The following is a 72,089-nucleotide window of genomic DNA, read 5'->3' on the forward strand; positions in this document are numbered from 1 at the left end:
TGATATATTTGCAAATGATCGTTATTATACTACTACAAAACCAAGGTTTGCTCAATGATTTTTATATTTAGATTGATATTTTATATCCATATCAATATATATATTAATGTCTATCAATATCAATGATTATATCCAAATCAAATCAAATAAAAAAATTATATTTAAAGAGTTAAAAAATATTTTTTCAAGAAATGTTCGGAAAAATATTTTATATACTTATTTTAAAGTTACCACTCCGTAAGAAAACAATTATTAAAGTATTAAAAAACCGATAAAAAACAGTACATTTTAATCATTAAAAATAATACAATGTAAAATATAATTCCGAGTTTTAATGCAGCTCGAGTTTTTTTTTTGAATGAAAAACTGCACTGTGAATGGAATAAAAAATTACCAAAAAAAGGTAATTTGCTTTTAAAAGAATAAAACATTAAGGTGTTTTCATGAAATCAAAAGTAATAAATTTTTTTTGATATCATTAATTGCTATCTCTTCCAGATAAATACAATAATGAATGAACTCTTTGCACTCATATATCAAGTCTGATTCAGTACTCTGAAAAAAGTATTATTGATAGATAACAGTTATTATTAAAGCCATATTATATCAAAAGTTCTCACATTAATTTTTAGAAATTATTAAATCTCACATTCCAAGATGCCCATTAAACCGAGGTTTTATTCTTCTTTTATTCTACAAATTTTAATGTATAATCTGTATTAAGATGCATATTAGTTCAAATAATCATAATATTAATGTTATGATAATTATCATATTGGAATTATTTCTGTCAATATCAAGGATTTACTGAAAGTTAAGATATATGCATGCTGACTGAATGAAAGTGAATTATTTCACATGAATAATTTTATAAATTAGCATACGATATATACGCATCACCTTCATAATATGGTACTATATATTAAGAATACAACACTTTTCTGATATAATTGAATCATTTTAACAGCTTTAGTCACTGGATGGAGTCATTGTAAATTACCTGGAAACAAATATAGCCAATAATAAAGGAACTATTGTGTAATTTGGTTTTGTTTTAGTCGTCACATTTTATGAAGGTTTATTTTCATGGTGATAGCTCCAATAACCATTAAGGCATTCATTCAAATGTCTTTTACAGACAACGATACATAATGAAAGAATTTTTATTATTTATTGAAACTTGTACATATTTTATATTTTGCACTGTGGCATATTGGTATTTAAATAAAATATACTTTTTCAGATGTGTGTTGTCTAAATGAATGGCATTACAATTTTTCACACTCATAGATATCAGGTTGGTTTGGTTGTTTGGATTTTTTGGCGCAAGAGCCATTTTTGGCCAAGCTGCGCCAAGCACATGGTATGGAATGCTACTAGATTAAGAAGAACCAAACATCATAAAGTCTAATATAAAGTAAAATACGCAAATTCGGATGATATAAAAGGCTTTCAAAGAGTAAAAATTCCAAATGAAAGTTTGAGAAAAGATTTTCACATAAAAAGTGTTGAAAAAATTTAATAAATAAAGACGATAAATCAACAAAAAGAAGTGTTAAATGTGAATATAAAATCCAATGGTTCTTAAAAATTTAAAAAGGTTTGGGTGATGTTTTTCATCCACCAATTCCTGTAGGGTTAATGATAATGACTTAAAATAGTGTAATCGATACGAGTTAAAACATGGGCATTCAATTAAAATGTGCTGGATAGTAAAATCAGCTTGACATGTTTGGCACACTGGCACCCTTTCACCAAAAATGAGATGCTTGTGTGTGAAGCGAGTATGTCCTATACGGAGGCGGGCATAGATATCAGGAAAAGAAGCAATTTCATTTTCTGTATACCTTGATTTTAATAATATACAAATCATTTATTAAAAACTCATTTCTGTTTCACTATATTCAGTTCAAAATGTTACGTAGATTGAAAATTCTTCCAAACTTTAAAATAAATTTTTGAATTTAGCATGGTATATGGAAACTTATGGTTTTTTGCGCTTATGTTCTTGGATTGTAGCACTTATATTGTTTCGAAGATGCAAAGAATAACAAGTCACAAAGTAACACTAGTATATCAAGTTTATAAGCTTTAAGCAACTCGTAACATGCAGGCGAAGAATTGATTCCACTGCCTGTGGAACTCAGAATTTATATCTTTACAAAATAGTCTAGAACATTAATAAATGAATAATAAGAAATTCAAATTAAAGTTCAACCATTAAATTAATGCGACTTGGCTGGGATTCGAATCCCTCTCTTTGCTCTCTGGAAGCTCTTACTTTACCTCTGAGCCACATTGACTATGTGCCGATTCTCCTTTTGCGACAATATTTCCATATTGTGCAGGCAGCAACTGAAAGCAAGATTTCATGAAATATGTAAAATAATTCGATATAAACAATATCATTTAATTTCATTTTCAGATTAAAACTGAAGCATAATAGAAAGTGTTGGAAATTTAGAAATTGCTAGCAAAAAAAAAGCATGAATCACGGAATGTAAAGAATTTTACAAAGCCGTCATGATAAGCACTAAAATATTCCAAAACTTTTGTTGAAGAGTTATTAAGAAAGAATTTTTTTACTCCAAAATTCCTATGAAATTTTCTTGACCCATACTGCAGTCTGCACAACAAGCCTTTTTGAATAAGAATGTTCTATTTTCAATCATAATACCGTCCATAAATATTAGAATATTAGATTTAAGAAAAGTAATTCTACATTTTTTTAAAACGAAAATCCCAGATTTGAATATATATATATATATATATATATATATATATATATATATATATATATATATATATATATATATATATATATATATATATATATATATATATATATATATATATATATATATATATATATATATATATATATATATATATATATATATATATATATATATATATATTCATTTCCAAATTTTAGATTTTTTATAGTATCAGTGAAAATAAAATACCTGATTATAAGTGATTTGTTTGTTTTGTTTTTATAGTTTTGCCATTTCTAAATTACAAAAATGGCACCATTATTCAACTAAAATGATTATCCATTAGAAAAACTTCTCGGAAAAATATTTTATCATCTCAAAGAAAACTGCATCTTATTAAAATCTCTTATTAAAATTTTCATCAAATCAGCTCAATTCTAAATTCCCAATTGTAGTTATGAAAGTTACGTTTAGATCACAAAGGTTTAGAAAAAAGAATTTTTTAAAAGAATTTTAGTTTTTATAACTATTTTTATAGCATTTTCATTGCTGATTCCAATTTATCCATTTTCCAATCCATTTTTTAAAAATTAAATAAGGGTTTTTCGCAAAGCAATTTCTAATTTATCTGGAACAAATATCTCTATTCAAAATATTTTTATATTTTTATTTTTATTTTTTTCCATCATTAATGCATGTTTTGCATTTATATTCAAGCTATTTCATAATTTAAATGATGAGCCAGTGTATGAGAAAAAGTTAGAAATCCCTATAAAAGCATTTGCTCTTTTAATTAAACTATTTTTAATGCTTTTATTATTGGTAAACTTGATGAGGATTGTTTTCTTTTCGACATCCAACATCAGATTGCTCCATCCTAATATTCTTCTTTTCTTGCTATCGCTTTACCATTTCTTTGATGTCTTGTGAAATATGTATCCTTGTTTCTCACTAACTGCATTTGAATTTGCAGAGAAACATCCCAGATGTATTAAATAGAGAAAATTAAATTTTAAGCTCATATTACATCTTAATAATTTGAAATTTGCTAACATCGCTTTTACAAGAAATTTGTTTGGGCCTCTTTAATTTCCTTTTAATTTACTACTAATTAAAAAAATTTCAGAGTTTGTTTGTTTTCTAATTTAAGATTTCTATGCCTCATTATTTTTTTTTTATAAGACATAAGAAATCATGTTTCCTTCAGCTTTAATTCAAATAAATTCGATGACTGTTCATAAAAGTATTTTATTTACTCTTCTCAGTTTGACACAATTCTCAGCAAATTGCTTGAAAAGACATAATTTTAAATGAGGTCATGGAAGTTTAATTCTTTGGGCACATTTGAGGATAGGATTCATCATATAACCGTTTTGATAAGTTGCAAATAATGAATTTTAGTCAATATGACTTTTATTTAACATTATTTGTCTTTTTAATAATAAATTTTATAAAACTTTATTCTTCAATAAGCTTTTTATATATTATTCCACTTAAAATATGGTCCAAATGCAAAACATATTTTAGTTTTAGGAAATTTAGTTCTTTGGGCACATTTGAGGATATGATTAATCATATAACCGTTTTGATAAGTTGCAAATAATGAATTTTCGTCAATATAACTTTATTTAACTTTATCTGTCTTTTTAATAATAAATGTTATAAAACTTTATTCGTCAATAAGCTTTTTATATATTATTCCACTTAAAATATGCTCCAAATCCAAAACATTCTTTAAAGGAATCAATACTCAGAGAACTAATTAATAAAAGGAAAGTAAATTTTATTAGATTAATTGAATTTTTCCTCTTTAATTATTTTTTATTTTAAGTTCCACTATTTTCGTTTTCGGCCATTCTTTTCTTATATAATGTATCTCAATTGATCAATTGATAAAGAGGATTGAAATATTTTGTGCAAATTTTCAATGAGAATAGTATGGATACCACCTTGAAATCTCAGCAAACTGCCTGTTTGTGTTCTAAATAGAAAATTTATTAAATACTAGCGGCTTTTGGAAATATTGGTTGTGTTTATTTTCATTGAATCTCTCATGCATAACTTAATATTCGCGACTCTCTTTTGGAAATATTTTTGGACATCAAATTGTGACCTTATATCTGTTCTATTCAGTTAATTGTGTGTAGAAAAATCCTAATAAAGTCAAGTACTATTAAAAACGTGATTGTCCTGATTATCTAACTGTAGATCACTTTTTTTTATTCGACATGTAAACGATGCAAATATTAATCAGAATTCTTCTTTAACTTCAAGAAATGTTAGAAAACCACGTTATTAAATAAATATTTAACACATTGCTTGCCATATCTCGCTCCATATGCGCCAGAAAGTAAGATTTCTTATGCTGTCGCATCACACACATTAATGCGATTGGTACTTCGGCTTTTATAACCAAGTTGCGATGTATTGAGAGACATTACAAAATATTTGGTAGAGGCATCTAACATTGTGACCTGTAGGGATGTACATTTTAATCGTGATTTTCTCAACTATAGAATAATAAAATACCTGAGAGACATCAAAATAAACTAAGAACTGATAAAACTAAATAATTTATTTAAATCCTTCATCACACAATATATTTGATAACAAATGAATACTGATTACAAAAAAAAAAAATCATAGACACTTAAGAAATCTTGTCCACTTAATTGCGACAAACACTGTTTTGAAAGAAAATGAAAGGAATTTTAGTTCAATACTAAAATTTACTGTTGAAAATTATGCAAATAAATAAATAAATAAAACTGTCAAAGCTCAGTAAAAATTTATTATTAAACTAGTATCTTTAAAATACTATTTTTAAATATTCTAAAAGTGTAAAAAATTTGTATAAAAAATTTTTCAGGATCTATTGCGGAAAAACACCAACATTTCGTTTATTATTTTTATTAATTAAAGCTTTAATTGAAATTCCAAAACAATCACTCCAAGTTGCCTTCCGAAATATATCTTTTCCAAATTTGGTAGTCGTAAGTATAGCAATATGTCCTGTAGAACACAACATGTACGTTCGCTCTTAGAAGATCAATTTCAAATTTTCCTTCGCTCATGTACCTTCGCTTAATGAAGATCAATTTTAAATTTTCATAACACTAATTTAAATGAAAAAAAAAAGGAAAATATATACAGGAGAGTTGAAAAAATAATAGGAAGTGAATGAAGGGGAATTGGAGGGCAACATTACATCACCTGGCTGGTTTTTAAATTTATTTTTCTGTCTTTATAATTAATTGATTCCCCACTAGAGAAGACTACGCAGTTACGGAGGGTCTAGAACGAGGAAAAGGCAACAAGCAGATCATTTAAATACTTTATTTTCCAAGCTATCTCGTAAATAAGTTAGTGAAATAAAATACAAATAATTTGTATTATATGAGTGTATTCATTCATAAATACAAATTATATGAAAGACAAAAATATTAGGTTAATAAATGGCCAGATTCCTATAAGTTTCATTAATTGCCATTAGTTATTAAAATATTTGTCTGTTTCAATAACATTGTGTACAAATTTGGATGCTGGATAATTTGGAATCATGATGGATCAATTAAACAATTACATATTTGCGAAATTCACCTAAAATAAGTTATAAACTCTTTTAATAACGTGCTGAAATGTTAAACTACATTGAAAATCTCATTAAAAGATAGACCTTATAATATGCACTGTCTTCTGAATATTTGCTTCAATAATACTGTTACGGAATTTCCGGGGGTTTGTTTGGATAGTGGAAGTGATATGGTGTGGAGAACACTCAATCAGCAGGCGGCAGTAGAAAATAAAACAACGACGTTTATTTACACGAAGACACACAGGACAGCACAAACCCGACAACTATATACAGCACAGAAGACGATTATCTTCAGCCGAGACGTGCAGCATACAACAGCATATACAGCAGCTCTACTCCGTCGCTGCTCCGCTAGTCCCTGGAAGACGAGTTCTTCACCGTCGCTTCCGACTACTCTTTGACTCCACTGGTCCACGACTCAATTCACCGTCTACTCCCCGGCAGCTGCAGCTCCTTTTATAGGTCTCAGGAGGTGGGGTTAGACGCCTCTCAACCAATCAGGAACGTTCGAGGCGTATCTCCGTTCCTACTGGACGGTTCGGGAAAATTCTCGATGTTTCGGGTATAATCTATTTTGGCGCCAAAGTCGCCACTCCGGGACCCTCCGACGCGACACCGGACTCCGTCCAATACCGATGACTGTAAAACATTCTTGCCGATGGTGGAACCAACTATGCTGGGAAGCAGCATTACAGATTCGTAACAATACAAATGTAGAAGGCAATCTGAAGTCATAATAGATAATTTAAGAAAATATCTGTATTCAGGGAGTTAATAAAATAAAAATATATTAACCTAAAGCAAGTCACTGATGTGTTAAAAATGCCAATTTTTGAAACTAAATCAACCATGTTGATCGAAAGAGGAGCCTCATGATGGACAAACTTTAGGGCTGCAAAATATCTAGATCCGTCACTGGTTGTTATTGTTGTGTTGAATAGATAGTTTCATAAGTTAGAGAAAATTCGTAAACATATAATTATCAATTCCCCTTTGAATAGTATTAATATAGAAAATTTTATCATTTAAAATGTATAAATTTGTTTAATCAGTTATTAAAAATAATAATGCTTTAACCTCCATGATATAGAATTCTTAAACAACAAATCTGAAATTTACAATCAAGATGTAAGTGTTGAAATTTTTAAATTCTTTTTCTTTTTATCTGTGTCTTAAAAGTTTTTAAAATCTAGTTGTTACTGTTTATTTCAAATCTGATTACAAACAAATGAAGCAGTCTTTTTAATGTTTAAAACACATTGGAATAGAAATGCAAACTATAATGAAATTTTTAAATAACACTTTTGATTTTAAAAAAATTACTAGAAATACAGTGAAGAAACTGTTTCGATATAATTTTCATTTAGAAGTTTCTTCGTTTTGAATTATTATTTTATTTAAAAAACGATTAGATATCTTTGATATTACATGAGTGTGCTGACTGTACATGTTATTCAGTTCTTCAAAATATTTATTATTATGCCAAAATTAGTTTTATAGTATTCCATTGAAGCTTTAGCCGTTGTTCCAAAAGTTTCACAAAAAAGGATATCATTTTATTAAACAATGGGTTAGCATGACCAAATATTAGTTAGGAAGGCATTTCTTTTTATTTTAATTTGTTAAACATTATACGAAACTTTACATTTTATATTATTAATTTTTACTTTGAAAATAGCCAGTAATTATATTAAAATCGTAAAGTAAAGTTTCTTGCTAAAAAAAATAACGAATTTGGTAACAAAAAATGAATTTTTTCCATACTTGCTTAAAATAATTTTTGAAAATTTATTATTAAGTTAAAAAATATGTATAAAAGTTCAGTACTTTAACATAAATCAAAACAGATGGTTAAGAAATTCGGTTCCAAATTATGATGCAAAATGGATGCATGAATCTTTGTAATAATAATATTAATTAATATAAATATTTGCATCATTTAATAGAGTTTTTCTGCACTTCATTTGTAATTTATAGAATATATTTAATATATTAACATAACATTACAAAATTACAAAGAATTCTCAATAATTATTAAATGCAAATATCATGATTTCCAAAAATCCAAAGCTCCAGTATGGAAAATTACTATGTGATGCGTAAGAAGTTTAATAAATGTTTACTTTTCTAATATTCCATGGACTTGGTTTTTCTTTTCCAAATATATATCGGAAATTCAATAATTCACATGAAAAAGCATTAACAAAAGAATAGCATTTATTTACTTATACATAATCAAATAAACACCGGGTGTCCCAAAAAAGACTAATGGATTTTGAAATTCAATAAAACAAAGAAACGAAATGCAATTGAGATATATTGTTTGCGGCCTTATGTTTGGGAAATGAGGGAATTTCATCCTACCAAACTGCTAATTTAGTAAACATTTCTACCGACAGGTGACGCTGCAAAGATAGGAAAAATAAAAACCCTTTTGAAAATGTTGCAAGAACTGTTGTTAAAAATTAAACAACGATGTTTTCAATATAGCAACCATTTGTAGAAACAACGTGCCTCAGTCTGAGGCAAACATTTTCAAATCTCGAGTACATACTTTATACTACACCTGTTGCGATTGTTTGCAGCGCCATCTTTCGGTAGCGATGTTAGTTAAATTTACAATTTTCTGGGATAAAAATTCATTACCCAAGCGTAAGGCCGTAAACGATTGGTTTCTACCGCTTTTTACTGCTTTTCACATTTCATCAATCATTTTTGCGACATCCGGGAAATTTTAAATATTAAACATAAATATCATAACAAGATAGTAATTTGATTAGAATTTAATATTTAAAAGGCTAAAATCATGATAAAAATAAAATTTTGGCTGTCTTGCTTAACCATTTTAGGGACAGAATATTTCCCTAGCAAGAATTACAATTCAAAGTATTGTTTTTATTTTTAAAAATTAGATTAGATAAAGTAATAAAAGAAAACATAAAAACGACGATGCGCAATGCTGCAGTTAGATACTGTTTGGAATATTAACTATTCTTTATAACTGAGCAAAGCGGGTAAGTTCGAAATATAGTCTCTTCACACCAGTTTATTTCCGCGCATTGATGGCTACATCGCACTAATCTAAAATGAATTACGATGCGTGGAAGTCGGCAGGAAAGAATCAAAAAGCATACCTTTACGACATATAAATAACTCAGTATCATGAAAATAAAACATTCAACATGCATAGGAATATTCAGAAAAATTTCGAAAATACTGACAAAAAAATTAAAACAAAGATTAACAGCCAAAACGAATGCTAATAAAGAATTTTAATATAGAAAATAATAATTCAGAAAAAAAATAGGAAAATTAACAAAGTAAAGTAAAAAAAGTAGTCTTTTTTTTTCCATTAGATTGTGACTGTTTAAAATACCTTTACTACAAAAAGATACATTAATCAGTCACAAACTCCGAAACTCTAGAGAGTTTAGACTAGGTTAAGAGCATTCTTTGAAAAATTTGAAAACCAAGGTATAAAAGGAGAGTTTTCAATAAAGTTTTCCCAACTTCAAGGCTTTTTTTTTTTTTTTTTTCATTTTCCTTATTTTACAAAAGAATAGTTTAGGATTTCCTCCGGCTGTTTTATAGTTATACTTCTCGCTCTTACTGAAGACTCACTTTTTGGCAAATTTGAAAAATACGTCCAGTAAAAATTTAAGGCAGGAAAAAAAATAACCTCCTTACATCTATAGGTTTATTTTAACAAAAAAAAAAAAAAAAAAAAAAAATCTTGTAACTGTAACTTTTGAAAGTTATACTTTCTTTCCTGATATATATATATATGTAGCTTTTCTCGTTAATTTATTTTATGTGAATTTTTGGAAAGAAAAATTTTTAATCTAAGTTTCCAATTTTTTGGCTGCCGATTACAGATCCAACGTATTTCTCATTTTCTATAAATTTCAGGAGAATCTGACTACCGAAATATAATGAAATTGGTCGCTCTCTAAATTATATTTATTCACTGAGCGGAAAAAGCATTACCAATATTAAATTACGTTTTTCTGCCTGAAGAAAATTTAATAAATCTTTTCTAAAATTTAATAAATTTAATACTTATAGTTACTTTACTCAACGTTAAATTCCTTTTTATATAATAAATATAAAATACGTAGAAAGTTATTGAATAATCGATTAAAATCGCAAAAAACATACATTTTACATCCCTTTGTTTTTGTCTATCAAATGATGTAACTTGAAGTATCGAAAAAATAATTAGTCTAATTATTTGATGGTACATTCTTTTTAAATTGAAAAGTTAAAATATGTTATCATTTTAACTTATTTTAAATCTAGATGCATTTTCAATTGCGCTTATTAATTTGAAAGGGAGAAATTAAATTTAATTCTCATTAATTTAAATAAATAAGTTTTAGTTTTTTTAACAATTTTTTCAAAAATAATTACAAGAATAATTTTAACTTTATATGTTAAAATATATAACCCTACAATAATTTAATTTAATATTGACTATTCAGTATTTAATATATTGTGTTTTAATGCAAAATTTCTGGCATACAGATTTGATAATTTAAAAAAAATAATATATTTATTTTTAAAATTAACTCGCTAATCATTATATTGGTATGTGGTAGGGCCATGGAATTCTCGCTTCTCTTTACAAATTGAAATTAAATAATTCAATGCAAAATTCAAGCATAATTCAGAAGTAGCTCAAATATTGTGATGATTATTAGCTAAACCTACAAGACAGCATATTCTCGCAGCAGAAAGGGTCATCTAATTAGATAATGAAAACACAAATCCTTACAGGAATTAAAACAATGCAGTTTGCCTTTCGATTTTTAATTGCCATTTTCGTGCACGTGTCACTCGAATTTTTCGGATGTATCTAATAATTTTGTCCTTATTTTTGTAAAAATCATTCAATCACAAATCCCGAAGCAAATATATCTATTTTAAGGTACATTGTAATTAAATCTTTAATAGTGCCCATACATCATACGTGATTCCCGACCTCTTAAAATTAGAAAACTCACTTACTCTTTGGATTCCCTTTCGCGATGGGCGTGTCATATAGGCATTACTAGGGATTGCAATACCGGTATACCGGGATACCAAATTCCGGTATTTTGAGCCATTTGTACAATTTTGTAATACCGGTATTCACAAGTTTAAATACCGGTTTTTCGGTATTTACTAGAAATTTTTAAAATTGTCTCCACTATATGTTCAGGGATCGCCAACATAGCAAAATAGTATACGTTTTTGTTTTTACGTCTCCCTAACGGGCGAAATTAATTAGCTAATTAATGGCTTAATTAATTGCTTAAATCTAAATGAGCGAAACATGGATTATCCCAGAAGGAAGATATTGTATCCATAACGACTAATGGAGCAAGTTACGAAAAAAGTTGGCAAATTGATTGGTGCAAATCAGCAATTGTGTTATGCTCATGGAATTCAATTAGGAGTAATAAATGTATTATAAAAAAAATAAAGAAGAACCCAAATACTGTGGATATAGAAATTTCGTATACCGACATTGAAGAGAGTAAGAGTGAGAGTGATATTGACAATGAAGATAATGACATTGTAATTGTTAACGAAGGTATTGCTAATGAGGATGAAATATTAACCAATCAAGAATTGCTTCCTATAATCTATAAAGTTCGAAAAATTGTTAAGATATTTAAACGTTCCCCTACAAAAAATGCCATATTACAAAAATATACACTAACTGAAAATAAAACAGAATATATGTTAATAATAGATTCTAAGACACGTTAGAACATTTTACTCCTAATGATGGATCGATTTTTGAAATTTAGAAATCCAGTCCAAAAAGCAATAATCGACTTAAACCTGTAAATTAATTTTTCAGATAGTGAATTCGACTTAATATCCAGAACTATATCAGCTCTACTTCCAATAAAACTGACTATAGAGGCATTATGTCAGAGAGATTTTAATTTATTAACAGCTAATGCAACAATAACTTTCATGCTGTAGTCATGAAAGTACAGCACACATCACTATCTGAAGAATTATATATTACATTGAAAAATCGCACAGAAGAAAGGCATACTGAAATAGAAAATGGCTTGTGGTATTTACATAATTACAATGATTTTAAAAATGAAAAGGAAAAAGAAGAAAAGAAAATAATCAATTCAAATCTGATTAAGTTTATAGTAAATTTTCTTAAAATGTTTTACCCACAAATCTATCCACATTCAGAAGAATTCCGTTCAGTTATCGAAGATTATGAGGACACTAATGTCGATAGTGAAAAGGAATTGTGTCTTGAACAAAAATTCAAATTACCGATAAATAAAAAAAAAATTAAAGAACCAAAATACAATACAGAAATCAGTTATATCCAAACCAAAACCATCCGACGAGAAATTGATTTATTTGAAGATGAGGGATTTAGAGGTAAATACTTGGAAAAAGTATATCGTGCGTTGATAACAGTACCACCAACTAGTGTAGATGCCGAAAGAGCATTTTCGACAGCTGAAATTTTTTACACAAAATTACTTTTCAGGCTTAATGACAGTACAATTGATGCATTATGTTTTTTAAGATCACATTTCAAAAATTTGTAATAGTACCACAGACTGAATAGTGATATTTACACTTTATATACTGTTATAATTTATAAGTTACATATTATTGTTTGTGATATTTACACTCTCTTTTAAAACTGGCAAATAAAACAAAGAAACACCTGTGTTTTCTTTCTTTTTCTAAAATTTCTAATACCGGTATTAAGATCTAAAAAATACCGTATACCGGTATTGAAATTTTGGTCCGGTATTGCAATCCCTAGGCATTACCAATGTTTCTCACAGCCGGGCGTACCATTCGTGTATTTCAGGAAATCGGTTTTATGGACGGTGGCGCATATGTGCATTTTAAACTGGAACAATTTTTAAACGCCACTAGTTGACTCCATGGGCCCATTACTTTTGAAATAAATATAGTTTTAGTATCCTGACCTTCTTTGCTCATATTCAGCTTTAGATATTTTACTCATCAGCTGCTGCGGGGGTGGGAAGAGTAATAATATAAGTAAACATAGCTGGGTTGTGTAACTTCCCTCTTGATAGAATCATTCGCGTTTCTGATCTCCCTCCGAATTCCTTTTTTTTTTCTTTTTTTTTTTTTGTTATTACTGTGTAACCGTAACTAATCTTTTCAGGTTTTAACGTCAAGATGCATCTTGCGTAACCTTTGGATACATTTTACTCACTGCTCTTTTTATTTCGAGAAGAAAAAAATCGACGATTTATCAGAGAAAGAATGGGCTCGTATTATGAATGAACTAATAATCTAAAAAGGTGGAAAAAATGACAACTTAGGACTTAAACTTCATTTATTTTTATTTTTTTCCTTCAAAATTAGGTTTAGCGACGCAAAACCCCCGTCTTGTGGGGTGATTCCTTTCGCGTAGAAGCCTCCCGCCCCGAAAGAGTTAATTAAATCAGTGAAACTGCGCATTTTGAGAAGGAAGGTATCCTGCAAATAGATTATGTTAAATCATGCAAAACAAGTAAGAGGATAAATAATTAAGTGACCTATAGACCTCGGCTGACGTCGATTGTAAAAAACAAGGATAACGAAATTAGATAAGGAAATAGAACCTTTTTTCCTCAAAACTTATCTTATCACACTCGTATCTTTAGCTGGAACATCTCTCATCGTTCAATTCTTTGTCATTTCTTGAAATGTCTGCACCAATTTCTAAAGAATTTGACATTATAATTTTTGGGGCATCTGGCCTTACGGGCCGCTATGCTATGGAAGAGCTGTCCCAATGTGTAACTGAATCTTCTGGACTGAAATGGGCCATCGCCGGAAGAAATACTGAGAAACTAAAAAGATCTTTAGAAAATGTTCGAGAATCCTCACCAAAAGGTATGTATCTTTTTATCAAAAAGAATTATTCTTTAAGATAGATTAATTATTTAAAAAAATATTAGAAATGTAAATCTGTATAAAAAAAATGATTTTCTTCAAAGAATTCTTTTAAAACCCTTTCGGTGATAAAATTAAAACAATTTTTAAAATATGAATAAAATAAGAACCCGAGGGATTTTTTAAAAATATGTAATTATTTGAGATAAATATTTTCAAAAAAGAAATAAATAAAACATCATTGAAATAAATGGTTTTTCTCAGATTTTTAAAAAATTTAACTAACAAAAGGCATGTTCCTGCTTCTCAAAATGAAAATTTCCCATTTTTAATAATAAAGTGATTTTAAATAAACTCTATAATTAGAATGATGTAAGCTTTAAAATTACATGTGCAACTTTATTTTTATTAAAAATGCATTCCACTTTTGTATTGACAAATAATAATAATCAAAATCAAAATCTAATTCAGTAACCCAATCTTATCAAATATCAGCAATAATAATAATTGAATTATTTATAATGTTCCACTTTTTACTTACAAAATAATAACATTAATCTTGAACCTATTAAAAAATAAAAGAGCAAAGATATTTTTCAAAATATTTATCGACTGCAGCGCATTATTCTTTAAAAAAAGAAATTAAATGCTTTTTAAATAAATATATGGTTTTTATATTGTTTTTCTTAAATTACTAAAAGGTATGTCCCTGTTTTAGAAAAAACAATTTTATACCTTAATAAAACGGCAATTTTAAATAAATTCTTTAAAAACATTAAATGCTTTAAAGCTGTGAAATATACCTAAGTATTTTTTCTTAAGAATAAATTCCACAATTTAATGACAAATTGTGGAATTTATTTTATTAACAAAGAAAATCAAAATATTGCCAATAAGCACAATAAATATTTTATCAAATATTCCCAATAATAGTTATTGGATTTTTGTTATTGAAAGATTGGATGTAAAAGAATTTAAAGTGATTAAGGCTTTTCAAATCCTTATCTTAATTTACACGGTTTATAGTGTAAAGAAAAAATAAGTAAATTTGTTGGCAATTTAAATAAATGAATGGTAATCATTTATATTAGTTTTCTATGAAATTTTGAACAAAATTCATTAACAAGATATTTGACTGGCTACTATAATATCAATGAGTGTGATAACTAAAAATATAAAGAGCTGGACCGATAAAATTTAATATTTAAAATATACAACCATACCAAATTATGAATCAGATGATTCAAAGGATTGAAACTATCAGTTGATCAATGCTTTCGTATGCATATAAACTCGATAATTCAAAAACGCACTGATCGATTACTTAATTAACGCAAGCACTTATTTTCACAATTAATTTCAATCGATTAAACGCATTTAATTTGATTGATAATTTAAGAATCTAAAATGTAGATCTTTATTATATTTTCAATTCAATCTATTAAGAGACTGACGTTCTGTTGATCAGTATATTTGCCTGCTTATAAAACAACTGCAACACACAAATATTTAGATAAAATGAAATGTGGTTTGTGAAATTAAATTTGGAGTTCTGTTTAACATTTTGATTTTAATCAGCAGAATCAAAAATATGTGCAACGATAATAGTTTACCTTCACTATACGACAGATTATATAATGCAATGTAAGTCTGAAGATAAGAACTGAGAGCACTCTTAATGTTCACAAACTTGTGCTTTGTCCGTAATTTTTAGCACTTTTGTTTGGATAGCAATGCTTAGCACTTTGTTTAAGATAGCGCTTTTATTTGAAAGCAAGTAAGAAAATTTCCGGGATCATTCCCGTTTGTTATCTTTGCTTCTTCCTATGCACACTCATTCGGGATTCCAAAAAGTTCTATTCTAAGGAATCAAGAAAATTGCTCGGCTTTGTACAAACAGTATCGTTTTTTATTTCACATCTTATATTATGTTTGTTAGCTTTCATTTTACTTTATTATTTCAATTTGCTTTTACTATTTAAGCTCCGCTATTGATTTAAGTTTTCTTCTTTACTTTTTTACTATATGCAACTACTATTATTCTATTTCTTTCCCTATGCTTTATTTTTTTAAATTCCATTATAATTGTGGATAATGTAGTTTCTAAATTCTCACTTATTATATGCAAACTGTATATCACATTCCCTTGATACTTGCTGCAAGAAGTTTTAAAATACGACGAGTATGAAAGCCTCTGCTGTATCTGTCTGTGCGAGCCTTCTCTCTAATGTCCAAAGCTGATGATGATATCGTATCCGCGTTACCACGGAAAGGGGGTGCAGTAGCTTCAGAAGGTAAAGACCCCTGAGCACCCGAGGGCAGAAGCCTGACTTCTAGCTCATATGAAGATGAAACTCACACATGCACTTGCACTTCCCCATTCACCGGGGGGCAGATTCATACACCTCACAGACAGAACACAGATGAAAAACAACCATGTCCGAACCGGGAATCGAACCTGGGACGTCAAGATTACGGGGAAGATGCGCTACCCATATACCAGCACGCCGGCCCCAAAGTTGATTTAACAGTGTTAAATAGGTTTTGGATGGGTCAAGTGTCTCTATCGTGGATACAATATTTGTGTAAAATTTATTATGATATACTTCCTGTTTTGAAAAGAGCCATTGCGGCCTGGTGCTAAGGTCTCGGCTTCGGAAAAGGAGGGCTTCATGTTCATGACCGATTCCACCAATGAACCGTAGTGTAAGCGGGTATGGTGCACGCCAAATTCGTCGGGGCCAAACGTCCTCCCGCTGGTGTGGATGTTTGGAGAGATGGGGTGGGTAGCTCAGGTGTCGTTCTCATCATCAAGTATCTCTATCGTGGATACAATATTTGTGTAAAATTTATTATGATATACTTCCTGTTTTGAAAAGAGCCATTGCGGCCTGGTGCTAAGGTCTCGGCTTCGGAAAAGGAGGGCTTCATGTTCATGACCGATTCCACCAATGAACCGTAGTGTAAGCGGGTATGGTGCACGCCAAATTCGTCGGGGCCAAACGTCCTCCCGCTGGTGTGGATGTTTGGAGAGATGGGGTGGGTAGCTCAGGTGTCGTTCTCATCATCAAGTATCTCTATCGTGGATACAATATTTGTGTAAAATTTATTATGATATACTTCCTGTTTTGAAAAGAGCCATTGCGGCCTGGTGCTAAGGTCTCGGCTTCGGAAAAGGAGGGCTTCATGTTCATGACCGATTCCACCAATGAACCGTAGTGTAAGCGGGTATGGTGCACGCCAAATTCGTCGGGCCAAACGTCCTCCCGCTGGTGTGGATGTTTGGAGAGATGGGGTGGGTAGCTCAGGTGTCGTTCTCATCATCAAGTATCTCTATCGTGGATACAATATTTGTGTAAAATTTATTATGATATACTTCCTGTTTTGAAAAGAGCCATTGCGGCCTGGTGCTAAGGTCTCGGCTTCGGAAAAGGAGGGCTTCATGTTCATGACCGATTCCACCAATGAACCGTAGTGTAAGCGGGTATGGTGCACGCCAAATTCGTCGGGGCCAAACGTCCTCCCGCTGGTGTGGATGTTTGGAGAGATGGGGTGGGTAGCTCAGGTGTCGTTCTCATCATCAAGTATCTCTATCGTGGATGCAATATTTGTGTAAAATTTGTTATGATATACTTCCTGTTTTGAAAAGAGCCATTGCGGCCTGGTGCTAAGGTCTCGGCTTCGGAAAAGGAGGGCTTCATGCTCAAGACCGATTCCACCAATGAACCGCAGTGTAAGCGGGTATGGTGCACACCAAATTCGTAGGGGCCAAACGTCCTCCCGCTGGTGTGGATGTTTGGAGAGATGGGGTAGGTAGCTCAGGTGTCGTTCTCATCATCAGACCACGGGTCAGAATTACGAAGTCTGTCCCGAAAATGCTCTATTCTTTGCTTTAAAACGGGACGTTAATCTATTTAAACTAAACCTCCCATTTGAATTCACATAACTATTTTGCAACAAACCTTTTAATTTTAAAACGTACTAAGACAATGTTGGTAACATTTCACTTTCAAACCTTTTACAGCTTACAAATGGGTTGCCTCCCGACAGACTTATATCATCAACTGCAGGCACACATTCTTTATATTTTCCAAATATATGATGGCATTGCATCTCGAATTCATTCTGCTTCGGAACCGGAATTAAAAAATGACAGATCCATTAAACTAATGCAAGTTCTTAAAGAAATCTGAATGGAAATTCCTATTGACCAACTTAAAATTACAAAATTATCTGACAATAATATAAAATTGTGAACCATTTAAAAAAGAATTGAATGATATTTCCAATTTAACTATTCAACTATTTCCAATTTTATTTAAAGCTTTTTTTTAACCGGTCAGACTGCAACAACTTGCCTTCAGTATTATCATATGATTAATTTACAATATGTTATTAATCAACGTTGATTAATGGGGAATTTTTTTTCTATTTCAGAGACAGATATAAGAAGGACTCCAATTATAAAAGCAGATGTTCAAGACCCTTCCTCTATACATGAAATATGCAAAAGGACGAGATTGTTATTAAACTGTGTTGGTCCGGTAAATAAATGAATTCCGACTTTCTTTTTTTCCCCTTAAAACATTCCTTCTGATATTATAAAGGTTTTAGAATTTTTCACATATTCTTTCATTAAAACGATTTATCCTGATTTCCCTTCCCATAAAAATTGTGGACTTCTGACAAAGTGAACGCTACCAGTGCTCCGATTTTTATTTTCATAGTGCCAACACCGTTTATCGAAGTAAAGCAATGGAAACCAAATATGTATTTTAGATGATTTTTTTCAACTATTTGGTGTTAAAATGCGGCACTTACAATTACAGTTATAATATCATATACCGAATGTCCATCATTTAAGTCGGTCGTTATTTAGTTACTAATATGAATGTACAGATGGGCAGATTGAGGGATTTAGTTCTAAGTAGTTACATATTTAATGTTTAAATTGCGCAATAATTTTGTTTAAAATCTGATAGAATTGTAAAAATTAAATGCAAAGACCCTATATCAAATTTAATTTGTTTAATTCATAGCACTTTTTTAGTCACCATTTTCATGACAGACAAACATAATACAATATGTTTGGTTATTGCAAACAAGGCGATTTTTTTTCAGAGCACAGTTTTTCCTCTTCGTATACAGGAAAGTAAAAAGAAATTGACTGCGAAATTGTTGTGGTTATTTTTATCTGTAAAATCAATTATCGCCTATTTTTATAACTATATTTAAGAATAATTTTTATTACTTAATACGAAAATATAAACTAAAATCACATGACTTTAATTTTTCAAATAACGCATCAACTATTGTAAACTAATCGTGAAATAAATAATTGTATCTATGATTTTAATTAACCAATCATTGCATCGACTGCAGTAAAATTTAAAATAAAATTAAGCAAACATAAAAAAATATATATATTTTATTTTTCAAAAAGAAAAAAAAACCATTGACAAGTAAATGGACCTCCTGTTCATTTTTGTAGCGATCGAAATGATGTTATAATTTAATAATATTCATCATTTTAATAGCTGATATATTAATCGTATGTTTGATTAGAATGCAATTAAAATCTTACACATGTTTACTAGTCATGGCATATTTTATATCATTTATTCAATTCAATACATTCTTAAAACATATCAAATTGATTCATAAATAAAATTTAGTACCAAAGTTCTTATCAACTAACTTTTTAAAGGAACATAGGATAACGTTTATCATAGCTATTTTTAACAAAATGAATGATTTTGAAAGATTAGCAACAAAAGGCATTAGATATTGAAGATTCCAGTCAACCAATTTTATCAGATATAATAACGGCGTGTTAAAGAAAATGTGTAATTCTTTCAAAAATTTTTTTCTCATTGTTAAAATACGTTTAACCTTCATATAAAGATCTGTAAGCTCGTTTTATCAAAGGCATGTAAAGTGATCTGATCTGAATTTAAGAAATACTAATTAACTATATAATAATGAGTGCAATTTCGATTATTAAGTAGAGGATTCATTATGTATTATGGCATTAAGGCAATATAAATAAAAATTTGGCTAGAATATATTTTCAAAATAATAATAATAATAATAATATCTTAGAAAAAAATGCTTTGGAGCATCGTTTATTTCCCGACGTAATTTCTACTCATTGGATGATCGATTCAACTTATTTGATGCTATTTCTTTCACCAAATAAATTTTTCTTCTACATTTGAAAACAAAAACAGAAAAATTGTAACTTCATATCTCATAAATTTTTTTGAAAAGTGCAATTATAACAAATGAATAATAGTGTTTAAATTTTTTCAAAGCATAAATGCGTTCATTACTTTCCAGTATGATGCTATTGGAGGAGAAATGATAGTGGCGACCTGTATAGAATGCCGCACTCATTGTGTAGAAATCAGTGCAGAAATCAAGGTAAAGTTTCAGATATTATTTTTTCTTATCAGATTAGATGGAGACTGTTTTTTATAAGGAATTTCCTCATCGCAATTTAAGAATTTCATCAACCAAACTTGCTGATTTGTCAAAATATCGAAGTCAAAAAATGTATGACTTCGAGATTTTGAAAGCATTGTGATTTTTTTAAAAAATTCACAATACTTTTTATTTTCTCAAATGAGAAAAAAGAAACTGCTATTGAATTTTACTAAACAAAAATAAATTTTAAATTCAAAGTAAGATTTTTTGTGTTTTGTTTTATAACAGAACACAAATTAACAGTTTTGTTTTATAACAGAACAGGAAATTAAGTAGGATTTGGAATTTATTGAAATTTAATTGAATTAAAAATTCCATTTCAGTTAATGAATGGACTAGATAGTTTTATAGAAGCATAAATCGTCATCTTTGTTCTGGATTAATAGCATCCAAAATAAGTTTATTTTCTCCTGTTATACAAATTAATTTTATGAGAACCATGAATTGTGCAAAGAAAAATATTTTGATTCAACACAGGCTAAACAGAACGAATTTTCTTTGCAAGAAGATTGAAATGAAATAGATAATATTAAGAGAAACAACGGATAGTCGGAAAATGAGAAGATATGAATGCTAGTCGGTAATTTAACCTATGGGTAGAGATGGGCTGCTGTGAGTGCAGCTCTGAAAAGATTATTTCTCTCAAATGCTTTTAACTAACATAGCGGTGCTTTACGACATGTGCTGAAATATGAACCTGAGCGGCACTTCATGATATGACTGAACATATAGGAGCTTTTCCGGGATGAGACCTCGGCAGTACTTGTTTTAATTTCCACCGATCTCGAACTTTCAAAAATTACAAAAAAGATTCTTATCCTAAATGCGGCTAACAAACTCTTTAAAATGCATTCTTTCATGCTCACAAATTCTGTCAGAAAGGAAAACTGAATAAAGCATTCAAACTAAGGTAAATAAGATTTTTAATTAATGTTGGAAGGACTACAGTTCTGCATCCTACATATGGGTCACCACTGCATCTCGTGTAGCACATTATTAGATTATAAAATTACTCTATGAAATGAAAATAAAAATGCAACTCCCTCAATAATAGGTTCTAAAATGTAAAGTTCTTCTTCCTTTTTTTAGTATCTTGACAAGGTACTAGCAAAGTACTTTGATTCTGCCAGAAAAGCGGGCGTTTATATCGTCCAGTCTTGTGGATTTGGGAGTCTACCAGCAGATTATGGTATTGCCCTTCTGATGAAGAAATTTGCTGGTAAGCATTTTCCATGTATAAAAATGTGGCTCCAGAAAAATTCATCTTATAAAGCTGAAATTGCATAATGTGCTAGGTTGTGCTTTCATGTAGCCTTACCCCTATAGTCGCATAATATGTCGCTTTTTGCTTGAAGCTTCGTTTTACTGTGAAGAACATTAATACATCAATCGTCGCTTGTGAAATATATCTGACAAATGTATTCTTTACGTGACAGTTTTTGCTGTAGTTTGCTTTATCCATAGCATTGCGAGGATTTATGATATATAAATGCATAACTGCTGATAAACAAAACCAACCGAACAAAATAAGCTAGCTGGCCTTAGGTTAACACGCATTTTTTATTTATTCCCATTATTTGATAAGCCACTTAAAGATGAAACAATGAATTCAAGCTTGTATTCATCTATGGAACCCTGGAATTCATTATCCTCTTCAATAGACGTCCAAATAGACGGATAGTATTCAATAGACTTTTTCTTGTATGGAAGGACACATATTTCGTATATTACCTATTCTTATAGATGATTCATAATGAATGGGACAAAAAGAAAACATGATTGTGAACGTTGTAATTAATATATTTAGAAAATTCAAATTTACTTCAAAACTATATTTATTCAAGTTTCTACAGGTGTTCAATTTGTTCCCCTCCGGTGACACGACAAATGTCTAAACGGTATTCAAGCTCCTGCCACACTCGTGATAGCATATCCCCTGTGATGGAGTTCAACACTGCAGTTATCCGCTGCTTCAGTTCCTCTAAGTCCTCAGCAAGTGGAGGCACAAACACCTTGTCTTTAACGAAACCCCAGAGAAAAAAAAAATCACAGAACGTTAGATCTGGTGATCTCGGCGGCCAATGAAGACATGCCAAATCCTGCGGCCCAGCACGGCCAATCCAGCGATGGGGTAGACGTTCGTTCAGGAACTCACGGTCGTTGTTATTCCAATGTGGGGGAGCACCATCTTGCTGCAAAATGAAATCAGGAACAGTATCCTCCAGCTGGGAGAGCAACCACTCAGAGAGCATGTCTTAGTAAATGTGCCCATTAATCGATTTTTCAGCAAAGAAAAATGGACCAAAAACACAACTGTTTAATAAAGCGCAGAAACCGTTCACCTTGTGAGAATCACGCTGATGTTCAAATGTTACATGGGCATTTTCCGTACCCCAAAATTGCAAATTATGGCGATTAACTATGCCAAATAAGTGGAACGTGGCTTCATCGGTAAACACCAGTGTGTTCTCGAAACCATTCACGTCAATATTTTCTTAAAATTTTATATAGAAATTCTTACGCAACGGTTTGTCAGTAGGTTTTAAAGCTTGGATCATCTGAATTGGAGACGCTTCCGTAAAACACGTCATACCATTGTGATTCGCAGCCCAGTAACATGACCACATTTCAAAAGCAATTGCTTGGGTAGCGTAGCTGTTCACTGGCTTATAAGCCATTCACTACATACTCTCCTTCTGGATGAGTGGATGCTGATGCTGTTGCTGCGTCAAGTGAATCTGACTTTGGTTGCGGGTAGATGGCGCCACAACAGCTGTACGAAGGTTGAGGGCTTATCGACCGAGGTCACCAATGTGGCGGATTGATATGAGTGAGGAGAGAACCTAGGACCTTATTGTTCGCAGTCCAATATCATGACCACGATACAAAAGCAATTTCTCATGCAGCGTCGCTGTTAACTGGCTTATAAGCTATTCACTACTAGTTTAATTTTCAAAAAATTTATTTTCAATCCAACATTTTGCATTACTTGATTCACGACATACCTGTTTTACAAAGTCTTGTTCCAACTATACTAACACTTTTATTTTTCTTTTATGAAACAGGCAGTTTAAATTCTGTAGAGTACTTTGTCGAAATTCTCGAGGGACCTCGGGTAAGTGATTAGATTTGATTTATTATAACAAAAAAGATTGAATTGAATGAGAATTCACGGAATTCATTGGGAAGACAGATCGGATCTTAAATATTGGAAAAAAGTGTTAAAAAAAGGTTTTATTGCCACTTCTATTTATTAAAATTATGAGTTTTATCTTTTTGATTTTCTCGTATATGGAGCATATAAAGGGAATGTGTTGTAATTATTAAAACTTTTGCCTCTAAATTTTGATAAATTGAAAGATTTCAAATTTCTCTCAGTACGAGGATATCATTTTTAATAGTATATTTTTGTGTCTCTGAACGCCTCAATAACTCAAGGAGTAAGATTAGCCTAAATACCATTAATTACAAATTCGTCAGAAGAGGGTCTATTTGTTTGTCCGCCCGGATCCATGTGAATAGGGCAATTCAAAAATGCAAAACAGCTATAAGCTTACATTTAACATATCGTTTCATCATTAAAATTATGATTGCAAATTTTGAAGAGAATGTGTCAGGAAGATGGCAGTCGGCCCATTTAAATACTCTAGAATTTTACTATCACAAACAACTAAAATATTAACAGTTATGGATTACTGTTAATGACTGAGGAATATATGACAAAAAAATCTTGGTTTTTAAGATATTGAAACAAGATTGATTTTCTGGGTTCATGAGCTTTTCTGGATAAATTGTATTCTAAAGCAGAAGAATGCAGCATTAACATAATTTTTTAAACATAAACTAAAATTCAATATTATAAACTACTTACTTAATGCCTTGTTATGTTATGTTATTTTTAATTCTATTGAAATGAAAAAAAAAATGTTTAATTTTTTTACTTATAGTGATATTTAATATCTTGCGCTACAATAACTATCTAGACTCGTTATTAATGACAAACTACACAATAATGAACTAGACTTGTCGTGATCTTTTAATGATCACTTTGCACCATGGCAAGCTATGCTGGAATATGAGCTTTCAAAAACCAAATACTCGATAGCAAATTATATTCGTCATGGGCCTTAAAAAATCAACTGCTCAATGACAAGCTATACTCGACAAGAGATTTTAAAGATCAAAAGGCTCGATGACAAGCTATACTATTCATGGGCTTTTAGGGATCAAATGCTCAATAACAAGCTATACGTCATGCAATTAAAAGTATGCATGACAGATTTAAACAATCTGAAAATGTATACAATATAAAAAAAATTAACGTCGCCTTACACTTTATATTATTCAGTGGTTAACTTAAATTAGAAGGAGTTTTATTGCAAACTTTTTCAATATCAAGTCGAAATGCAAGAGCTTAACTAATTTATCCCTTGATTGAATATTTTATATTCGAACTTTTTTTTTTATTATTCGCTTTAAATTTTTCAAAAGTGGCAGATAAATTTGAAAGGTGATTTAAAAATGTAAAGTTTTGAAATTTAAGAGTTTTAAAAACGATTTTCAGTATTAAAATAAAAGACCGACTTTCAAAAATTAATATCTTTCTCAAACTATTAGAATACTTGCCTATTAAAATAATTTTAAAACTCTTTGTAAAAAGGATTAGGAAAAAAATTCTAGAGCTTCTGGCTTTTACACATTTAATATGAAAAAAAAGTATTGTGTTTCAAGTCCTTTGTTGGAAAAATGGTTGTAATTATGAATTCTTGAGTGTTGTCTTCCTTCTTCTGAGGTTTCACAATACATAATTGTAAAAGCATTTCGCCAAATTAAATGATAATGTAGAATAACTAAAACAAAATTATACAGCCACTACATACATACATTTGTTTGCAAATTTAACATCACCAATTTATAACATAGGGAAGGAAGTTCTCTTTGTCAAAAAGTATACAAATTGAAACATAGATGCTTCAAATAATGCGCATGCTACATATTAAATAAAAAAATAATACAAAATATTCCTAATAGATAACATTGTTCCTTGTAGTTAGGGCCAATTGCCTCGAAAAAGAAAGCGGCAAAACAGGGAATAATGGCTACAGGCATATGATTGTTCGTGAATAGTATATTCCTACAAAGGAGGAGGGTCACACCTCTCCAAAGAGATTGTCATAGTCCGAAAAATTGACTGCTGGCGTAGCTAGATAGTGAATCAGCATTAAGCAGAGTTTACATAATTCCAATTATTGCATAGAGGCCACAGCTACCACGGGAAGATCACGTGACAATGACAAATAGATGAATGTAAACAACTATTTGAAATAAAAGGACATGATTTACAAGGGTACAAAACTATTTGGGACAGTAAAATTTAATTACAAATATAAATTAAAATTATACACAGGGCAACATCAGGTTTACCGCTTGCTTTCAAGACCTGAACTAACTGTTTATTGCAGCGGCCACTAGAGGGCCAAGGAAAACAGTTACGGTTACACAATGTAATAGTTTTTTAGTTACTTTGATATATTTTATGAAGATCAATCAATGCTTACAGCAGCGTTTAAGATCATAAAAATTTTCAATTTATTTTGCTAAAATATTATTACCCAATTATTAACTATTAATAGTTAATAATTGGGTAATAGTCGGGTAATATTAAGTATTACTATTTAATAATTGGTTTTTAGTCACCCTAGTAGCGTACATATATTATACAGTATTGTGTGATATTAAAAATATTCCCAATATTGCATAACATTGTATTATATTATTAAATGATATAATATAATATTGAACAATAATGTTTAATATTGTACAACAGGATATGCTACCTGAGCATTGTAGAATTATGTATACAGTTTTGATTAAGATCGCATTTTATTTGCAGGGCATATCGATAGGTTTTGGGACTTTCTCATCATGTGCTCCATCAATGGTAGATTATTTCAAATACGAATTTGAACAAGATGTAGAGAAAGTCGGCAAACCATCTTCATTAAATTCAAGCTTTTCAGTAAAGAAATTGATTAAGTACAGAATTTTTTTTTTTAATTTTTCTTTGAAATATATCATAGATTTCCAGTCAGTTCTTCCACGAATAACTTAAAACAAAGGAAGTTTCCTTTGTATTGTTAGTCAATATGTCCTGTTTCGTGTTTAGTTTAATAAGATGAATGAATCATTTTTCTTTCGTTAATGGATATAATTCGTTGCTAAACAAAGGTTTAAGCAATTTGTTTCAATGGTCATATACTGAAATGGTATTTGATTTGAAGTTCATATATTACAGTACTACAGTATTGTCACATACCATACTGTGATATTGTGGTGGATTTAGACGTTTGACTGCCCAAAGGCATTGTATATTAAAAGGTCCCCTTTTTAAATAATTGTTCAAGTAAATTTCATATTTCATTTCATTTTTAGCTTAATCAACATACTAATGATTTACTTTAATTTAATCCCTTATTTTAGTAGCTTATATACGAAACATATATGAGCTTGTTTATTTCATATGTGTATGAAGAATGAAAAAAAAATGACTAAAGCAGTAAAGATCTTGAAAAATTGGCAATTTTTTACTAGTTAATTGTTTCCTTACTTACAAATAAAGTCAATTTAATAATTACCTTAGATTACAAAGTGATCAACACAAATATAATATTGAATATATTATTTTGTCAAACGGAAGTCGAGCAAGTTTATATGCAAAAGATTCAAATGCTTCGAAACCGGTTAAATGAAAAATTAATATTTTAATATACAAATAAGTAATTTTAATTTCTTTAATAGATTCTTTTTAATAACTTTAGTACAAAAACACATTGTATTTCTAATATTCTTATCATTTATAGAATTTGAAATTTTTGCAAATTTATTTATTTGAAAATTTGGTAAATAATATTATTTTATCAACCCTTTTATGGTCCCTTTCAGCCTAAGGACTTTAGCTGTTGTTATTGCAAAACAGTAATAACAGTTTAGATAATAATAGCCTAGCAGCTACTTTATTACTGAAAATTATTTATTAGTTAATATAGAAAATTGCTTATATCTCTTAGATAATCGTTCAGCTATATTAGTAGCGTTTTTTGTTGTTGTTGTTGTTGTTTCTGTAGCATTGACATAGACACGATATATATGTCAATGAACAGACAATCTTTTTGTTCTAAATATGATAAAGATTTGCCGGTGATCAAACTGTGTACCAAGTTTGAGAAATCTTGCTCATTGTGATTTTGTGTTCATGTACAGATTCATGTACAGAGTTCATGATTTTGACGGATTTAGTCTAAAATTCGACTCAGTTTTACAAGTGTACTGTAAGATCAAATACTAAATTTCATTTATTTAATTTTTTATTCGTATACTAAACTATCACTGATAGTAAATATCCATCATCAAGATAAATTAGAGATCAAGTAAAATATTCGAATTGGATTATTTTATTATTAGTCGGAGTGTTTCACGATTACAGTGGGGGTTTTTTTTCTTGGTATATTAAGTATATGGGAAAAAAAGAGATTAGTTAAGTTACTTCAATTAAATTAGTTAAATTAAAAGAGATTAATTTAAATTCTAAAATAAGATAATTTCTAACTGATAAAAATATGCGTATTATCCAATATATTGAAAAGTTTTTGTTATAAATTCCGTCAATCATTTCAAATTTATCATAATAAATTAACTGTAACAAATCTACTTCCTTCCTGCCGTAGGAAACTAAACGGTTGAGAATTCTTTACAATAACTTGGAAGCAGTGTTCTGTTACCTCATGGTTAAATATATATGTAATGATATTTTAATTCTAATTTCAATTTAATTAATTTCCAAGATTTTATCTTAATTTAGCCCATAGTAACTTCATTCTAAAATATTCTCTTATTTCGTTATCCAATTCCACTTTCGGTTTAATTAATCCCTTTGTAAAAATAATGCGCCATCAGTACAACGTATCAAATGAAAGTGATACTTCATTTGATATGTTGCCCTTGTCAAAGGTCATTCCATCGGCACGTGGCCGGAAATCCTATGTTATATAAGGCTAGTGATCATTTGTTCGTCCCTTTTCGCTCGGAATAGAATAAAACGGAATTAAATATACAAAGTCTCTTCACTGCTTCAAACCTGCATTCTACTTAAACCAAATTATTTTACATATTATTTAGTCAACAGATTTGAAAATATCTTGCATATAATATATATATATATATATATATATATATATATATATATATATATATATATATATATATATATATATATATATATATATATATATATATATATATATATATATATATATATATATATATATATATATATATATAAATATATATATATATATATATATATATATATAAAAATTCTTTGTTTATTTGTCAGAAAGCCATTGGTTAAATATAGCTTCAAAGAGAAATCGTTGTGCCTCAATTTCCTCGGCCCTGATAGACGTAATATTGTACAAAGCCAAATACTTCGTGCCAATGTTTTAAACAAGAAGATGTCAGTAAGTATCAAAATATAATGAACTCGGCAATCTACGTTGTTGCTTTTAATTAGAAAGTTTTAGTTTGTAGTTTAGAAATAAAAAATCAATCAAAGTAAAGATTAAATTTAATAAAATCAGTTTTAAAGATCACGCTTTTGTTAGAGCAGCAAAAAAAAGGAGATAATATTTATTTTAATCATTACGAAATGTTAATCTTTTATTGATCATTCAATAGTGTGGTTAGCAATAGTGTAGTAATGCAAATGAAAAACCATTATGAAACCAAATAATCGATTAACTGATAATTAAAATCTAAAATTACAATGGTATATTGTAATCAAAACCACACAATATGCGAATATTTAAAACAATTTTACATCAGGAATCAAGTAAAAGAAAGGAACAGATTTCAAACAACCGTTTTCACGAATATGAAGCTTGTAAATGGGAAAAAAAATGTATAAAAATGTGATACAACAATAAAAAAATCTTAAATCTAATTAATATTCTGCGATTTCTATTTAATGACCATTTAATTTACCATTAATTGTTGAAAAATGAAAAGAAATACGAATTATTTGATAGATGTGTGTCTGTGTGCATGTGGCTGCGCAGATGAAAGCAGATCTGTCCTCACAAAAAAAAAAAAAAATTGTAATAATCTCAACTGATAATTAAGTCAAAGAACAAAATTGACAGGAAAATAGTGACCCTGAAATTCATCAAGAAATCAATCGCCAAACTACTGCCGACATTCCGAAGCAAACTGAATCGCAGAATTTGAATAAAAACACATTGTAATTCTATGGAAATATTTCTGATCGTGAGTGATGTCAAATTCTTAAATATATTGTTTTTATACACAACTTTATCCTAATTATTCGAAATAATAGGGAAAATAAAAAGTATAATTTGCTTAATTGTGATGAAGTCTATTTTCATAAATTTAGAGGAGAAATATTATAGATAAAAATTCATTTTGGAATACAAGCGTACGATATAAATAAGAGAACTCGGTTCGACCACTAAATCATGATTACGGGCATTTTTGAAAAGACTGACCGAAGTTTCCTCTGTCATTATTTCTATACCTGTTCGATTTTCGTAATTTGAATTAAAGTACCAAATGATCTTGTGAAAGCATTTTTTAAAAAATGCTTGAATTAAAATTGCTAGCAAAATTTACATACTTTTCTAAAAAAAAAATTATATTGATTGTCAAAAGGCATGCCAATATTTAAAAACATTTTTCTAAATTTTAGAAGAAAAATAAATAAATAAGAAAGAAGATTCGAATCGACAACACACACACACACACAATCCACAGTAGTCATTACGTGTAGACATTACGATGTTTTTTGAGCAATCGCAGCGTAAGCCTTTGTCTTCAGGCATTCTTTTCTTGAATGAATAATGTAGTTTAAATTTCAAAATAAATAACATATATTTTAATAAATAAAAATGCTGTGACTTACAATAGCCAAAAGTTGAATATACGCTCTCTTTTGAGTTAGATAGTAAAAACAATTTTTTTCATTATTATTTATGCCAATTTTTCTTACTACTAATAATACATTTTTACAAATAATGAAGGTGTGTGTGTGTGTGCGTGCGTGCATGCGCGCATGTTTACCAAAGAGCAGATGAAATAAAATTTTATTTCGAAAAAAAAAAGAGAATAAATAATACACTGTAATTAAGGCATATAAAAAATTACATTTTTAGATGCCTTACATGATCGAACTTTGATGGAATGGAATTTGGAAAAGTCCAGAATTTTTAATAGCCCAAACTTAAATTATGTCAGCAAACTTTAAAGGTTATCAGAGAAAACTGAAATAGGAAAATTATACTATGCTTAAATTCGAAATGGTTAATGTAGATGTGTTTATTATATATTGTGGCTTGCATGTTTTCATGTTTTATAAATTTTAGTAAAATGAACATTTGTTAAAGGAATCAAGAAAAAGACTCATTTTGTAAAAATGTATTATTAAATTATCTTTTGATATCGTATATGATTAAAAAGAAATAAATAATCAATTTTATGTTGTTGTTTTTTTCAGATTATTGAAACAAGAAGCTATCTCAAGCCACCATCAGTATTCAAAACAGTATCGTATATATTCAGCTTCCTAATTGTAGCTGTTATGCAACTTTTTGCAGTAGGAATATATTTAACAAACAAAGTTAGTTTATTATTCCTTTTATTTGCTATTTTGTTGAAAATTAAGTTGGATTTTTTAATACATTGACGGTTTTATCTTCAAATATAATTATTTTCTCATTTTACTTAATATAAGTGATATAGAACGTAAGTCGTTTCTTTCAAACGCATTACACTTTCGTTGAACAGCAGCAGCTCATATTCATTGTAAAAAAGCATAGATAATGCATATTAAAGCATGATCATAAATAATTTTTGCTTAAAATAAATTCTCATTTGAAGAAAAATTATTTACAAATTTAAAAATTCATTCCATTCAACTGGATAATACACTATATAGGTTCCTCCCCCGCTCCTCCGCCTCCGTTGGTGTGGTATGAAGAGGGGGGTTCCAGCTCAGGTGTCGCCCTCGTCATCTGACCGCGGTTCAAAATTACGATGTCCCTCCTAAAATAGCCTTAGAGTTGCTTTACAACGGGATGTTAATATAATTAAACTAAACTAAGCCCCCCTCTGCCATGTAACGGAGAGAATGAGTAAAATAATGCTTTGAAGGCCATAGTGATACTATATTTCTTCATAAATGAACAAAATATTGTTTCAAATTCTCTGACTGTATTGAAGATTTATTTTAATAACAAATCGTTTCACATGGTCTTCCTTACATAATTATATTATTCCTATTTTCTTGTGCTAATTGCCAATGGAGATCACATAAATACCATTCTTTCCTGTGGGGAAGGTTAAAAGTGAAAAATATAATCCCAGTAATTTTGCTTGCAAATCGTCTCTTTTTGCTAGTATCTACAGATAAAGAATTCAACGTACAGTTTATTTGGGGCTGAAGGAAATGCAAATCAGACAAAATAGCTTAAGTAATTATGAACAGAAATGCCAACTGGATAGCCCAGGGAGCACTATTCACCAGCATTGTGCTTGGAGTTAGTTGGTCAAGCTAATCAATGGTTGTGCTGGTCAGTTAAATTCTTGCCGTCTATGATGACATGCAACAATTACGGATGTTAAAATAATAGGCATGCCAGCCTTGACACCCCCAATAATCTTTATCGAGATCACAAATATCATCTGAATACTTGATATTTTTTAAAGGGTACTGTAATATACAGGGTGTCCCAAAAAGATTAAAAAGCTGCTTAATTCTTTAACTATTAGAGATAATTGGATAGTGTAAATTGCAGAGTAGTTCAAAATAAAGTATAAAATAAGATAATGTTAATAAAATTGTTTCCGATATCTTTAGACAAATTTAGTCAATTAGAAAGCTTTAATTTTTTTTTTTCATGCAACAACATTATTATAAAAAATAAAAAAACCTCGCATACTCGTATCTTTAAAACCGAATGAGTTATATTTAGTTGAAAATTGAACGTGCTGCTTAGGGACCATATACCAAACTAGAAATGAAATTTGAAACACGTTATAAAAACATAAATTGTATGATAATATTTACATTAAAACCCTTTCTCCCTGTTTAGAGCAGATTCGCGATATCAGGATTTCGAGAATGCTTTGTGAATTTTCGTTTTTTTTTTTTTTTTTTTTTTTTTTTTCAGTTTCATTTCTCGTACTTTAATAAATATTTACTCCATTATGTCAAAGTTACTCTCACTAGAAATTCTTCAAGATCTAGAGTATAAAACTGAACTTGAGAATCACGCATATTTGCAGTCATATACCATAATATTATTATCAATTACAGCAACAATAATGTGAAATAAATACTGAAAAGTAATTATTAATTTTTAAGCGATGTTAATGTTTAATTATTACATGAATTTACTAGTAATTTTATTAATCATAATTTTAATTAGAAGTGAAATCTTTAATAAATGTAAATAATAATACAATAGGGCATTATTGTGAGAAAATAAAGCTTACATATGTATTTAATTTTTATTATTTTACATCAATTTTAAATAAAAATGTCGAACTAGAAAGTTTCAAACTATTTTTCGCTCAAGATACCAAGTTTGAAACATATTCCAAGTTCTAAATTTATGCTTTGTAATATTGTCCAATCACATTTTTATTATACCAGAAATTAAACACAATCACAAGATTTTTCTAAAATACATCCTATAAATGCCTAGCTATTTGTATGCATGATTTTTTTTTATATTTGAGCCAAATGCGAGACTGCATAAAATAAAATTGAGGGTTGCATGCGTCCTCAGCTAGCATAGGCAGACCACTGTACATCTCTATCTATTAAAGCTTTATTTAAAGGCATTCGGGTTTTTTTTTTCGATACCCGCTATATCATTTTTAATTTAAAAATTTCCAATATCAATTTGTATACGGCCCTTATTTTCACCGAGGATGCAGCACTTTAATGATGCGAAAAATGGCATAAGTCAATTTTTTCTCCATCATAATTCATTGAGTTTTTAAAGATACTGTTATGCAGGATTTTTTCCCCTATTAATATTTTCGGATGGAAAAGAAAAATCTTCCAATTGACCGAATTTATCTAGAAGGGTCGTATAAAAATTAAAAAAGTATAAAATTTTGAAAATTAAAGGATTTTTTTTTACTAGCATGGTTTCAGTTTGTACTTTATTTTGAACTACTTTGCTATTTACACTGCGCATTTGTTTTTAATAGATAAAGAGCTCAACCGCCTTTCAAATCTTTTAGGATACTCTATGTATTACAGTACCTTTTAATAAATACCGGACAAGAAGTTCATATTTACATTTGAATTAATATGCTGTTCAGCTCACTTAAATTGACTATCAAAAATATTTGTTCAGCAAACTGAAACCCAAAGCACTAAACAAAACTTGTGAATAACTTATAAGATTTAAAACCTGCGAAAATGCTATCATTAAATGCCTTCTATGTGAGATGAAATCATTGTCACCTTTTCAATGTTTGGTTCAGGGTCTTAGTGGAAAACCAAAAGTCATTTTTAAAAAGCCTTTTTATTGTTGTTCCTGCATTGCCCTGCAGTAGCAGTTGTAACTGTTGATTGTCATTATATTCTTTCAAAAAGATGAAGTGCGCCGAAATGTTTTCCGTTAGAGGTCAGTTTGAATTAATATTACTTTTCAAGCCAATCTAAATAGGTATAAAAGACCTGATATACTGAGTTTTCATGATCTAAAATTGATTTCACTAAGTAATATTCCCATTTGTTTTCAGTACCCTTCTTTCTTCACTCTTGGAATGTTCACAAAATCGGGTCCTTCGAGACAACAGGTAAGTTTCAAATATCAGAAGGTACTTCTAAAAAATAATTTGATGATTGTTTTAAATATTTTTATAAAATATCATCAAACATTTTTCTATATTAGATTCTAGAAAGTGGAACAAGATTCACATTTTATGCTGATGGATGGAAGAATAAAGCAGATGCTGATATTAAAGAAACGCTGAAACCTGATAAGAAATTAAAGCTGATTATCAACGGACAAGGTATCAAACACAAAAAAAATTAATGTTTGGAAATTTGTATTTTTTTTTTAATCAAATGCATGAAATTTATTCTTATTGTATTGAAAAATGCAATAGGAAAAAAATATTATCAGAACTATTAGAAGAAATCTGTAAATCTAGAATTAAATATCCATTCAATAAACAATAGCTTTTTAATCAACTGATATCAGCCTCATTTACCTGGCATTATCTGGTGTTAACAATGTTTAAAACGCGATATTTATGGATATTAGATAAAAGGAACCATCTCACCAAATTTTATCGCATTTTATCTAATAAATGTGTTATTCATTCTACTCCGAAACAAAAGCAGAAAAAAAAATTATGGCTTTCAGCGAAGCTGTGAATGCCAGGAGTGCACTGATCTCAATTTCAGAGTTTCAGATTTTTTTTCCCCTTTCAGTGTTGTGTTTCAGTAGTATAGAGCAGAAAAACATGGAATTTCAACGTCAGTTTATAGATGTATTGACATTAAAATTTGATACAGAACTTTGATTTTGATACAGAATTTTCATAATAGGATCATTTAAAAAAAATATCATTTAATTTTGTTGTGGGTTTTTTTTTTGAGTTATTGGCTTTACTTTCAGGCAAAAGCACAAATTATGTGACGGTTATTATCTAAACGTATTTGGTTCTAAAACAGTTCCTTAACCCTATCCATAGTACTCAATTCGAAATTTCGTTTTGTGTGAATATCCTTGACTTCTGGATATGTCATCTATGACTTTCTACCCCTGACATCCCCATTTCGAGAGATATTACAAAATAAAAATTTGACCAAGCCCTCAATATCACCATCTGAACCAAATTTCGTTGCCATGTTGACAGTTTTGACATTTTCAAATATGGTAAATAATGTTTTCCTTGTTTCAACTGAAATTTTCTGATTATATCTTTCAAGTTTAACTCACTAGTGTGAATTCTTTGTCATTACTCTGCAAGCACAACTTAAAATAATAGTTTTGTTTACTTTTACTTATAATATTGCATTTCAATTTTTATTATATTGTAAGGAAAGTTGCTTTCGTAGGTGAAAACCGTGGTGCAGTTGGTAACGCGATGAGCTTCAGTACTTGAATTGAATACGACAAGTCTTTTAGTTAAACCTGGCTGCAGGCAAGATGACTTAACAATTGTTTTGTAAAACTGTTTATCGCTTCTTTTTTTCTAAATTATTTGTTCAAAATATTATTATTAATAACTATTGTTGTTAACTGTAACTGTGTCTTTCCAAAACTTAAAAATTTTAGATGTTTCATCTATTGTTGATAACGATATGTAAGAATAAGCCTCAAATTAATATTTGCGAGCTTTGTTTTCGTTCTAACTTAAGTTACAAGTTTATTTAGCTAATTTTCTTTCTGCGATAATATTTTTATTGGGATAAGATATAGTTCATCAAAACTGATTGACAATCATATTAATGCTATTTATATAACTATGCAAATGATTTTTAATGAAATACATCTTATCAAAACAAATAGAAAATATTATTTTAATGCATAAAAAAATGCATAAAATCAGATGCATGCATATCATTGATAGAATATTTCGATTGGTTTGCCAGTGTTTTCACAGTGGCGAAATTCATTTATGAAATTGATTCAATTGTGGCCTCTGTCTAAATTTTATTTTGAAAAATTTCTTGAAACCGGGGATAAAAATTCCAGATGACCTTTGGTGAAAGTTCTAAGAGTTATCATAGACTTTGATATGAAGTAAAAATTTGCATAATCCCTACATTACATATTTTATTTAGTGACTGTGAGTAGGTAACTTTGTCAGGGATTATAACTCAGTGAGAGTGTATAGAAGTTATTTTAAAATTTTTTTTCTGGGAATAGTGATAGTGACTCATAGTGATTAAGAACAGGAGACCGGTGATAGTGTATCCGGGTGCCGTTAAGTTTCATAAGAAATAAAAATTTACAAAATCAATCATGGACACTGTTTTTTTTTTTTTTTTTTTTTTTTTTTGCCAATTAATATAATGAATGATGGGGCGAAAGCTGGAAGTTTCATACAAAAAATTAAATCTATAGATTTATAATTATAATTGAAAATCTGTATTAAATTTTAGGCCAAATCCACCAAAGTTGTGTATTTTTGTTGGTCTAAATATTTGCGAGTATATGAATATGATAACTCGAAAACGCAAAACTTTTGACAAATGAAATTTGGTGTTTCTGCTGGCCACAAACATTACAGATCTGTGCGAAATTTTGGATTCAATCTCTGGAATTTAGTTAGTTTTTCTTCACGGTACTACCAAGCACAAAACGCTTCATACTGTATAAACATACAAAAAACTGAAGAAAAGATACTTTCTCTTATTTATTTTCAAATTCAGATGGCTTAAACTGCCATAATATCATTCTATATCTAGGACCTAATAATGTTGCTCATGCAAACTATTTATACATAATTCAATTTTTAATAATTTAATATATACCATCCTAGACTTCCATCCTAAGATATCCTTTTCATTTTCAGAGCCTGCTTATGCCTTAACAGCAGTATGCATGATTCAGTCCTGTTTGACGGTTCTCTTCGAGCAAGAAAAATTGCCACTAGAGTAAGTATCTGTTCCATATTGATGGATTGAAGGAAGCATTGAGTTTTATAAAGGTTCTTGGTAGATTAAAATTTCAAATATCGTAAGTGTTTGTTTCTTCCTCATGGACAGTTTTCTTGCATATTTTGTTTGGATTCTGTTAAAATAAGTTATCGTTAAATGCAAAACAACACTTTCATTTGAATGGAAATTAATAAATATAAAAAATATTACATTACTTCATATTGTTAGTTCAATTGAGCATCACTTTTCCTTTGGTAATCGGGTTTCTTTTTTTCCCCTTCTTGTTTTTTTAATACTTTTTTCACGTCAATATTTTTTTGCAGATAACAGTCTGATTTAGTGTACCATGATGGTAACAATCCATCTAGATCTTTTTCCTTATTCTTTAAATCTTGGTAAAATCTTTCTTCTGGAGATTAATGAAAGATTCCTAAGCTTCCAGAATAATACTCCATACAAGAATGCCGAAAATGTACTTAAGGTTTCTCTTGCTCCATGAATGCGATCAAATAATCTTTTTTTTTTTCCTTCTAATTCCTTGGTATTTTTTAAAGCTAAAAATTCATGAGTAAGTTCCAGACTTAATTTATATTCTTTTTTTTCACAGTGTATGTAACCGAAACTTCAAACTATTATTTCCATTACTAGATCTCTTACAGTGGTGGATAATCAAATGATTTCAGTCAGTTTTGCGGGTTTGGAACAAAATTATTTTACGCCTTTTCCGTTGTTTGGCAAAGAAAAAAAAAAGACTTAACAAGCACTATCAATAAGCCCTTATTTGGTGCATAGTTATCGAAATGCAATTTTTCTCTGAGGAACAAAGCTTTTGTTCATAAATTTTTTATCGGAATCGAAGGTAACATGAGGCTGTCTGTCAATTTTCTCCAATTGAAATTTTCTTTCTGGATTTTCTAATAAGCAAAGCAAAGGAACACTGACGTTTCGTATAGTGTAATTGCTGACGATGAAACGTGATTAAAATATTGAAGATCTTTCCAACCCTACAAATGTATTTAACATACACTATTATCCCCTGGATTAATGCTACATATTTCTTAATTATCTATAGATGCATTGAATGGTAAAAAGAACTTATTGCTACAAAACAACTGCATTAACCTTTTGAAGAATTTACAAGTTTCCAACATTCATTTAACTAAGATATCGGCTGAAAGTGAATTGTTGTGAAGTCCACCTTGCAAATCTGAAAAGAATGTTTTCCAGTTCTAGATGTTACAGAGTATTCCAAAGATATTGTTTCCGATTTCAGACACATTAAGACAAAATCTCTCTCGTCTCTCTCAAACAAAATTTCCAAATACTGAATTGCTTCGATAAGCAATTAAAGATTCTAATATGAAATGAATAATAATTTTGCTTTCCCTCTTTTATAAGTATAAGTCATTAGACATATTTTGATGACTAATATTTTTATTTTCCGTATGTTCTGCTTCTGGATATTTCAAACATTATTTATTTTCATTTTAGGGGAGGAGTTTACCCATCAGGCTTTGCATTTGAAAATACAAACATATTGGAAAGACTTGAAAAAAGAGGGGTGACTTTTACATTCGAAGAAATGAAATAGTTTTAAGAAATTTTAAATGGAAATTGTGGCTTTATTTTTGTTACTTTTAAAAATGTATATATTTATTTTTATTCTGTTCATAATAGAATTTTTGAACAAAATGTATAATTTATAATAATTTGATCCTTTTGCATTGACTAAAGAAACAATTTTTCTTGAGTAGTTGCACTATTTATTTAAAATCCAATACAGAAAACCAAATGAATGCATTTTAAAACAAAATAAAAAACTTTGGTTCATTTTCATAATAATTATTTAGTGAATGCCTTCTTAATTTAAGATAAATCAAGATATAAACAGAAACCTATTCATTAACAATAGCAGTCATGTAAATTCTACATTTAACTTAAAAGCACCTATCGAGAAAAATATCCAACAGTTATTTACTTAATTTTGTTTTCTTAGAAATTGTGACAGAATTGAAGTCATTGATTTGCACTTCCGATAATACCGGATATGACAGAAGTCTTTATAAAAGTAATTTTCGCATTGGGAATAACTTCAAAAATCGAATTTATTTCGTTTAATTATTTTTATTAGCTCTTTCTGCACACATTCTGTAACATGATAGCATTTTTTAATAGTTTGTGCTATTACCTAATTAAACAAGAACACTCTCTAATGTTTCGGATAATCAGCAAAGGGGGAAAATTGTAATAGAAAAAGTTAAAACTGAAAACTATTTTTACTGAAAAAAAAAGAATTATATATTTTCCACTGCAAATATTTGAAAAAGGAACACAATTTTCAAATCGATGATGGTCTAAAACACAATGTAAATTCTGCAAAAATAATAAAAAAAAAATATTTAAAAAATTTGAAATTATTTTTTTTGATGAAAACTACGGAATATCGCGTAAGTACTCTGTATAATAAAGGTTTTACATCTAAAACAATTATTCAAAAGAATTTTTTAAATAAGGAATTGTCAAACCTGTTGATTAAATATTTCTGAGATTTTTTTAATACACACAGATTAACCTGCTATGAAATAATAAATCTTCCAGGAATACGCTTGGAGCATGTTGAGGAGAAATTTTCTTATAATAAAACGTTCCTTGGATCTAGTGATGTTGTAATAATGACAATAAGCAGGCAAATGATCCTATTGCCGATGTGGGAATGTTTGTAATGGGGTGTCTATATCAGAGGTTCTCGGTACCTTTTGATATACGTGGCAGAACCCATCATTTTTATCAAAAGTCTTCAAAAGAAGATGAAATCTTTCTACTTATTGCATTAATAATAAATGTAAACCTGCACAGGTTAACAGCCAAGTGAGAGACGATTCAAATTGACAATGATTTGCTTGAATAATAGTTAAAATCAGATATGTGACATTTTGAGGAATGAACAAAATGGGATTTTCTGACACAATAAATATAAAAGTGTGGTTAAAACTATTTTAAACATGGCTAAAAGTAGAAGGAGGCATACTGCGTTCTCGCATTTTGATAAGGGATATGATTTTAAAAACCCTGGAATAGTTACAAAGTGGGATGCATATATAATTAAATTAAACAATAGAAATTAATTTACATATTTAATTATTCGTGTTATTTTTCTATGCAATGAACTCGATTTAGAATCTGAATATTCTAAAATGAAATAAAATATGAAAGAAAATAAATAAAAACTTATTAATCAGATTTGTTGGTAACTGGAGATACCACGGTAAAATAGAATTAAAAATCCTGTAACATAGCGAAAGTGTGTAATATTACTGTATAGCTTTAATAACTTTTCTCATATGAATAGCAATTTTAAATCTGCAGACAAATGACTACATGTGAACATTTCTTCATTTCGAATAACATTTCATTTTATTTGAAGATTAATTTTTTATTCAGTGAATGGGCTTTGTATATTTAAAAAATTAAAAAAGAGATGAAAATAATTTGTACTGAAGGATAATTTGTACTTTAGAAATAATTTTTAAAATAGAAATGCATTCCATTCAACCCTTTCACTCATTTGAAATCCGAACAAACATAAACAAAAATTACCAACAGAGGGCACCAGTAACTATTCATACTGGATTCTTTCAGCTGCAGCTTAGCTTCAAATAAGATTATTATCGATAATGCTTCATTTATTGAAAAAAGAAACAGCGTGATTTTTTTTATTTAGTGCTCATATATTACAAAAAGCTATAAATTCGGATAAAATATAATTTTAGAACATCAAAAATGTATTTGATTAAAAAATTTCATGAAAACGATTCAAGAACGATTTTTAAACTTTAGTTTTCGAAATTTTGACAAAAATTAAATTTGATAATAGAATGACAATTGCCTAAACATTGAATAAAAATGCAATTTTTACTCTTTGTTTATTGTCTTTCCAAAATTTGAGCATTCTTGTTTCAAATTTCGGAAAAAAGAAGCATTCTCCATTAAATTTTAATTATATTTGTTTACTCATAACAAAGGCTGTCTGATATAATAATAATGCTGTCTTATAGAAATTTCCTTGAATGTATTAATATAATGTTTATTACTTTTTGTGAATAATAATTTTATTCCTGAAAAGCATCGTTTCCATCAAAATAGCGAAGAGTTGATACTTCAGTTAAATAAAAATAAAAAATGTTCATAAAATTATGGGAGAAGATGCTTTTATTGCATGATAATGTGCCATTTTCGGAAATGAAGTTATAAAAATAAAGTTAAATCAAACTGAATTAAATGAAATCTCTTACAACTTGAAAATAATATAAATTTTAAAATATTCATATCTATTAGAAAAGTTTAAAAATCGCATTTGACGTACTAGATGCTGCTAACTAATTAAAATCATAATTAAAATAATTGTCGTTGTGCTAGTATCCAGAAAATGAAAGTATATTTAAAATTTTTAATATAATAAGAAAGAAAACAGCTGGAATTAAATAGTTCTCTTGTCTCTATCTTGTAAATTTTAAATATTTATTGATTCGCTGGAAAAAGGAAACCTTCTCAAAATGTTTTCAAAGAGGATATATTTGGAAAAGCATGATAATTCCAGGGTTTTAAAAACTGGTTCATTTATATTAAATTTAAATATATTAAAAATTCAATAATAATAAATAATAATAAAATTAAATATTATTCTTCAATTATCAGCATTCATGCTAACTATATATCCTACTGATTATCAATATTCTGTAAACCATTTTAGTCATTTAAGATTAAGATCAGTGTTATCATGATAAATCATGTTATCATGTCAATATATATTTAATTAAACCTGTATTTATTGAATTTTAAAAATATGTATTTCATAGTTTTTTCCTCTAAGTACATAAATTAATTTTTAATATCAGACATTTCGTTGGATACTTATATACTATCTCCAATACGTATAATCATTTTTATAATGAAAAGGAGTCATGGTAAACGAAACGCTACACAAAAATTTTTTTCAATGTAAATAATGTCATATATGTAACATAATTTTGCAAATTAGTGGCCGAAAAAAAGAGAAATTTGAAATTTAATTTTTTCCCCTCTTGAGAGCATGATTAATACATAAGAACAAATGTGAAACATGCATGGTCGCACCAGAACACAAGAGCGAAAGTGTGTGTAGTTCTCCCCTTAGTACCTTTACTAGGGATTCTTATAGGGATTTCTTTGATACTTGTCTATTCAACAAAGGGAGTCTTAGGTATCTGGGACATCATGCCATAAGTAATGTGGATTTTATCCGTTCTCTTCTAATGTGAGAACTAAAGTGATAGAAGGTTCTAAAGCGCGTGTCAGAAATAATTTTTAAAAAATGTATGAATTGGATCAGGAAATAAAAGAAAATGTTAAAATAAAGTAATATTGACTAAGGTAAGATAAAAAAAAAAGTAGGACATTTATTTAAAAATTAAAAAAATATTACGAAAAGAATGAAAAAAAATTTAAAATGTAGTTGCATATATAATTTATTTGCAAATTTTGAAGAAAAAATATTCAGTTCTCGTAAACAAAGACAAGGAAAAAAAAGCACTATTACGAAAGCAATATTCCATTGTTAAAGTGATTCATGTTGCAGTTTCTAAAACAATTTGAAATAGTCGTTGTTTTTTCTTCAGAATGTTAAAGTTGGTGTCCCTTTTTGATTATTATAAAAGGAAATTTCACTAGAATCAGGTTTGTAACTTTTTGTATTGTATGAGAAACAAAATTTTAAAAAAAAATCTCAATTACTCAGTTTTTGTTTTTGTTTTTCACAAGTCAATTTATATCGATAGTACTCTTACTTGCCAATAGAGGGCAGCACAATTTATTAGCTTGAATTGCTTCTTCTCTTGTTTATTATAGCTCTTTTCTTTTCAGATCGTTCTGATTTTATAATAATTATGAGGTTTAGAGGATTGGTTTTTATCTAAAATTTACTATTTCTAGCTGAAGTTTCTCAAGATTTACCCATTTGCTGCATTTATAAAGTATCTTCCAATAGCATAAAGTGTCACTGAATAAAGAAATTTTAAAATTCATTCATATTTCTGTGTTTCAGTCGTCCATATTTTTCTGCTTTTAATTTAAATAATATGGGGTGCGACTCGCACTTTAGAAAGAGTAAAGAAAACATAACGGGAAAATTTTGACTTGTTTTTTGTTTGTTTGTTGCAATTAAAAGTAGTGAAGGAAGGAGTTGACTTGAAAATTTTCATTCGAATAATCTTTTTTCATATGAAAAAATTAATTATTGATGGTTCTGCGTTTAACTGTGGTCTCCTGAAATTTGACTTTTTAATTACCCGTATTCAATGAATTTGGTATATGGATTTACTGCATCATGCATTAAGGGAGGTATTATTGAGATAAAATTAACAACATGTATTAAGTTAGCGGATATTTTCCCGATTCAAATTCCCATTGATAATCCAATTAACGAATGACAAAATTGAAAGAATCCTTTTTCTTCGTTTTTTTATTTATTTCGTTATTATTTTGTTTTATTGTAGAATATTCTCTTTCTTAATCACATTATCTCTATATTGAGTGCAAAAATATGCGATCATCCTTTTTTAAAATTAAAAAAGAACGAACCTGTTAACTTCGTTATAAAATTCAAAGATAGATCCGCAGCAATTACTTTTGCCTATCTTTCGGACAGCAAACGAAATCCTTGGAAAATAATCTGGTTGTTTAAATGCAAGTTATCAAGCTAATGTTTGACTTCAGCTTGGGAATTGAACCGCTCTTTAGAAAAATGCATCTGGTGAAAACGGCGAAGAATTCAATATATCCCAATGAAGTGATTCTGAAGTTCCTTTAACTGATCTAGCAACATGTGAGTGAATATTAATGTGTTCGAAAATAATCTTGTCATGTCTTTCACTATATTAAGAGCATTTCTCCTTCGATACTTGGTTCAAAATTGTTTGTATCTTTCACAATTATTACAACTAATTGCAGTAGAGGATAATAAGCATGTATTTTCGTTATGTGTATTGAAACAATCATTTTTAAATCGTCAAAACCGTTCTTTGCAATTTTATTGAATGAAGAATGTTTATCATAAAGATGCAACAGCAACATTATTTTCTGCAAATGCTGTTTGGTACAAAACTCGATGCATTTCTTACCCTAAAATTTTTTTAATAGTAACCAAAGAACATACACTCATTTGTAAAGCTTATAATGAAACTTTTCAAATACAACTTTCTTGATTTATTTGCAGCAAGCAGAACTGTCTATTAAAAATGTGCGGGGTCATATTCATTCACCCAATATTATTGAAAAATTGCAAAAGATGATATTTTTAGATCAATTCTCTTCAATTAGTTTAATTATATGAGCATCTACATCAAAACTACATTTGTAACTACACTGTAAAATATTTAAATCATATTTCCTGCTAAAGTGCTTAATAGAGCTTGCAGTATGTAGCTTCTCTTTTTAGCTGCGGTTATAATCACTGTGATTACACTTTATTCTTTAGTCCGTCCGAAAATTTAATTGTGTCCACCTTTTTAAAATTACATTTTCTCTGAATTCGCAGATTAGTCAGCTTATTCTAATTTATATCGCTTCCATTTCATTCGTTCATTCCCATTTGTTACTGCAACAATAAAAACTTTTTTCTGCATTGAAGATATATAAAAAAAGTTGAGCTCAGAGCGTAACATAGGTGTTTGATATTCTTGTTATATCAACAAGTATGACATATGCACCCTTATTAATGATACTACCGTTAAACGGTCATATCACCTTTATTGTACCATTAAAATAATTAGAAAGTTTCTTATTTACAAGAAAATTTCTCATCCTAATATTCGCCTTGACATCCCCTGTTGTTTAGATAGAGGGCTCACCTATAAGTGCCAAAAATAGCTCTTAGATAATTAATCATTTCATCCAGAGATATTTTAATTTTAAGGAATTTTGGAACAGAATTTTTAACACGAAATGTTTGTTACGTCAGGGCATGCAAGAGCGCCACCTATAACAATTATGATCTTGGGCATTCGAATGTTGTAACCAGTTGAGAGCGGTTGCACAAAATAAAGCCTTAATAACTATAACGTCATCCGTATTATTTATTACTATACATCCATTTTTAATCGACGATAACAATGTAATTACAAATTTACCAGCTACCAAATTTGGTACATGTATACCTTGGAGGTCGGAAATGTGCACCTGGGGTTACTTTTTAAAAATTTTTAATTAGAATTTTAATTATTAATTAAAAACTAACTTTCCTGCCATAAAATCTTTTTCATTTTCCCCACAGCCAAATGAGTAAGGCTTCAGTTTTTTTTCCCCAACAGTAATGAGGCTAGGGTTAACATTTTTCGGCCGATTATTTCAAACGATTCTGTTTATTTTCTTAATGTTTGATGCATTTAAAATTAAACATTGTTAATTAATCGATCTTTCAGATTCATTCTGAAGTAGTTTTGAATTAAAATAAAACAAAATAAAGGAAATTAAAAATGTCTAATCTGCATAGCGTTACCCCAACTGGCGTAGAATAATTCACGCATTTGCGTTACCGTAACTGGCGATGAAAATTCGCGCATGCGCATTGTATTCTGTTTGTTGAGAACAGATGCGGATTTGATTTAAATTATTTTTAGGTTAGTTGTATGCCTTTGTAATTAAATTGTATTTTTGTTAGTTATATATTTTTGTATATGCTTATAGTTTTAAGTAAATCGTTTTTTAAGTAGTTTTTTTAACCTGTTTTCAACCGATTATTTTAAACGATTCGTTTTATTTTCTTAGTGTTTGATGCATTTAAAATTAAACGTTATTAATTAATCGATCTGCTCATGATGAGCTGGGAAAATTTTGTTGACAAATTCTTGAGATATTATATAAAATAAGAAAGATATTCTTTAGTGCCCATAATGTTTAAATGCTCAGTGACTCTGTTTTCAGTAATCATATTATAAAAAATGCTTTGTTTCAGTAAAAAATATTATTATATTAATTGAAGATTAATCCTTTCCACTTTAATTTAAGAAATAAATTCTACGGGAACTAACAGAAATTTAGAGATATACATATTACGTTTATATTTAATGAGAAATTATGATTCAGTAAATATTAAATGTGCACCTGCGGTCCCTTTTTTTGAATTTTTAATTAGAATTTTAATTATTAATTAAAAACGAACTTTTCCGCCAAAAAAATCTTTTTATTTTCCCCACCGCCAAATGAGTAGCCTTTAAAGTAGGAATTGCATAAAATATTTAATTATTAAAATCTTAACGAACATTAAGATTGACGAACCGGCTGGTCGCCAAAGGCGGCTAGTAAAAAATAAGGATCCTTAATAAGGATAAAGATTTTATCTTCCAGTCACATCAATAGAAACTTAAAATTGTAAAATAAATTAATAAATAAATTATAATGCATCTTTAAAACACGAAAATTGAAAATGTCATGGATGTCTAATGATGACATGTATGATATCCGTTCATGGATGTCTAAAGGATGTCGTAAGATGAAATGAAATATATTCAAGGGAAGGGAATTCAAGGTTTTTGTATCGAAATCTATACATATTTTCATCAGAGCATTTAAAGCACTGAGTAATTTTAAGAGAAAGTTGACTGTGAATTAGAATAGATCATCATTATACGGAAATTTTTTTGTTCATTTTTATCCAGGTTAGCGAAAAAGGATGAAAATAACGTTTTAAGTGGCATAAATTTATTTTGTTGTTGGCGTTTCTAATGGCACGCCATGGGCAGGCTCGCTGAGGAAATCAGCGATTTTAAGCCGAGGGTGCATCTCTTGTTTTTTTTTAATAGCGCTAACTAGGACCAAGAATACGTCTTAGTTATTCAAGCATCACATTCGCTTGCCCAGCCCCTTTTTACAAGTGGGCACATTCACATATCTCACAGATAGAACAGATGAAGAACTACTAACACTCGAACCGGGACTCGAACCCACGACGCATATATAAAGGTGAAGATGCGCTACCCCTATGCCAAGAAGTCATCTGAGTTTATTTTAATGTAGGATATCATCTTCTACGTCCAAAGTGACTTTATCGAATACGTATGCTGAAATCAGTATATTTTTGATGAATTGCAAAAACCAGGTTAAAAAGTTTTAAAATATGTGTCGATAAAAATTCTAAGTTGTACGAGTCATATTCGTCATTATAAGAAAAAAAATCTGCAAAAATTCCATTTATATTATAATATTTCAAATAAACAAAATCCTTCTTTCTATCGAATTTCGCATGTCTTTTCGAGATTCTATTCGGCTAATGAGACCTTCTCTCCCATATCTATAGCACAGCGTAGTTGAAGATTTATTACAGTCTTCACTGTTCTTTCAACAGTCGGTATGTGTCCCATCTGATGTAATAAAGACAATTTTCCCTTTGCCTTTTGAATAACAAATTATCGGACGTCTTCTTAAGAATAGATGTGAATATTGGTGAATCATATTAGTGAGGAAAAAAACTCTCATCGCCAAGAAAATACGATATTTATGGAACGATATTTATGCAAAAAAAATTGTTTATGTAATATATTTATTTTATTAAATTTTTAAGATCAAATATTAATGTATGTGCCAAAGAGCCATTACAAATATGAAAATGTAGTATATTTATCCTTTACTCACTAGATAACACGTGGTGACTTTCACTCACCGCTTACTTTGTTGCAGTAACTCGAGCAAAAAAGTACTCGAGTGTACAGGGTTGATTCATCACTATAGTATAGTTAATACGATTTTACCCTCCGAATATAATTTTGTCTTCATTAGAATTCTTTGAGAGCGTTTGTTTTAAATCTACGACTTATGCTGCATTCGAAACAGGTAACTTTAATTAAATCGAAGCACTTGGTCTTATGCTTAAAGTTTCTGACATCCAACCATTGAACTTCAATTCTAGTCCCACTTATTGTTTACCATTACTTAGTCATTTGCAATACTTTTATTTATTTGTTTCTAACGGCGAAAACTGCAAAAGCATCGAGAAGGGAAAGATCACGTGGTATTCGATATGTTGGAAGCCAAAAGAGGGACTTCTTATTGTTTACAGCCGACCACCCCGCCACTACTGGACAAAGCAATATCGACAGGATGCCAAAAGAGGGACTGAGACTTTGAAGAAATATAAGAAAAAACACTAGCAACTCCCATAGAGTACTGGAGATAAGCTTTGTTTATCACAATTTTTTTTTTCACTTTTCTGTTATTGATGAGATAACATATAATTCGAATAACCTTCAATTCAGAAAAATAATTATATCTTCGGTAGATACATTTTACACATGTACAGCGAAAATAACTTTAAAACTGTACAATGATTTTCGATAGGCATTCTTTTTTCAAATTATGGTATATGCTGAACTCAAAATAAGAATTCATATACTAAATTATATATACATATATATTAAAAATCTTTACTTTATCTTATACGAAAAAGATTCAAAGAAATTCGACCTCGAGTTTTTGATGAATTGAATAAATGAATAATGTTTTTGAATAATGTCAGTTTTGAAATAATGTCTGTCTGTCTCTCAGTGAATACGATAACACAAAAGATAGAAGAATAAAATTTGGCGAGTCATCATTATACCTCATTTGTATTTTCCTATTAAATTCTGAAAGAAATCCATATGAAGGAAATAGGTCTGCCTGCCTGTCTGTCTGCCCGAATGGAAGTGGATGCACGTTCAATACAAAACTTAAAGATAAGGTAAAATTTGACAAGTGTCTAAAATGCAAACCTGTATCAAATAATTTTTGAACAAATGCATCAACTCATTAATCACCCTTTGGTAAGTACCTTCGCGTACATGTAAAATGATAGCACAGCAATGTAAAACTTTAGATAAATGAAATTTATATATAATCTTGTTACTAAAATTGTAATTCTGTATCGAATTTTAATATCAATTTTTTTACAAAATATTATCCAGTGAGCACTCTCAATTTTCTTTGCTATACAACGATATACGAAACGCTTGTTCTGAAAATAAAAATCTGAGTACTCATGGCCATTATAGTTTCCACAATTTTTATGGGTGGAGGCAGAATACTACCTTTATTTGAGAATATGCAAGAAACTTTCGAAGAGATTTCTTCTCTGGTTTGGTTTCCAGTGATATAATTTCAAAATCTTTATGACAGCATGTTCAAGGAAAAAGATGACCTAAAACATGCAATCACTTTCTTATGGAATCTTTCCTGAATTCCGTAAACATACTGCAACTGATCTTTTTCCTAGAAAATAATAATCCTGGGGTCGTTATCGAAGTAAATCCATTTCCCCAAACATATGCCGTGTGAAGCGCGAATCAGGGTCGTCAGTGTCTGTTTCCTGATTAACCCACATTTAAAAGGTGTTTAAAGGCAGGAAGAAACTTGTGTTGTCATGTCTCCATGGTGAAGGCGGCGCATCCGACTAATGAAATCGTGTTTAGCGAAGACGAAAACCAATTTCGCGGGAGCTGGTTATCCCGAAATTTACGGCGCTGACACCTTTAATGACCCCTCTCCTAACAGATTTCGGCATTGATGGAAGCGCATGTTTGTTACGTGGAATCGGACGTAAGGAAATAACATCGCCCCTAATTTCCCAAAAGTTAATAACACGGTTTTGAGATTCGAAAGACCGTTCGCGAAATGATATGGCTGGAAAGTTTTGCGTAGTCGATATGTCGGTGAAAAGTTGTATCATTTTCTTTATTCTTGTATCCGTTTACTTTATATGCACATGACCTACTGAAAACAAGATTTAATTTACCCAAGTATGCACCGCTAGTAAATTTTTAAGAAATAGTTTATTTGCTTTTATACACAGAATTTTTCTACAATCCCATTACGGAGCTCTCTTTATCTAAATATCAAATTTAAATACTCAAGCCATATTTGATCAACAGTCTTTTATTGGATCGAGTACAAATAGGAAATAAATGGGAAACAGCGAATTTCTCAGCTGGAAAACACGAAGATGAATTACTTTTGAAGATCAGTTCTATCATATTCTATACGTTCTTTCCCTGAACTGACGTACTTTATGACGACGTTTATATTTAAGAAATAACTCAATAAAGACATCTGGCCCCACACAGTAAAATCAATATTGCATCTTCAAAGCAGGCAGCTATAAAATGGCTCCCAAAAGTACTCGTAAATTTTAAAATATGAAGAAAGTGTTGTAGCTTAGAATTGAATTCGAATATGAAGTTCAATAAATATTTTTTAATATCTTTGAAAATGAGGAATTGGAGGAAAAAAGAAAATTCTCCATTCACATAAATTTTTGTTCACATCTCTGATAAAACCGATTTTATTTTATTTTTAATGAAAATGAAAATACAAGAAAATAGGGATAAATGCTTCACAAAAATATTCGTACATCGAAAACTCTTCGGATATATTCATAAATGAAATTATCGTTTGTCATTTTTTAAAATGTTCGCGTTTTGGTGACATTTTAAAGATCGTTTGGTTTTAATCTTTGCTTGCATATTTCTCTATGTTCTGTTTGTTTATTTAAAATACTTCGTAGCTTAAATAAAACAAAATGATTATTTTCTATCATAATAATGCTAAATAAATTTGGCATATCTCTAAATAATTAAATTTATGTTTCTTTAATGAAATATGTGATTAAACGCTTTGAAGAATAACTTCAAATGGGAAAAAGGTAAGAACAGGTCGCTCAATAAAGTTAACTCAACAGATTTACAATTAAAAATTTGTGAAAAATCTGCTTTTGGATATTGTGCAAATTTTTAGAGTTTAACAAAGTGATTTCTACATTCATTTCACCTCAAATTCTTCAACAAGTGTTCATATCAACTAAATTACATAGCTGTTCAAACTAGAGAAAGATTTGTTGTTGTTAGTGCAAAAAATAAAAGGCTCTGGATTTCCTTCGCAAAATCAGTGATAAACTCAAAACATATTGGTATCATGTCTCATTTGTAGATGAAAACAATCAAAGGACTTTTGGTATTGATGAGCGCACAATGTTTTTGAAGAAGAAAATCTAAAGAATTGTGTAGGAACAGTAAGCATGACGACAAAAGTATTCTTGTGTCTGTGAGCTATGTCAAATTTATTTACTGAATATTATGATTGAACTGATTTATTTTATTTACTGAAAAGAATAATAAATCGTACTCTTCATTTAAATATCTAAAAGTCGATTTAAAATAATCATTCTAAACTTTTATTTATATATTTATTATTTATTCGTTTTTGTTAATTAGGATGACGTTTTTATTCCAATAGTTCACATTGTTCGTCTTTGATGTCTCCATGATTCTTTAAAAATTCTGAAAATATTCTCTTAGTCTCAGGATTTAAGCCCAATAGAATATATTTGGAGAAAACTGGAAATTAGAATGCAAAAACACAACATTAATATGAAAACCGAACTAAAACCAGAAATGATGGAAAAATGGTATGATATTGATACAGAAATATTTTTTAAACTTTTTTTCATTGCCCAATTACTTATAAATTGTTTTAAATATTTCAGGATATCTTACTAAGTATTTAAATATCACTGATTTTAAATGTAACTGACCGAAATATCACAATATTTAAAAATGTATACACATTTCTTTAAAATGTGCGAAGAATTTTGAGATATGACATTTTTATTTATTTTTTCATAATTGATTTTTCGAAAGAAAGTTTTCGTTTATTCTTATAATATTTATTGAAAATTTTTTAAAGAAATATTTATAGATATCATTAAAGCATTCTCCTTCTGAAACATTAATTTTTATTAATGGATAAACAGTTTTTCATTAAAACTCGGAAGCATACGAACACTTCAGGGAGTTGCTATATAATAAAGCACGTGCATTTAACATCCTCAAGGGTATAATCTGTAATTCACCTTTCAGAGTGCTTGTCACTGCTTTCCTTCTGTTGTCCACAGATTATATATACATGTCACATTAGTGATCAACAGGAGAGATAAGAGGCACATCGCAAAAAGAGTGAAACATCTATAAAATCCTATTTCTGTATTCTGTAAAACGCATGTTGATGATATGTCCAATATGACAGCTAATCAGTGCCCAACTCATTACTGTATAATGTCTTTCTTTTGTTTTTTGCTGTCTAATATATGAAGTATACAAAGAACTGTAAGAGTTAAAAATTTCGTCTTCTGTAATTTGACGATTCTTAATGTTTCATATTTCCGTCTTTATATGAAACATTCTTTTTTTGGGGGGGAGGGGGGATTATGAATATTTTTTTTTTTTTTTTGAGCAACGAAAATTCAAAAACAGAACGATCTGGATGAATAAAATTCAATATTGATTTTTTTTCTCGCTAATTTATATCTGAATCAAACCATCAAATGGAATTCTTTCTGACCATCCGTGTACAAAACTAAGAAAAGCAAAGAGACAACTGAGATAAAGTTTGGGGGTCTGTTTTTGTCATCAAAACTGTAAACCTATATCATGTTTTGAGCGAAATCTATATCGGGAGTTGATTGCCTGTTTGTGGGGATGTTTAAAAAATAATTCCGAAATGTAACACGTTAGATGGATAAATTTTAGTATATAATCTTTGCACTAAAATCGTGAATTTGTGCCAACATTGTGATTAAATTTGTTAATAAATAGACTGTCTGCTTAACAGTCCTCATGCATATAAAGGGAACATGCATATAAAGAGAACATGCATATAAAGAGAACTATTGAAAAATACAAAAAGCAAGATAAATGAAGTTTGACAAGTGATCTTAACAATGTAGGTGCCAACCTGCATCAAATTTGGGAATTAATTATTGAATGAGAAGAAGCACACAATTCGTTGTAATTCTCATCCTGGAATTTTTAAAGTATATGCGACGAAATAAAAACCCATTTCCAATTCTTTCTAAATATCATTTCCTTTTTCTTTATTTTGCAATTATATATGATGATAATTGAAAAGGAACATTATCACTATAAAGAAGACCTTTCTTTGTTTCTTTCTAGCGTGAAATATTGGATTCGTGTTTATTGATTTATTTCTTTATTTTTCTTCCATGAAGGCTGAAGGACAGCAGGATTTCATACTAAAAATATACAATGTCTACATATTTCATATACATATTTCAGTTGTTATTTATAGATATCAAAATATCCATAAATAACAACTGAAGAATAACAAGAATATCAAAAGCAATTGTTATTAAAACAATTATTTTTGATATTCCATTGAATTATCTCTTGAATTAAATCGGCAGTTCAAAACTGCAGGTGGTTATAATTTAAGTGCAAGTATTTGAAAGACTCTAGAAAAAAACTATTTGGAGTACGTTAATTAAACTTGGAAACTGCAATATTTACGGCATGGGGAAATAAACTACACAATAAAGCATTTTAAACACAAACTACACAATAAGAAACATAGAAAAGAAAGAAAGATAAAAATATTTTTAACATAGAAAAGGAAGAAAGAAAAGTTTTAATAACCTACAATGTCACCTGTGAAAAAAATTGAATTTTTTTTTATATATTTTATAATTTACTTCTCCGTACTCTAAATAAAACAAATATCAAGTTCCTTCAGTAAACTTCAAATAGATTTTCTTCAAGTCTTTTAACCCTCTGGGTGGTTTCATTTTACGTGTGAAACTTCTGAAAAGCGAGAGACACCAGACTAGTAATGTATCGTAAAAGCGCATCGGTTTTCCCAACGAGATGCACTGAAAGCGTTAGCCGAATTTTTGCTTTCCCCCAAACGTCATGTGGGGTCAAGAGTCCCTAAGGGTAGGAACAAGTTACCGCTCATTCAAGTCAAATTTTATTGCTTTCCTTTATTTTGTACGGCTACAAAAATCAGAGGGTTTCTAAGAATAGTGAATGGGAAGACTTCTGTTTCTTTTTAAACCCGATCGCTGAAATAACACTTTGCGAATCGTTGCACAGCAGAATCGTTGAACCAAAATTTCATTATATATTCGATCTCATTTCCTCATATATATTATATATAAAGAGAGAGAGAGAGAGAGCAGTCAATGTAGGATAAAATTTTCTTCATATTTCCTTATTATTCTTTTAAATAAATCATTGTAATATTTTTGTATCGAGCAGTAACATTTGCAACGCGGTAGCATATGTCTAAAATTAGAACTAATCATAAATAGTTCTGTTAATCTGAAATGCATAAATAACAATAAAGAGCTGATGTATTATATTTTAGAAGAAATGGCATCATCTTCTATTATAATAAAACATACAATTTTTGAGTGCAAATCAGCAAATTGGTTGGACAGCTGAAAAAATATATTATTTTAGAGCCACATAATTGACTACCTAGGTATTAGTTATCCAGGCCCTGAAACATCTCGTAGCAGTTTTATCAGAATTCAATATTGTTTATAATCATTATTTTTTATTGAAAAATAATGACATCTTCGTTTTTAAATGATTCAAAATAATGAAATATACAATTTAAAACCTTATAAATTGTGCCAGTGTAAATGCACATCAAATGTTTTTATTTAGAATTTATTTTTGAAGTTGTATACTGTTCTAGTGATTTTAAAGAGTTAGTGAAATTTAAAACAATCAACATATATTTCTATTTTTTCCCTCATCTATTTCCACCATTTTGTGTTCACATTCAATGAAATTGTCATTTTCAAAAACATTCAAAGGCAGCTAAAATAAACAAATAATTCTTTTAAGATATTATGCAGGAGTATATTATTACTCATAAATTTCAATATGTTTATAACGCTTAAAATTTTCTTTAAAAAAATACAATATACATAAATGTTTTTTCTAATTTTCGTCTAATCTGAAAAACTAGTTTGATACTTTTCATTCAAGCAGTTTTAAACTTATTAATTCAAGATATCTCCTACTATACGATATTTAAAAATTGCACGTATCACACACCTGGTTTTTGCAAATTTATCACCAAAATTTGATGTAAAAAATTTATTCGCAAGTTTCAGAAATTCTATATTCATATATTTTCCAGCACTCAGAGAAACGGAATTATAAAGAAATACTGAAAGAAAACAAATAGTATCCACCCACAATATCATCCACAGACGTTTATTATTATTATTATTATTTTGAAATTGGGAAATCATAGAGAACAAGCGATCATCGATGACATATCTAATGGACAAAGGTTTTAATATGAAATAAAAATTGGCAGAATCGGTTAGAGCAGCTTAAGCACCGAAAGGTTTTGGAAATAATTTTAAATTGCCACCATGTGACGAATTTAGTGAATATATAGCGAAGATATATATATATATATAATATTTTTCTTGAAGGAAAGTGATGAGGGACATGCGATCTTTTATGATGTATCTATGCTTATAAGCTCTCATATAAAGCAAAGATTAATGAAATTGGTCTTGTGGTTGAAGTTGGCGCTGATTGGAATTATATATATACGTGGGTGAAATTTTGAAATCATTCGGAAATCTAGTTATTAGCGGATTTGAAAGTATCCAAGGTATGTAACATAGTCAGTAGACTTTTATATATTTATTTATTTAAAGTAAACGTTCACCACAGAAAAAAAATCCGATTAAATAGAATTTTATACAAAAGGAACATTTAAAAAAAATCTTTTATCACCGAACTATGAAAATATTGTAATGTGGACTGGGAATTTGAAAGTTAAACACATTTGAGATTCTAAAAGCAATAAACACTGGATTTTAAATGTATTAAGAAACATGCATGGAAACTAAATGCAACTTTTAAAAACATTAAAAAGCAGATTAAGAATTAAAAATGTGTAATATTTAAACGTAATAAAGTAGATTAAAAAATTCAGCCTTTTTTAGAAACTTGTTAAAATGTTTGGAAAATTTGCATAAGAAGTATTTATTTATATAATTGACTTAAAAAACAAACAATTGTTTCTCAAATTTCAGATTAATACAGCATACTGGATATGGCTTATTCCCTTTTTCAACCATTTAAATCCCTTTATTAACCTTTTTTGACCTCCTCTAAATTCAATAGCTAGGGTTAAAAAGGCAGAGCATGTACCCTTGGAATCATTCCATGCAAAGCATTTGGGATAACTTTTAAATTCTTTCTGTCTCGTACGGCAACGTATTGCTATTTTCATAAATTAATTGCAATTAACTTAAATGTAATCTTATCTCAAATATTAGATGAAACTGGCTGATGGGAAATCTATCTGACCGTGAATGCGTTAAATGTATCATTCAATTTTATCTAAATGTAGATTTATATTAATTTTTTAAATATAATTTGTAAAAGGATTAATTATCCGTAAGTCTGTCTATTCGTGAGTGTTTGATTAATCATTTAAAATTACAAAAAATAGATAAATGAAATTTGGTTCTTTGCTTTGACATCATTATTACAAATATGTATCGAATTTTTGCTCCAATCTAAAAGGATAGGAAGACGTACCTAATTTATACTTGATTCTATTCTAAAGAAATGCGGATACCACTGCACTCATAAGCATATGCATAGGAGAAAGTAGAGAGGTAAATAATAGCATTGATCTTTACCTTGATTGCAAATCCTTAGATTGCTTTTAATAATAATAATAATAAAGTATTGATAAAATTTGTTTTCCAGTTTGGACCCCGCAACTTTTAAGGTTGATCCTGCCCCAATGTGTGCAGTTTATGAAATTTTGTTCCATAAGTAACACTCCCATAACAAAATCTGAGTGAAGTAATGTATAATCCTTTATTTTACACGAATAAATAACAGGTTGTGATTTCAGGGCATAACTATGAATGTTACACTTTTAAATATTCAAAAATAATTTATTGTCCGTGCACCATTGAAGCATTTATCTGCATTATTTTGCATTAGAACGTCCTTAAAAACTTGTAATTAAAAATCTTGCTGCACTTTGCACAAGATTCATCAAAAGCTATCTCATTTATCCACTCAGATTTTAGGCTTTAATGAAGAATTTTCATTAGCATATTAACAACAACAACAACAAAAAAAAAAAAAATGCTTCAAAGTACTGTAAAATAAATATAGAATTTTTGAAATTCCAATTTTTTTTTAGATTTTATAAATCTATTACTTTATCTAAGAAATATATCTTCTTTGATAAATTATTGAAAAAAAAATCTTAAGATAATTTGCTGTGTTAAAGACTTTTACGACGTTATCAGTCTCTTAATGTTCCTAACAAAATTATTCAAACATTTGATTCAATTTATTTTGCTATTTGTTTTCATCTACATCAAGGTATAAATACTAGTAACTAATCATTAACAACTAAACTAATATTAATAACTAACTAAATATTAAAAACTAAACTAATATTAATATTTTTCAGAATAGAAATAATTTTTAAAAATATCTTTTTGTTGTTTCTTTTACGACTTTGAAAGAAATTATTTTATTCAGTTCGTTAAGGAACTTTAAAAAGGAGTCGCATTATAAAAATTCGGACACACAATTCGATATTTTTATACGATGTAAATCTGAAAAGAGAAACAATATAATAATATCCTTTATTATATTTTTGAAATTTAAGACTGTTTTAAAACACAAAATTCAGTTTATCTGTTTACTTTGAACGAAGAAAAATAATTGGAGGTAGAGATTAGTGTAAAAAATATAAGTTTGCATTATAAAAATAGTTGAACTAAGAATGAGAAATATATTTAATGTATTAACTATATATATAGGGCGATTTTTCAAATATATCCCTCCGAGTTCCTAATAATTAAATGCGATGTTTAATCATAAGTGAGGATAAAACTGCATTTTGAAAAATAATTTAATGGAACTTTAAAACAACATTTCGATCAAATAAGCTATATCAAAGAAATACTATTGAAGCCAAATGCAATTTGAATCTAAGTCCACATAGAGCATTAAGGGACACACATTTGGGGAAAAATTCATGTTCCTCTTTTCTTGAACGAGCTTTCGTTCCTCCCTAACGCCGACACCATCACAATGCCCTATGCCTAAAGCAATCTTCGGGCCCTCAGATCCAGCGACATCCATAAATGACCGTAAAACTTCATTGTGTTGTCTCCCCTCCAATTCATCAAGATGTCGAAACTTGTAGGGGGAAAGAAATACGTTAAAATACGTCGACACCATTTTCGGTTCAGTATGACCCCTACGTGATTTTCCGTGCAGAACCAATTTGCATCGTTCGTTACCCTACGTTAAAATGCGTGCAGTGCACTATAAAGACATCTATGGGGCTACGTCGAAATACGTGTGGAACTCTTAGAGGGTTAAATACTTGCACTTAAATTATAATCGCCTTGTATTTTCTCCTTCCGGATCAATTGATTTGTCTTTTTATTTTTTAATTACCCTCTACTATCATATTGAGTCTTACCTCACTTTTACGTATGGAAAAAAATTAATTAATAATATTAATAGCACAGTGTTACGGTAATTTAGATTAGGCATTAAAATAGATATTTAAGTTAGGTAAGATTGAAATATTAATATTCAAATTACCCGCTTTAATTTAATATCATTTAAAAATTTATTTTTGGCACCTTTTATTTTCTATTTATTTATTTTGTATACAAATTACAGGTGTTTGTTTCCCAAGGTATGCAGCGTCTAATATTTACAAATTCGGATAGAACAGACCAAGATGAGTGTTTCGATGTATAACATGTGGGGTCCCCGGATATAGCGTCATAGTCTAATCCGACATTATCTATTCCAAATTATGATGCATACGACGATTGCACAACATGGAAACTTCCCTAGATGACTATCGTCACCACAACATAAATGGCGGCACGACGTTCAAAAGTACGTACGAAAAATAAGCGATTATTGGTTTATGCATGATGGTGCTAGACCTCACCGCACTCAGCAATACTTCGATCTCTTGGCAGAATATTTTTACTGTAGACTGATCAGGCTGGATTCCAATACGAAAACAGAAAATATTATAGAGTAGCCACATTACTCCCCGGATCTTAAGCCATCCAACTTTTTTTTATGGAGACGTTTGAAAGACACAGTGTATTTAGTAAAGTCCTCAACATTGGACGACTTGAGAGCAGCAATTGAAACTGAGTTCAAAGAAATTGGAACACATATTCTTCAGAAAACAATACAGACTTCGCCATGTCATTGGTTCGAACTGCTGACCTTTCGAAAATCTGTTGCATTGAAAATTCTTTTTTCACTTTTTTTTCCCTTTCTTTTTTTCCCTCACATTTCTTGAAGTTTTCATAACACAAGCTTCACATATTAATTAGACTACGACGTTATATTCGGGAACCCCACATGTTATACACCAAAATACTCATCTTGACGTGTTCTATCCAAATCTGTAAGTATAGACGCTGTACACCTTGTGAAACACCCTGTACATGTAGAGAAAATATGAAATTGACAAAAAAATTCTACCCCGAGAATTTGATGAATCTCCAAATTCAGACAGATTTTTCAACATTTTGAAATTGGGTTTATCTGTCTGCGAACAAAATAACTCAAAAACAGTGGACAAATGAAATTTGGTAAGTGTCTTTTGAATCAAACTTTCAACGAATTCATTCAGTGAAAATATATCTGTCTGAAAGCATTCCAGCACAATAACTACAAAATATATGAAGATGAATAAATACAAAAAAATATCACAGTTTAAGCAACTGAATTTTAGATCCGTATCAAAATGTGAATCAAATCCGCCAATGTTTTAACCATTTATCTATTTGTTAATCGCTTGAACACAATTGTGGTGGTCAAAAACGCAATTACTTAGATATATGAAATCCAATATGCGACCTTATGACTGAAATTTGTAATTCTGTGTTAAATTAGGCTTCAGTCAATCGCCAAAAATGTTTTTGAAATATATACTATTCTTCCTTCACGACATTACGAAGCAGAAACGCTCGTTTGTGGGTCTCTCAAAATGTCCAATTTAGCCCAAAGGCCAAACTTTTTATACTGGTGGTGATCGAGGAACAACATCTTTATTAGGGAAAATACGTGATAAATGTTTGCTTTGCAACACGCCTGAATCTATACTCCCATAATATAAATAAGTATTATCTCATCTAAATAAAAAATAAAATTTTGAATGATTTTCTACACTCTTTTTCTTCTTCTTCTTCTTTCTCCTCCTAAATCAGAGCTTATTGCTTACTTCTCATGGATGTAGCAGAGAAATGTATAAAAGAATCATCTAAAAATGAGATTTTTGGCTAAACCATTATGAAATTAAAGCTCATGAAAAAAAAATCATCATCTGCTGCTTCCTTTCCCAGAAAATAATGTGTGTGTGTGTGTGTGGTGTGTGTTATAAACACACAAAATAATTTTTCGAATTTGAAACAAAATTAAGTGGGAACCATCAACGTCTGAATATTAAAGGGAAAATACAATACCAAAATAAAAGGTATTATTTAACTAGACAGTAAAAAAAAATAATCAATTAATTCTTTAAGATTTAAAAGAAAGGTTTAAACTGATTTTTCGGAAACTATAAAACAAGAAAAAAAAATGTTTATACGGACACAAATGGCATGTTCATATGTTTATAAATGGCGTATTTAGAATACCGTGCGCCGGCGTCCTGGCATAGGGGTAGCGCGTCTTCCCCGTGATCTGGGCGTCCCGGGTTCGAGTCCCGGTTTGGGCATGGTTGTTCTTCTGTTGTTCTATCTATGAGATGTGTGAACGTGCCCTCCTGTAATAAGGGGTTGTGCAAGCGAATGAATGATGCGTGAGTGGCAAAGTCGTACTCTTGGTCCTAGTTGGCGCTGCTATAAAAAATAAGAGACGTTCCCCCTCAGGCTTAAATCGCTGTCTTCGTAACAGCGGGCTTGTCAGTGGCAAGTGCCATAAGAAACAAACAAACAAGAATACCGTACCATGATAAAAAAAAATTTTTAGCTTCATTTATCAATTTTTTCTAACGTTAAAATGATTGCAGCAGTTGTTGAAACCCAAGCGATAATTTTTTTCTCACGTGCTTTGAGTAAAGAAAACCAACTTAAAAATATCACAATGATAACAACAAAAAAAAAGTTATTATCCTTCTTTAGAATTAATGTCAAAAGCGAGAGAACAATGTTTTGAATCATAACCTTAACTGACATTGACAAAAGCAGTCAAATAAAAAATACACGCAACTATAAAATTGTTTGAAGTATCATTGCAACAATAAAAATCATTATTACAAATTGTTTTAAATTTAATTTTGAAAAGATTTATGGAAATGAAAAAAATTGCAAGGAAATAAAATTGGTGTCACCGAAAAGCCCTTTTTTTACTGTTGATGAAGTATAAAAGTGTACACACAAGTATCATAGTTATTTTAAAACAACATCAAAATTTTGATTTATTTTAATCAATTAAAATCATGATTATAAATTTTGAAAAACATTTTCTTATACAATACCTATATCCAAGAAGAATACCTCTCAAAATTCAAAATTTTTTCTTGTGAGATTTAAATGATATTTTTGTCAAGTACGACTCAAAATACATGTTTTACACAGTTTTCAGATTGCAGCCATGGTATACACTTTCCTATTTACGTTGAAGAAACTTATTCATCGAATATATAAACAGCTCCCCACACGTTATAATCAGATAATGGCAACAATGAATCACAGGTGCATTATAATCAGTGTCAATTATGTGATATGAAGAATAAATTGGAATAATCCTTCATTCCATAAAAAAATTAATCTGCAATTATATCGATATAATCTGCAGGGTATTATCTTTCTCGATTATCTTATAATTATAACCCATTTTGTTAACCCTAATAAATCTAATTTCCACCTTTCCCCTAAATAAACGGATCGAAATCAAGTCAGCAAGACCAGCAATTTTTCATTGTCTCCACCCTATTTTATTACAGCAAGATATGAAGCATAAACACATTATGCTCCCGAGAAACAAACGTTCACCAGGGGGCGCTTATTTCTCTGTGCATCTTAGGCCTCCTCTCCGAGTGACCAGCTTGACCACGATGCGTTTCAAGCATGGGCAGCGATGTGTGGTCAGTTACCGCTACATACCACAGATGAACCACATTTTTCCTATCCACCAGCACTTTGGATCAACCTGGAATATTCGTAAGGCTTCAGTTTGAATTCGCGGTGGGGCGTTCGAGCCGTGGGCTTCGATTTTTGCAAGATCCTAAAAATTAAAAGTGAGTCATTTTTAAAATAATCATTTATATTCAAGTATTTTTAATTTTGTCGAAATTCTGAGTTTTTTTAAAGGAAAAAATAGCATTCTGCTATTTTTTTTTTTTTTTTTTTTTTTTTTTTGCCATTTAAAGTGATACATTTTGAATAATTTTAATTCATTTTATTGTAAAGCACATTTTAATTATGCGAAATAATGCCAAATTTTTAATAATCAATGCACTAAAAGTGATAAATATCCCATGTTTTTTATCTTACGAAAAAGAATATTGGTGAATGCTTTATAAAATGGTAATTTATGGTAATTTAAAAAGTGTGAAATCGTTATCATTAAATAAGTAGGAAATAGAAAATATTTTCTGAACTGCAATTTTTATTCCAACTAAATTTTTCTTAATTATATTTTTTAAGTTAATGAACTTTACGCTGTTGCTCAACTTGAAACATCTTTTATATGCACAATCTTTTGTATATAAGATACAATCTTCAAACAAACTTGTGATTTAATATTTCAGTACGTCATTACTGAAACATTCATAGTGAACCCAGCTTGAACGATAAATGGAGTAAAATGCTTCTGGGCTATGAAAAACATATATTATACTCAGTTTCACTGATGGTTGAAATATTATTTTGAATTTTAATTTTATCGTATGCAATGATGTGTTTAACGTCTGCATCGAATTTACAAAATCTTTGTCATTTAAATATGCGATTCATTCCTTCATATTCACTGACGTTATACACTATTACTTCGAATTTGCCAGATTTTTGTCATTTAAATTTGAAATTAATTCATTCATATATAATTTAAGTTCTTTGATCTTTCACCGAATTTAGAGTATAATTATTATGTTATTTAAATTTGCAGTTAATGACCTCTTTTATATACAATGACACGTGCATCAAATTAACAGAGTTTTTATCATTTAAATCTGAACTTTAGTTAAAAATACAAGCACTTCTTGAATCTCAGGTGTTTTTATCGTTTTTATATAAAATGAAATAATGAGTATCTCAAATATTTTATCACCTAATTAGACATTAAATAAAGTGGCTCGACAAAGATTATGACTTCCCACGTCTTAGCATCTTTGCATTTTATAACAAAATCTAAAAACCGGCAGTATGAACTTTTTTATTTAAATTTTAGTAAATTCAGGAAGAATTTTCAATTGCTGTCATGAAAGATATCATCTTGGGTACTTTGCAAGCATATTTTGGATCGAAAGTACAAAACATGCTCTGTTTATGAATAATCAGTTTCTGAATGTTTGGAAAAATTCTTTCTGTTATAAGGTATTATTATCATTGTATTATTTGCGTTTTTAATCGATATGTATTTCAATGTAAATTTTTATAAAGGAAGAGTAAATAATTGTTGAAACACTCATTTTTATGATTTTATGATTTGTGTTAAGAATTTAGAGGACCATTAATTACCATTAAATTATTTAGAATTCATCTTTCCGTATCAGTTTGAATCCTGCCCATTGTTAGCTACTACTCATGAATCATCCTCCTTCTTAATAACATTTCAAATTTTAGTTATTTCATTTCAAATATCTTTTCAATTACTCACATATATTTTCTTATTTAAGAAAATTACATTCTAGTTTTGTATTAAGGTAAAATAAAAAATCTATAATTGAAAATCTATAATGTTTAGGTAGGGTTGCAATTTTGCTCTGAATCTATCAAAAATTTTGGTAGTCTTATTCCTTTAGTACTTTTTTTCTTTTATTAATGATTACTTATCGGTATCAAATATTTATGAAAAAAGAAAATATTCAATCCCAGTTTCGAACTACATAATCAAATTTTTGAATCTTTAAACGTAATTTCCTGTTTTCTTTAATGATAGTTTTTAATTTAAAGAAATTTTTTCTGGGTTTTAAACTTAATTTCTTTTTGTTAGAGAGGTAGATATGTTGACAAAAAATTATCAGCCTCTGTCAGTCAATGAATAAGTGTTTTTTTTTGGGGGGGGGGAGGAAGTAATTTATTTACTGAGCTTTAAGAGAAATATAAAAACTCTCCTATTCTCTCTCTTTTAACCCTCTCTAGAGCCATGGAAAGTATGTTTTTCACCAAATTCATCAATTTTTATATGAAAGTATGTCAGCTAGCATAAATTCTGGAAATTTTTTTAATAAGACAGAAACTTAGATCCTTCAGTTATCTCATACAAAATAGCGTGTATTTAATTGTTAATTAATTATTAATTAACCAAATTAATTAATCAATCAAGTTAATTTTTTCTAATAAGTTACATGAATCATTTTTCTTTACCCAGTCTCGATTCTAAAAATATTTTAATATAAAAATGGTCTTTCAAAGGGTTAAAATGCATGCCGTATACTGATAAATTATTTGATTTTTTTAAACGTGTTTATATTGAACAAAGACTTTTCAAAAATTTTCTCTTCTGCTTTTCAATTGAAAAATAACTTTCTTCTGTTTCTCAATAAATTTATTAGAGGGATGAAAAACAAGATTTAAAAATGTTTTTAATTTCATTTGCATTGTAATTAGGTCATTTGAATTTTCAAAATTAATTTAATTTTATAACTTAAATTTTTTTTTTTGTATAAAAAAATACAAAACTTCAAATAATTTAATCCTTTTTTGAAGAATACGCACGTTTTCGCAAATGTATAATTAGAATTAAAAGTCAAAAAGATGCTCTCTTTTGTAGGGAAAGAAATGGCACAGATGCATGTATTTGGTATGAAAGAAAATGTTTTTATCAAGGAGTATGATTTCCAAAAATGTTTCATATTTAGAATTATTAAATGAAAATACTTTTAAAAAGCCATAATAAATTATGGTCAATCAACTGCAATAATTTTATTCAAATAATTTTTTTTTGTAAATGTTTTTTTTTAATTTCTCTTATTTGAAGTATACAAACAGATAGTATATTGCAGTCGTCAAACAGTATGACCTCGAGATTTTGATAAATTCATTTCAGTTCTTAGTGAAAAGGAAAAAACTAATTCTGTATCTAATTCTGAATACAATGATTCGAAAATGCGTCTATATAGATAAAATTAAGTGCATAGATCTATGTGAAATTTTAGATTCCATCCGTGAAAAGCTGACTGTCTATCGGCCTGAATGTTTGTGAGCATGTGAACGATATAATTTAAAAACGCTTCTACTTAGATAAATAAAATTTGGTATGTGATCTTGTCACTAATATTGTAGATAATGACAAGAGTATACATCAGATTCTTGTATTATTACTGTATCAAAATTTGGATGCATTTGATGAGGGGGGGAGGTAGAAATGTCATTCACTGAATTAAGAAGCACAAAACACTTCACATTTAATGTGGACATGAGAAAGTAAAAGAGAGATTACCTTCTTTGTTTATTGGTTAAAATCTTAGCAAACAAATGAAAAACTTTGCACTATAAAAATAATTTATTTAAGAGAAAATTATAAATATTCCTGTAATTTAGAAATTTAAAAATTGGATAAAAAAATCCAGCAGGAAAAATTGGAGAAAATTTCTAATAGGGAGGTGGAAAAAAAATACAAATAAATTATTTCAGAGAAATTTAAAATGTTAGATTATTTTGATATGAACACATTGGCTTTTACTATTGCATGAGGATTATCAATTAGATTAAGAAAGTGATTACTTGGGAGATGTTCAACTTCAGAAATCTTAAAATCTCAAGATGTTTTTTTTTTTTTTTTTTTTTTTTTTTTTTTTTTTTCGTTTTTGCTATTGCATTTTCAAGGAGAATTAATTCAATGCTTTGTTTTGATTTCTAAAACCATGAACTCAAAGACAGTCAAAATGTGATCAATAATCATTTAAATTCCAAAAAAAAATCTATCTTTTTTTTTTTCTAGAATTTGTTTCCAAAAAAAGTGCAACTGTTTATTATTTATTTCTTTATTTTGAAATTTTTTTTTCTAGAATTTGCTTCTAAAAAAAGAGCGACAGTTTATTATTTATTTATTTATTTTTCAATTTTTTTTTCTGAATTTTTTTTTTAAATGCGATTTTTTTATTTATTTATTTCGTAATTAGTTGATTGGCTCACAAATTAATAGTTCTGGCAAACTTTACATTAGTGTATTTAGATTCTGCTAAAAGTTATCGCCGTTTTTTCACTTATTTTTTGAAAATTATTTTTAAATTTAGTTTTTTTTTTATTCGAGATCTTGAAGAAAACTCTAATGAAAGCCCCCTGCAATTTATTGTTTTGTCATATCAGTTCGCTTATATCATATATATAAACATATTAAATAAAATCCATAAGGAAATCTGATTTTAGAAGTTGAAGAGGGGATACTTGCATTGGATTACTGAACCGAAACGATTTTAATGCAGCTCCGAAGATCATTATCAACTTTTATTATCATTATTTTCTAGCCTATTTACTCTGCTAAATTGCAGATAGGTATGCACAAAACATTTCTAAATAAAATAATGTAAGAATTATAACATTTGTAACATTTTGTAAACATTTTAAAGTGCATTTTAAGTCAAGTTAACTGTGATCTATCATTGATATTTGCGAAATGCGTATGTTTTGTCATTTTAGAAATTTAAAAACAAGAAAAAAACTGTTTCCTACGACCATAGGTGTAAAATCTTCTCATTTTTATCCAAATTAAGACGTTATTAAAAGCATCTTTTAACTTTGTCGAGTTTTTGTTTTTGTGCAAAATAACAAATAATAATAAACGAAATGACTTAAGAAATCTTCGGATTAAAGTGCAGATCATAAATGTAATTATTTTAATTATTTGTTAATATATTTTATGTTAGACTTCATTTATAAAAACTCGTTATATAAAGTGTTAGAAGTTTTGATTAAATAGTGTCACTGCAAGAGTCAATGATTCTTTTCCTCACTTACATTTGAATTTTCAATAACCAAATGATGTCATATTAACATTATTCAAAGCAAGAAACTGCGCTCTTGTGGAAACAATACAAATAAACACAGAATATATTTAACGAGTCCTTTATATGTAATTGCAACTGAGAAAACAACGTATCAATCGTTTGCTTCTTGTCAAAGGATAAACACTTGCATACATCTTATTTGTTATTTAAATATACGTTTTGTTGTACTGTGCTATGATATAATATCCTTTTCTTCCTTTAATATCCTCAGTAAATTCAAAAAATAAATTAGCGTCACTCATTTGACTGTCGTAAATTGGAATTAAGTGATGTCATTATAATATATATATATAATATTTTTTCCATTTTTTTACTTGTATTTAAAGCATAAGTTTTTAACTCTTAATTTTGTTTTCTAACGATATGGCTAGTAGTGACATCTTCACAATAAAAAAAAAATTAAACAGTTTGAATAACATGTTTTAATTCTTGTGATTAGGTTTTGAAAAATTTTGATTTGTTGAAATTGACTGTTATAATTACATTTTTTAAAAGAAGTGAATTCGATTTCATAAAAACTACTTGATTATAATCTCTTTTTTGTAATAATTTAATGAAAATTACTTTCCCGGATAAAACGCTTTTTATACAAAAATTTTAAAAATTTGCAACTGTATATAAGTAAAAGGTTATAAAGAATTTTTTACACGAAACATTTGAGAAATGTTTTTCTTTTATTTTAAAAATTCTTAATATTTTTTGAAATAATCACACACATAAACAGTATCAAACTTATTTAGATATTCTAACGAAATTATCCCTGTAGTATACTGTTGAAAAAGTGGTAAAGGATATTTTGGATTAGGTTTATATTCTCAGAATGACTTTCATAAAAGGCGGAAAAAATTAAATGCAATAATTTGTATGTAATAATCCTATTCTAATCAGATAAATTCTATTAATGTGATTACTAAAAACAAAAAAGTATTTTATTAAAAACAAAAAATTCTGGTGATAAACAAAAAATATTTTTTGGAAAATTTGTTCATTTAATTAACTTATTTTTATACTATTTTCAATCCTGATGCCAGAAAAGGATTCCAGTTTCATATATCATGTAAGCGTTTTCCAAAAAAGGATTTGAAATTTTGTAATAGATAACTTAAATCAAAGCATTTTGACAGTTTATTTTTATCACATCACAACTACATACTTTATATTGTTGCTCTGTCATGGTTAAATGATTATTGTCTGTGTAATTGAATTTATTACAGAGGTGACAAATTTTATAATAGAATTTTCTCAAAAACTATTTTTTTTCTTTATTGTGGTGAAGTAGAAAGAAATCTTGTTTCTTTTCAGCATTGATTGGTACTCGGCTATCAAATTTATATTCCACTTTACATATTTCTGTTATTTTATAACCTGTTTGTTTAGTTATATTAACATCCCGTTTTTAAAGCAACACTACGGCTATTTTGGGACGGACTTCGTAATTTTTAGCCTTGGTCAGATGACGAGGACGGCATCTGAGCTGGCTTCCTCTCCAAGCTTCCACATCACACTAGCGGGAGGACGGTTGGCCCCGACGGATTTAGCAAGCACCAGGCCAGCTTACATGACGGTTCTTCGGTAGAGGCGTGTCTCGAATCTGAAACCCTCCTGTTCCGAGGCTGGGATCTTACCACAAAGCCACCGCGGCCAGCTGTATATTGGGAGAAGTAGTTTAGGTGCGCAAAGAGAAAATAAGGTTTTGAGGTTATATTATACTCTAATGACTTGTAATTAGCTAATATCTCTTCTGCAATAGGTCTATGATTTAGTTTTTCTGTTTACAAGGCTCGTTTGTTCCCATTTTAAGCTAGATTTTCATACTTATTCGATTTTCTCATGCCATTTCTTTTAACGTAGTTAAGGATAAACCTTGGAATTTTTATAAAGATATTTGAAGTATTTTCTTCTATTATCAACACCTTAACAAATTGTTTTATTTCATATAAAGAGGAGGAAATAAAATTAATTGTTATTAACTTATTAGTTTGTATTAACGGAACTTTTTTTCTTTGAATATTTTTAAATCCAGGTTACAATGTTTTTTACCTTCTTCTTTCGTCATAAAATGTTTTTCTATCACTTTCTTCATAAAATGTTTTTTTATCATATTTCTTGACCTATTAGCAAAGAAAATTTTGAATATCGTATCATCACTCTATAAAAATGATGAAGGGTCCTCAGAATAAAATATTATTTTGTATCGACTTTTCATAACTCATTTAAAGGAACTAAGAAAAACATATATGGGGTTGAAAGAAAAATGACTGGCAGTGGAAAGGCAATAATCAATAGTGGAGGGAAGCAACAATGCACCAATAGGATAACGGTCGAGTTTAGTTTATTATCTTGGTTTTATTGTGTTTAACTGATATAATACATTCAATAATCCTCCCGAAAAAATTTAATAATTCGTTCCTTCTAAGGTAGAATTTTTATACAGAAACATAATTTAATATCAATATATATGTATTAATTTAAAATCAATAAATAGGTTCAATAAGTTTATATAAATAATATTACATTGCTTTTAAGAAAAAAATGTACACATTAGACTTTTAATCTATGATAAAACTATATCTGATAGAATTTTTAAATTATTTTTCTTGTAATAATCATTCAAAAACTATAAAAAAAATTTATTTTTTATAAAAGTTTTCATCGCAAATTTTTATTAATAAAAAATCACAGAATTCTATTAATAAAACCAGTTAATCTATATTTAAAAATTTGTCTTTTTTATGTATCAATGAATGGAATGATAATCCGAACAAATATGCACCACTTTAAGATAATAGCCACCGAACTACAAAGAACTTACGGAGCTTCATTCTGTGTCACAGCAAAATGTAACGATAAGATTTGATCAGGCGGAGGATGAAATAATTGCATCAGAGGAGCAATAACCTTCCAGTGAAAGATGCTGAAAGCATGGGGAATTATTGCACTGTAACCTGCGAAACATCGCCGGAAATAGCTATACGCACTACAAATTCATTTAAAAATAATCTTATTTTCATCAAATTTTGAAGCGTGACAAATATTTGAAACAACTTTTATGCAAAGAAACATGCATTATAAATAATAAATTATATTATTAAAAATTCATTTGAGTATTTTTTTGGAATGGAATGCATTGCCCTATTTTACATAGATTCCTATGGGAAAAAATTGCTTCCCCTAACGAGAGTGTTTCTCATTGAGAGCAAGATTCAGGAACAAATTGTGTTTTTTAAGCGATATATATATATATATATATATATATATATATATATATATATATATATATATATATATATATATATATATATATATATATATATATATATATGTGTGTGTGTGCTTTTTTTCTTTAATTTAGATTGCTAGCACTTCATATTTGTGTATTATGAAAAACATGTTTAATGGGATTGTTTAGTAGAAGTGTTTAATAAGATACGGATAGCTGGGCAGACATAACTGCCTTGAATAAATTTCGGTCAAAATTAGTCAGACAAGAAATATGGAGTAGCAACTATATATCAAATTTCATCTATCTATCTCAAAGATCGATCTATACAACTATTAAGAAACCCTATATCTATTCATCTATCTATCTCAAAGATCGATCTATATATCTATTAAGAAACTATATATCTATTCATCTATCTATCTCAAAGATCGATCTATATATCTATTAAGAAACTATATATCTATTCACCTATCTATTTCCTCTATCTATCTATCAAAATATCTATCTCTCTTTTCATCTATCTTTATCAAATTTCATCTATCTATCTATCGCATTTGCGTTGTCATATTCACAGGCAAACATAATTCCAAAAATGTGTTTTTCAGATTCAGGGAGGTCAGATATAGAGATTCGTCGAAATCTCGAGTTCGAAATTTTTGACAATTACAATATTTCCTCTTTGTACAAGAAAATAAAAAAGGAACACAATATGTTTACATATGTCAGAATTGAATCATTCAGTTAATTTCTGACAGCGGTTCAAATCTGATTAGATCAAGCTCATATATGGTCAAGGATTTTTAATATAGGGAAGAATAGAAATCTGACTTTCTGGAGGGCTGCCAGAGAAAACTAGACAACATTTGCGTTTTGTTTAGGGAAACGATTCATGGTCATCCCAAAAGCAGCGGCAATTTTATTGAAAAAATGCACATCTGGTAGGCTATTTTTTTAAACAATCCTCATGAAGAACACTGAAGAAGTCAGAACACATTCCCTGATTTCTCCGACTGATGTTCTTTAGTCATCTTTTTAATGATTTAACTCATGAAAATACTCGATGGCGGTCAAATGCTCGTTGATCCGTCAGTTGATTATTCTGGCTTTCAAAAAAGATATATTTCGTATCTAGGACTAGTCTTGCTACCGGTACTAATTACTTTATCATATACGAAGAGAAAGTACTATAGTCATCGAAAAATTAGATATCGAAACATTTTTGATTCATCTCCATGTTTCAGAAATCCTAGTGTCTGAAAACACATTTCTGTAATTATGTCTCTCTATTTGTTTGTGAAAACGGCAACGCAAAAACGCTTTGAGCTAGATGGATGCAATTTTAAGTGTAGTCATCACATGTAAATCAGCTTTGTTGATTTCTTTCAAATTTTG

The 72,089-nt window shown here is 29.1% G+C and overlaps 1 protein-coding gene across 2 annotated transcripts; it reads left to right on the plus strand.

The window, feature by feature from the left end:
• The first annotated feature begins 13,952 nt into the window (after window positions 1-13,952).
• On the plus strand, window positions 13,953-39,140 carry LOC129981207 (saccharopine dehydrogenase-like oxidoreductase). Of its 2 annotated transcripts, XM_056091949.1 has the most exons (12): window positions 13,953-14,199; window positions 18,637-18,743; window positions 20,539-20,622; window positions 21,775-21,904; window positions 23,751-23,800; window positions 26,579-26,721; window positions 29,078-29,201; window positions 31,250-31,372; window positions 34,516-34,572; window positions 34,668-34,788; window positions 37,306-37,387; window positions 38,882-39,140. In XM_056091949.1, exons 1-12 carry the CDS (start codon window positions 14,010-14,012, stop codon window positions 38,979-38,981), a joined length of 1,311 nt encoding a protein of 436 aa, XP_055947924.1. In that variant the 5' UTR covers window positions 13,953-14,009; the 3' UTR covers window positions 38,982-39,140. The 2 variants fall into 2 exon arrangements, with proteins under 2 accessions (XP_055947924.1, XP_055947925.1); XM_056091950.1 differs by lacking the exon at window positions 18,637-18,743 and having other exon boundaries at window positions 14,034-14,199.
• Window positions 39,141-72,089: the final 32,949 nt, after the last annotated feature.

Source organism: Argiope bruennichi, chromosome 8 (assembly GCF_947563725.1).
Source record: "Argiope bruennichi chromosome 8, qqArgBrue1.1, whole genome shotgun sequence".
Taxonomy (NCBI): domain Eukaryota; kingdom Metazoa; phylum Arthropoda; class Arachnida; order Araneae; family Araneidae; genus Argiope; species Argiope bruennichi.

What these genes read in the sequence shown, in the direction of transcription:
- LOC129981207 (XM_056091949.1), top strand. Translation starts at nt 14,010, where the DNA reads ATGTCTGCACCAATTTCTAAAGAATTTGACATTATAATTTTTGGGGCA. An exon ending in TCAGTAAAGAAATTGATTAA is followed by an intron (nt 26,722 to 29,077) that starts GTACAGAATTTT and finishes TTTATTTGTCAG; the next exon opens with AAAGCCATTGGTTAAATATA. An exon ending in CGGGTCCTTCGAGACAACAG is followed by an intron (nt 34,573 to 34,667) that starts GTAAGTTTCAAA and finishes TTTCTATATTAG; the next exon opens with ATTCTAGAAAGTGGAACAAG.